Source organism: Anser anser (genome assembly GCF_964211835.1).
Source record: "Anser anser genome assembly, chromosome: 10".
Classification (NCBI taxonomy): Eukaryota; Metazoa; Chordata; class Aves; order Anseriformes; family Anatidae; genus Anser; species Anser anser.
The window spans coordinates 23,982,712-24,054,800 of NC_139730.1; positions in this window are offsets into that span (position 1 = coordinate 23,982,712).

Genomic DNA, 72,089 nt, shown 5'->3' on the forward strand with positions numbered 1-72,089 from the left:
CACTGGCACCACTGGGGATGCAGTGCAGTGAGTCCAGAGAGTGCACTGGCACCACTGGGGATGCAGTGCAGTGAGTCCAGAGAGTGCACTGGCACCACTGGGGATGCAGTGCAGTGAGTCCAGAGAGTGCACTGGCACCAACTGGAGCTGCACTGCTGTGAGTCCTGAGATTGCACTGGCACCACTGGGGTTGCAGTGCAGTGAGTCCAGAGACTACACTGGCACCACTGGGGATGCACTGCAGTGATTCCAGAGAGTGCACTGGCACCACTTGGGATGCAGTGCAGTGAGTGCAGAGAGTGCACTGGCACCACTGGGATGCAGTGCAGGGAGTACAGAGAGTGCAGTGGCACCACTGGGGATGCAGTGCAGTGAGTCCAGAGAGTGCACTGGCACCACTGGGGATGCACTGCAGTGAGTCCAGAGAGTGCACTGGCACCACTGGGGATGCACTGCAATGAGTCTAGAGAATGCACTGGCACCACTGGGGATGCAGTGCAGTGACTCCAGAGAGTGCACTGGCACCACAGGGGATGCACTGCAATGATTCCAGAGAGTGCACTGGCACCACTGGGGATGCAGTGCAGTGAGTCCTGAGAGTGCACTGGCACCACTGGGGATGCAGTGCAGTGAGTCCAGAGAGTGCACTGGCACCAGCTGGAGCTGCACTGCTGTGAGTCCTGAGATTGCACTGGCACCACTGGGGTTGCAGTGCAGTGAGTCCAGAGACTACACTGGCACCACTGGGGATGCACTGCAGTGAGTCCAGAGACTTCACAGGCACCACTTGGGATGCACTGCAGTGAGTCCAGAGAGTGCACTGGCACCACTGGGGATGCAGTTCAGTGAGTCCAGAGAGTGAACTGGCACCACTGGGGATGCAGTGCAGTGAGTCCAGAGAGTGCACTGGCACCACCGGGGATTCACTGCAGTGAGTCCAGAGAGTGCACTGGCACCACAGGGCATGCAGTGCAGTGAGTCCAAAGAGTGCACTGGCAGCACTGTTGATGCAGTGCAGTGACTCCAGAGAGTGCACTGGCACCACTGGGGATGCACTGCAGTGAGTCCAGAGAGTGTACTGGCACCACTGGGGATGCAGTGCAGTGAGTCCAGAGAGTGCACTGGCACCACTGGGGATGCACTGCAGTGAGTCCAGAGAGTGCACTGGCACCACTGGGGATGCAGTGCAGTGAGTCCAGAGAGTGCACTGGCACCACTGGGGATGCACTGCAGTGATTCCAGAGAGTGCACTGGCACCACTGGGGATGCACTGCAATGAGTCTAGAGAATGCACTGGCACCACTGGGGATGCACCCCTGTGAGTCCAGAGAGTGCACTGGCACCACAGGGGATGCACTGCAGTGATTCCAGAGAGTGCACTGGCACCACTGGGGATGCACTGCAGTGAGTCCAGAGAGTGCTCTGGGAACACTGGGGATGCAGTGCAGTGAGTGCAGAGAGTGCACTGGCACCACTGGGGATGCACTGCAGTGACTCGAAAGAGTGCACTGGCACCACTGCGGATGAACTGCAGTGAGTCCGGAGAGTGCCCTGGCACCAATGGTGATGCAGTGCAGTGAGTCCAGAGAGTGCAGTGGCGTCACTGGGGATGCAGTGCAGTGAGTCCAGAGAGTGCACTGGCACCACTGGGGATGCAATGCAGTGAGTCCAGAGAGTGCACTGGCACCACTGGGGATGCAGTGCTGTGACTCCAGAGAGTTCACTGGCACCACTGGGGATGCACTGCAGTGATTCCAGAGAGTGCACTGGCACCACTGGGGATGCAGTGCAGTGAGTCCAGAGAGTGCACTGGCACCACTGCGGATGCAGTGCAGTGAGTCCAGAGAGTGCACTGGCACCACTGGGGATGCAGTGCTGTGACTCCAGAGAGTGCACTGCCACCACTGCGGATGCAGTGCAGTGAGTCCAGAGAGTGCACTGGCACCACTGGGGATGCAGTGCACTGAGCCCAGAGAGTGCACTGGCACCACTGGGGATGCAGTGCAGTGAGTGCAGAGAGTGCACTGGCACCACTGGCGATGCAGTGCAGTGAGTCCAGAGAGTGCACTGGCACCACTGGGGATGCACTGCAGTGAGTCCACAGAGTGCTCTGGCACCACTGGGGATGCAGTTCAGTGAGTCCAGAGAGTGCACTGGCACCACTGGGGATACACTGCAGTGACTCCAGAGAGTGCACTGGCACCACTGGGGATGCAGTGCAGTGAGTGCAGAGAGTGCACTGGCACCACTGGGGATGCAGTGCAGTGAGTCCAGAGAGTGCACTGGCACCAACTGGAGCTGCACTGCAGTGAGTCCTGAGATTGCACTGGCACCACTGGGGATGCACTGCAGTGAGTCCATAGACTACGCTGGCACCACTGGGGATGCAGTGCAGTGAGTTCAGAGAGTGTACTGGCACCACTGTTCATGCAGTGCAGTGAGTCCAGAGAGTGCACTGGCACCACTGGGGATGCAGTGCATGAGTGCAGAGAGTGCACTGGCACCACTGGGGATGCAGTGCAGTGAGTCCAGAGAGTGGACTGGCACCAGTGGGGATGCAGTGCAGTGAGTCCAGAGAGTGCACTGGCACCACTGGGGATGCAATTCAGTGAGTCCAGAGAGTGCACTGGCACCACTGGGGATGCACTGCAGTGAGTCCAGAGTGTGCTCTGGGAACACTGGGGATGCAGTGCAGTGAGTGCAGAGAGTGCACTGGCACCACTGGGGATGCACTGCAGTGACTCGAAAGAGTGCACTGGCACCACTGCGGATGCACTGCAGTGAGTCCGGAGAGTGCCCTGGCACCAATGGTGATGCAGTGCAGTGAGTCCAGAGAGTGCAGTGGCGTCACTGGGGATGCAGTGCAGTGAGTCCAGAGAGTGCACTGGCACCACTGGGGATGCACTGCAGTGAGTCCAGAGAGTGAACTGGCACCACTGGGGATGCAGTGCAGTGAGTGCAGAGAGTGCACTGGCACCACTGGGGATGCACTGCAGTGATTCCAGAGAGTGCACTGGCACCACTGGGGATGCAGTGCAGTGAGTCCAGAGAGTGCACTGGCACCACTGGGGATGCAGTGCAGTGAGTCCAGAGAGTGCACTGGCACCACTGGGGATGCAGTGCACTGAGCCAAGAGAGTGCACTGGCACCACTGGGGATGCAGTGCACTGAGCCAAGAGAGTGCACTGGCACCACTGGCGATGCAGTGCAGTGAGTCCAGAGAGTGCACTGGCACCACTGGGGATGCACTGCAGTGAGTCCAGAGACTGCACAGGCACCACTGGGGATGCAGTTCAGTGAGGCCAGAGAGTGCACTGGCACACTGGGGATGCAGTGCAGTGACTCCAGAGAGTGCACTGGCACCACTGGGGATGCAGTGCAGTGAGTCCAGAGAGTGCACTAGCACCACTGGGGATGCAGTGCAGTGAGTCCAGAGAGTACACTGGCACCAACTGGAGCTGCACTGCAGTGAGTCCTGAGATTGCACTGGCACCACTGGGGATGCAGTGCAGTGAGTCCATAGACTACACTGGCACCACTGGGGATGCACTGCAGTGAGTCCAGAGAGTGCATTGTCACCACTGTTCATTCAGTGCAGTGAGTCCAGAGAGTGCACTGGCACCACAGGGGATGCAGTGCAGTGAGTCCAGAGAGTGGACTGGCACCAGTGGGGATGGAGTGCAGTGAGTCCAGAGAGTGCACTGGCACCACTGGGGATGCACTGCAGTGACTCGAAGAGTGCACTGGCACCACTGTTGATGCAGTGCAGTGACTCCAGAGAGTGCACTGGCACCACTGGGGATGCACTGCAGTGAGTCCAGAGAGTGCACTGGCACCACTGGGGATGCAGTGCAGTGAGTCCACAGAGTGCCCTGGCACCACAGGAGATACACTGCAGTGAGTCCAGAGAGTGCAGTGGCACCACTGGGGGTGCAGTGCAGTGAGTCCAGAGAGTGCACTGTCACCATTGGGGAGGCAGTGCAGTGAGTCCAGAGAGTGCACTGGCACCACTGGGAATGCCGCGCAGTGACTACATAGAGTGCACTGGCACCTCTGGGGATGCAGTGCAGTGAGTCCAGAGAGTGCACAGGCACCAGTTGGGATGCAGTGCAGTGAGTCAAGAGAGTGCACTGGCACCACTGGAGATGCACTGCAGTGAGTGCAGAGACTGCACTGGCACCACTGGGAATGCACTGCAGTGAGTCCAGAGAGTGCACTGGCACCACTGGGGATGCAGTGCAGAGAGTCCAGAGAGTGCACTGGCACCACTGGGGATGCACCCCGGTGAGTCCAGAGAGTGCACTGGCACCACTGGGGATGCACTGCAGTGAGTCCAGAGAGTGCACTGGCACCACTGGGGATGCACTGTAGTGAGTCCAGAGACTGCACAGGCACCACGGGGGATGCAGTGCAGTTGAGTCCAGAGAGTGCACTGGCACCTTGGGGATGCAGTGCAGTGAGTCCAGAGAGTGCACTGGCACCACTGGGGATGCAGTGCAGTGAGTCCAGAGAGTGCACTGGCACCAGTGGGGGTGCACTGCAGTGAGTCCAGAGAGTGCACTGGCACCACTGGGGTTGCAGTGCAGTGAGTCCAGAGAGTGCACTGTCACCACTGGGGATGCAGTGCAGTGAGTCCAGAGAGTGCACTGGCACCACTGGGAATGCAGTGCAGTGACTCAGAGAGTGAACTGGCACCACTGGTGATGGACTGCAGTGAGTCCAGAGAGTGCACTGGCACCACTGGGGATGCAGTGCAGTGAGTCCAGAGAGTGCACTGGCTCCACTGGTGATGCAGTGCCGTGAGTCCAGAGAGTGCACTGCCACCACTGGGGATGCAGTGCAGTGAGTCCAGAGAGTACACTGGCACCTCAGGGGCTGCACTGCAGTGAGTCCAGAGAGTGCACTGGCATCACTGGGGATGCAGTGCAGTGAGTCCAGAGACTGCACAGGCACCACTGGGGATGCAGTGCAGTGAGTCCAGAGAGTGCACTGGCACCACTGGGGATGCAGTGCAGTGAGTCCAGAGAGTGCACTGGCACCACAGGTAATGCAGTGCAGTGAGTGCAGAGACTGCACTGGCACCACTGGGAATGCACTGCAGTGAGTCCAGAGAGTGTACTGGCTCCACTGGGGATGCAGGTCAGTGAGTGCAGAGACTGCACAGGCACCACTGGGGATGCACTGCAGTGAGTCCAGAGAGTGCACTGGCACCACTGGGGATGCAGTGCAGTGAGTCCAGATAGTGCACTGGCATCACTGGTGATGCAGTGCAGTGAGTCCATAGACTGCACAGGCACCACTGGGGATGCAGTGCAGTGAGTGCCAGAGAGTGTACTGGCACCCCTGGGGATGCAGTGCAGTGAGTCCAGAGAGTGCACTGGCACCACTGGGGATGCAGTGCAGTGAGTCCAGAGAGTGCACTGGCACCACTGGGGATGCAGTGCAGTGAGTACACAGAGTCCACTGGCACCACTGGGGATTCAGTGCAGTTGAGTCCAGAGAGTGCACTGGCACCTTGGGGATGCAGTGCAGTGAGTCCAGAGAGTGCACTGGCACCACTGGGGATGCAATGCAGTGAGTCCAGAGAGTGCACTGGCACCAGTGGGGGTGCACTGCAGTGAGTCCAGAGAGTGCACTGGCACCACTGGGGTTGCAGTGCAGTGAGTCCAGAGAGTGCACTGGCACCACAGGGGATGCACTGCAGTGAGTCCAGAGAGTGCACTGGCACCACTGGGAATGCAGTGCAGTGACTCAGAGAGTGAACTGGCACCACTGGTGATGGACTGCAGTGAGTCCAGAGAGTGCACTGGCACCACTGGGGATGCAGTGCAGTGAGTCCAGAGAGTGCACTGGCACCACTGGGGATGAAGTGCAGTGAGTCCAGAGACTGCACAGGCTCCACTGGGGATGCAGTGCAGTGACGCCAGAGAGTGTACTGGCACCCCTGGGGATGCAGTGCAGTGAGTCCAGAGAGTGCACTGGCACCACTGGGGATGCACTGCAGTGAGTCCAGAAAGTGCACTGGCTCCACTGGTGATGCAGTGCCGTGAGTCCAGAGAGTGCACTGGCACCACTGGGGATGCAGTGCAGTGAGTCCAGAGAGTACACTGGCACCTCAGGGGCTGCACTGCAGTGAGTCCAGAGAGTGCACTGGCATCACTGGGGATGCAGTGCAATGAGTCCAGAGACTGCACAGGCACCACTGCGGATGCAGTGCAGTGACGCCAGAGAGTGTACTGGCACCACTGGGGATGCAGTGTAGTGATTCCAGAGAGTGCACTGGCATCACTGGGGATGCAGTGCAGTGAGTCCAGAGACTGCACAGGCACCACTGGGGATGCAGTGCAGTGACGCCAGAGAGTGTACCGGCACCCCTGGGGATGCAGTGCAGTGAGTCCAGAGAGTGCACTGGCACCACTGGGGATGCACTGCAGTGAGTCCAGAGAGTACACTGGCACCTCAGGGGCTGCACTGCAGTGAGTCCAGAGAGTGCACTGGCTCCACTGGGGATGCAGTGCAGTGAGTCCAGAGACTGCACAGGCACCACTGGGGATGCAGTGCAGTGAGTCCAGAGAGTGCACTGGCACCACTGGGGATGCAGTGCAGTGAGTCCAGAGAGTGCACTGGCACCACTGGGGATGCACTGCAGTGAGTCCAGAGAGTGCACTGGCATCACTGGGGATGCAGTGCAGTGAGTCCAGAGACTGCACAGGCACCACTAGGGATGCAGTGCAGTGACGCCAGAGAGTGTACTGCCACCCCTGGGGATGCAGTGCAGTGAGTCCAGAGAGTGCACTGGCACCACTGGGGATGCACTGCAGTGAGTCCAGAGAGTGCACTGGTACCACTGGGGATGCAGTGCAGTGACACCAGAGAGTGTACTGGCACCCCTGGTGATGCAGTGCAGTGAGTCCAGAGAGTGCACTGGCACCACAAGGGATGCACTGCAGTGAGTCCAGAAAGTGCACTGGCTCCACTGGTGATGCAGTGCCGTGACTCCAGAGAGTGCACTGGAACCACTGGGGATGCAGTGCAGTGAGTACAGAGATTGCACTGGCACCACTGGGGATGCAGTGCAGTGAGTGCAGAGAGTACACTGGCACCACTGGAGATGCAGTGCAGTGAGTCCAGAGAGTGCACTGGCACCACTGGGCTGCACTGCAGTGAGTCCAGAGAGTGCACTGGCTCCACAGGGGATGCAGTGCAGTGAGTCCAGAGAGTGCACTGGCTCCACAGGGGATGCAGTGCAGTGAGTCCAGAGACTGCACAGGCACCACTGGGGATGCAGTGCAGTGAGTCCAGAGAGTACACTGGCACCTCAGGGGCTGCACTGCAGTGAGTCCAGAGAGTGCACTGGCATCACTGGGGATGCAGTGCAGTGAGTCTAGAGACTGCACAGGCACCACTGGGGATGCAGTGCAGTGAGCATAGAGAGTGCACTGGCACCACTGGGGATGCAGTTCAGTGAGTCCAGAGAGTGCACTGGCATCACTGGGGATGCAGTGCAGTGAGTCCAGAGACTGCTCAGGCACCACTGGGGATGCAGTGCAGTGACACCAGAGAGTGAACTGGCACCCCTGGGGATGCAGTGCAGTGAGTCCAGAGAGTGCACTGGCACCACTGGGGATGCACTGCAGTGAGTCCAGAGAGTGCACTGGCAAAACTGGGGATGCAGTGCAGTGAGTTCAGAGAGTGCACTGGCACCACTGGGGATGCAGTCCAGTGAGTCCAGAGAGTGCACTGGCACCTCAGGGGCTGCACTGCAGTGAGTCCAGAGAGTGCACTGGCACCACTGGGGATGCACTGCAGTGAGTCCAGAGAGTGCACTGGCACTTCTGGGGATGCACCTCGGTGAGTCCAGAGAGTGCTCTGGGAACACTGGGGATGCAGTGCAGTGAGTGCAGAGAGTGCACTGGCACCACTGGGGATGCAGTGCAGTGAGTCCAGAGAGTGCACTGGAACCACTGGGGATCCACTGCAGTGAGTCCAGAGAGTGCACTGGCACCACTGGGGATGCAGTGCAGTGAGTCCAGAGAGTGCACTGGCACCACTGGGGATGCAGTGCAGTGAGTCCAAAGAGAGTGCACTGGCACCACTGGGGATGCACTGCAGTGAGTCTAGAGAGTGCACTGGCACCACTGGGGATGCACTGCAATGAGTCCAGAGAATGCACTGGCACTAATGGGGATGCAGTGCAGTGACTCGAAAGAGTGCACTGGCACCACTGCGGATGAACTGCAGTGAGTCCGGAGAGTGCCCTGGCACCACTGGGGATGCAGTGCAGTGAGTCCAGAGAGTGCACTGGCACCACTGGAGATGCAATGCAGTGAGTCCAGAGAGTGCACTGTCAGCACCGGGGATGCAGTGCAGTGAGTCCAGAGAGTGCACTGGCACCACTGGGGATGCAGTACCGTGAGTGCAGAGAGTGCACTGGCACCACTGGCGATGCAGTGCAGTGAGTCCAGAGAGTGCACTGGCACCACTGGGGATGCACTGCAGTGAGTCCAGAGAGTGCTCTGGCACCACTGGGGATGCAGTTCAGTGAGTCCAGAGAGTGCACTGGCACCACTGGGAATACACTGCAGTGACTCCAGAGAGTGCACTGCCACCACTGGGGATGCACTACAGTGAGTCCAGAGAGTGCACTGGCACCACTGGGGATGCAGTGCAGTGAGTCCAGAGACTGCACTGGCACCAACTGGAGATGCACTGCAGTGAGTTCTGAGATTGCACTGGCACCACTGGGGATGCAGTGCAGTGAGTCCAGAGAGTGCACTGGCACCACGGGGGATGCACTGCAGTGAGTCCAGAGAGTGCACTGGCACCACTGGGGATGCAGTGCAGTGACTCCAGAGAGTGCACTGGCACCACTGTTGATGCATTGCAGTGACTCCAGAGAGTGCCCTGGCACCACTGGGGATCCACTGCAGTTAGTCCAGAGAGTGCACTGGCACCACTGGGGATGCAGTGCAGTGACTCCAGAGAGTGCACTGGCACCACAGGGGATGCACTGCAGTGATTCCAGAGAGTGCACTGGCACCACTGGGGATGCACTGCAATGAGTCTAGAGAATGCACTGGCACCACTGGGGATGCAGTGCAGTGACTCCAGAGAGTGCACTGGCACCACAGGGGATGCACTGCAGTGATTCCAGACAGTGCACTGGCACCACTGGGGATGCACTGCAGTGAGTCCAGAGAGTGCACTGGCACCACTGGAGTTTTAGTGCAGTGAGTCCAGAGAGTGCACTGGCACCACTGGGGATGCAGTGCAGTGAGTCCAGAGAGTGCACTGGCACCACTGGGGATGCAGTGCAGTGAGTCCAGAGAGTGCACTGGCACCACTGGGGATGCAGTGCAGTGAGTCCAGAGAGTGCACTGGCACCAGCTGGAGCTGCACTGCTGTGAGTCCTGAGATTGCACTGGCACCACTGGGGTTGCAGTGCAGTGAGTCCAGAGACTACACTGGCACCACTGGGGATGCACTGCAGTGAGTCCAGAGACTTCACAGGCACCACTGGGGATGCACTGCAGTGAGTCCAGAGAGTGCACTGGCACCACTGGGGATGCAGTTCAGTGAGTCCAGAGAGTGAACTGGCACCACTGGGGATGCAGTGCAGTGAGTCCAGAGAGTGCACTGGCACCAGTGGGGATTCACTGCAGTGAGTCCAGAGAGTGCCCTGGCACCACAGCGCATGCAGTGCAGTGAGTCCAAAGAGTGCACTGGCAGCACTGTTGATGCAGTGCAGTGAGTCCAGAGAGTGCACTGGCACCACTGGGGATGCAGTGCAGTGAGTCCAGAGAGTGCACTGGCACCACTGGGGATGCAGTGCAGTGAGTCCAGAGAGTGCACTGGCACCACTGGGGAAGCACTGCAGTGAGTCCAGAGAGTGCACTGGCACCACTGGGGATGCAGTGCAGTGAGTCCAGAGAGTGCACTGGCACCACTGGGGATGCACTGCAGTGATTCCAGAGAGTGCACTGGCACCACTGGGGATGCACTGCAATGAGTCTAGAGAATGCACTGGCACCACTGGGGATGCACCCCTGTGAGTCCAGAGAGTGCACTGGCACCACAGGGGATGCACTGCAGTGATTCCAGAGAGTGCACTGGCACCACTGGGGATGCACTGCAGTGAGTCCAGAGAGTGCTCTGGGAACACTGGGGATGCAGTGCAGTGAGTGCAGAGAGTGCACTGGCACCACTGGGGATGCACTGCAGTGACTCGAAAGAGTGCACTGGCACCACTGGGGATGCACTGCAGTGAGTCCGGAGAGTGCCCTGGCACCAATGGTGATGCAGTGCAGTGAGTCCAGAGAGTGCAGTGGCGTCACTGGGGATGCAGTGCAGTGAGTCCAGAGAGTGCACTGGCACCACTGGGGATGCACTGCAGTGAGTCCAGAGAGTGCACTGGCACCACTGGGGATGCAGTGCAGTGACTCCAGAGAGTGCACTGGCACCACTGGGGATGCACTGCAGTGATTCCAGAGAGTGCACTGGCACCACTGGGGATGCAGTACAGTGAGTCCAGAGAGTGCACTGGCACCACTGCGGATGCAGTGCAGTGAGTCCAGAGAGTGCACTGGCACCACTGGGGATGCAGTGCTGTGACTCCAGAGAGTGCACTGCCACCACTGCGGATGCAGTGCAGTGAGTCCAGAGAGTGCACTGGCACCACTGGGGATGCAGTGCACTGAGCCCAGAGAGTGCACTGGCACCACTGGGGATGCAGTGTAGTGAGTGCAGAGAGTGCACTGGCACCACTGGCGATGCAGTGCAGTGAGTCCAGAGAGTGCACTGGCACCACTGGGGATGCACTGCAGTGAGTCCAGAGAGTGCTCTGGCACCACTGGGGATGCAGTTCAGTGAGTCCAGAGAGTGCACTGGCACCACTGGGGATACACTGCAGTGACTCCAGAGAGTGCACTGGCACCACTGGGGATGCAGTGCAGTGAGTCCAGAGAGTGCACTGGCACCACTGGGGATGCAGTGCAGTGAGTCCAGAGAGTGCACTGGCACCAACTGCAGCTGCACTGCAGTGAGTCCTGAGATTCCACTGGCACCACTGGGGATGCACTGCAGTGAGTCCATAGACTACGCTGGCACCACTGGGTATGCAGTGCAGTGAGTCCAGAGAGTGTACTGGCACCACTGTTCATGCAGTGCAGTGAGTCCAGAGAGTGCACTGGCACCACTGGGGATGCAGTGCATGAGTGCAGAGAGTGCACTGGCACCACTGGGGATGCAGTGCAGTGAGTCCAGAGAGTGGACTGGCACCAGTGGGGATGTAGTGCAGTGAGTCCAGAGAGTGCACTGGCACCACTGGGGATGCACTGCAGTGAGTCCAGAGTGTGCTCTGGGAACACTGGGGATGCAGTGCAGTGAGTGCAGAGAGTGCACTGGCACCACTGGGGATGCACTGCAGTGACTCGAAAGAGTGCACTGGCACCACTGCAGATGCACTGCAGTGAGTCCGGAGAGTGCCCTGGCACCAATGGTGATGCAGTGCAGTGAGTCCAGAGAGTGCAGTGGCGTCACTGGGGATGCAGTGCAGTGAGTCCAGAGAGTGCACTGGCACCACTGGGTATGCAGTGCAGTGAGTCCAGAGAGTGAACTGGCACCACTGGGGATGCAGTGCAGTGACTCCAGAGAGTGCACTGGCACCACTGGGGATGCACTGCAGTGATTCCAGAGAGTGCACTGGCACCACTGGGGATGCAGAGCAGTGAGTCCAGAGAGTGCACTGGCACCACTGGGGATGCAGTGCAGTGAGTCCAGAGAGTGCACTGGCACCACTGGGGATGCAGTGCACTGAGCCAAGAGAGTGCACTGGCACCACTGGGGATGCAGTGCACTGAGACAAGAGAGTGCACTGGCACCACTGGGGATGCAGTGCAGTGAGTCCAGAGAGTGCACTGGCACCACTGGGGATGCAGTGCAGTGAGTCCAGAGAGTGCACTGGCACCAGTGGGGGTGCACTGCAGTGAGTCCAGAGAGTGCACTGGCACCACTGGTGTTGCAGTGCAGTGAGTCCAGAGAGTGCACTGGCACCACTGGGGATGCACTGCAGTGAGTCCAGAGAGTGCACTGGCACCACTGGGAATGCAGTGCAGTGAGTGCAGAGAGTGAACTGGCACCACTGGTGATGGACTGCAGTGAGTCCAGAGAGTGCACTGGCACCACTGGGGATGCAGTGCAGTGAGTCCAGAGAGTGCACTGGCTCCACTGGTGATGCAGTGCCGTGAGTCCAGAGAGTGCACTGGCACCACTGGGGATGCAGTGCAGTGAGTCCAGAGAGTACACTGGCACCTCAGGGGCTGCACTGCAGTGAGTCCAGAGAGTGCACTGGCATCACTGGGGATGCAGTGCAGTGAGTCCAGAGACTGCACAGGCACCACTGGGGATGCAGTGCAGTGACGCCAGAGAGTGTACTGGCACCACTGGGGATGCAGTGCAGTGAGTCCAGAGAGTGCACTGGCATCACTGGGGATGCAGTTCAGTGAGTCCAGAGACTGCACAGGCACCACTGGGGATGCAGTGCAGTGACGCCAGAGAGTGTACTGGCACCCCTGGGGATGCAGTGCAGTGAGTCCAGAGAGTGCACTGGCACCACTGGGGATGCAGTGCAGTGAGTCCAGAGAGTGCACTGGCACGACTGGGGATGCAGTGCAGTGAGTCCAGAGAGTGCACTGGCACCACTGGGGATGCAGTGCAGTGAGTGCAGAGACTGCACTGGCACCACTGGGAATGCACTGCAGTGAGTCCAGAGAGTGCACTGGCTCCACTGGGGATGGAGGTCAGTGAGTGCAGAGACTGCACAGGCACCACTGGGGATGCAGTGCAGTTAGTCCAGAGAGTGCACTGGCACCACTGCGGATGCAGTGCAGTGAGTCCAGAGAGTGCACTGGCACCACTGGGGATGAAGTGCAGTGAGTCCAGAGACTGCACAGGCACCACTGGGGATGCAGTACAGTGACGCCAGAGAGTGTACTGGCACCCCTGGGGATGCAGTGCAGTGAGTCCAGAGAGTGCACTGGCACCACTGGGGATGCACTGCAGTGAGTCCAGAAAGTGCACTGGCTCCACTGGTGATGCAGTGCCGTGAGTCCAGAGAGTGCACTGGCACCACTGGGGATGCAGTGCAGTGAGTCCAGAGAGTACACTGGCACCTCAGGGGCTGCACTGCAGTGAGTCCAGAGAGGGCACTGGCATCACTGGGGATGCAGTGCAGTGAGTCCAGAGACTGCACAGGCACCACTGCGGATGCAGTGCAGTGACGCCAGAGAGTGTACTGGCACCACTGGGGATGCAGTGTAGTGATTCCAGAGAGTGCACTGGCATCACTGGGGATGCAGTGCAGTGAGTCCAGAGACTGCACAGGCACCACTGGGGATGCAGTGCAGTGACGCCAGAGAGTGTACTGGCACCCCTGGGGATGAAGTGCAGTGAGTCCAGAGAGTGCACTGGCACCACTGGGGATGCACTGCAGTGAGTCCAGAGAGTGTACTGGCACGACTGGGGATGCAGTGCAGTGAGTCCAGAGAGTGCACTGGCACCACTGGGGATGCACTGCAGTGAGTCCAGAGAGTACACTGGCACCTCAGGGGCTGCACTGCAGTGAGTCCAGAGAGTGCACTGGCTCCACTGGGGATGCAGTGCAGTGAGTCCAGAGACTGCACAGGCACCACTGGGGATGCAGTGCAGTGAGTCCAGAGAGTGCACTGGCACCACTGGGGATGCAGTGCAGTGAGTCCAGAGAGTGCACTGGCACCACTGGTGATGCAGTGCAGTGAGTCCAGAGAGTGCACTGGCATCACTGGGGATGCAGTGCAGTGAGTCCAGAGACTGCACAGGCACCACTGGGGATGCAGTGCAGTGACGCCAGAGAGTGTACTGGCACCCCTGGGGATGCAGTGCAGTGAGTCCAGAGAGTGCACTGGCACCACTGGGGATGCACTGCAGTGAGTCCAGAAAGTGCACTGGCTCCACTGGTGATGCAGTGCCGTGAGTCCAGAGAGTGCACTGGCACCACTGGGGATGCAGTGCAGTGAGTCGAGAGAGTGCACTGACACCTCAGGGGCTGCACTGCAGTGAGTCCAGAGAGTGCACTGGCATCACTGGGGATGCAGTGCAGTGAGTCCAGAGACTGCACAGGCACCACTGCGGATGCAGTGCAGTGACGCCAGAGAGTGTACTGGCACCACTGGGGATGCAGTGTAGTGATTCCAGAGAGTGCACTGGCATCACTGGGGATGCAGTGCAGTGAGTCCAGAGACTGCACAGGCACCACTGGGGATGCAGTGCAGTGACGCCAGAGAGTGTACTGGCACCCCTGGGGATGAAGTGCAGTGAGTCCAGAGAGTGCACTGGCACCACTGGGGATGCACTGCAGTGAGTCCAGAGAGTGTACTGGCACGACTGGGGATGCAGTGCAGTGAGTCCAGAGAGTGCACTGGCGCCACTGGGGATGCAGTGCAGTGAGTCCAGAGAGTACACTGGCACCTCAGGGGCTGCACTGCAGTGAGTCCAGAGAGTGCACTGGCTCCACTGGGGATGCAGTGCAGTGAGTCCAGAGACTGCACAGGCACCACTGGGGATGCAGTGCAGTGAGTCCAGAGAGTGCACTGGCACCACTGGGGATGCAGTGCAGTGAGTCCAGAGAGTGCACTGGCATCACTGGGGATGCAGTGCAGTGAGTCCAGAGACTGCACAGGCACCACTGGGGATGAAGTGCAGTGACGCCAGAGAGTGTACTGGCACCCCTGGGGATGCAGTGCAGTGAGTCCAGAGAGTGCACTGGCACCACTGGGGATGCACTGCAGTGAGTCCAGAAAGTGCACTGGCTCCACTGGTGATGCAGTGCCGTGAGTCCAGAGAGTGCACTGGAACCACTGGGGATGCAGTGCAGTGAGTACAGAGATTGCACTGGCACCACTGGGGATGCAGTGCAGTGAGTGCAGAGAGTACACTGGCACCACTGGAGATGCAGTACAGTGAGTCCACAGAGTGCACAGGCACCACTGGGGATGCAGTGCAGTGAGTCCAGAGAGTGCACTGGCACCACTGGGGATGCAGTGCAGTGAGTCCAGAGAGTGCACTGGCATCACTGGGGATGCACTGCAGTGAGTCCAGAGACTGCACAGGCACCACTGGGGATGCAGTGCCGTGACGCCAGAGAGTGTACTGGCACCCCTGGGGATGCAGTGCAGTGAGTCCAGAGAGTGCACTGGCACCACTGGTGATGCACTGCAGTGAGTCCAGAGAGTGCACTGGCACAACTGGGGATGCAGTGCAGTGAGTCCAGAGAGTGCACTGGCACCACTGTGCTGCACTGCAGTGAGTCCAGAGAGTGCACTGGCTCCACAGGGGATGCAGTGCAGTGAGTCCAGAGAGTGCACTGGCACCACTGGGGATGCAGTGCAGTGAGTCGAGAGAGTGCACTGGCACCTCAGGGGCTGCACTGCAGTGATTCCAGAGAGTGCACTGGCTCCACAGGGGATGCAGTGCAGTGAGTCCAGAGACTGCACAGGCACCACTGGGGATGCAGTGCAGTGAGTCCAGAGAGTACACTGGCACCTCAGGGGCTGCACTGCAGTGAGTCCAGAGAGTGCACTGGCATCACTGGGGATGCAGTGCAATGAGTCCAGAGAGTGCACTGGAACCACTGGGGATCCACTGCAGTGAGTCCCGAGAGTGCACTGGCAACACTGGGGATGCAGTGCAGTGAGTCCAGAGAGTGCACTGGCACCACTGGGGATGCAGTGCAGTGAGTCCAAAGAGAGTGCACTGACACCACTGGGGATGCACTCCAGTGAGTCTAGAGAGTGCACTGGCACCACTGGGGATGCACTGCAATGAGTCCAGAGAATGCACTGGCACTAATGGGGATGCAGTGCAGTGACTCGAAAGAGTGCACTGGCACCACTGCGGATGAACTGCAGTGAGTCCGGAGAGTGCCCTGGCACCACTGGGGATGCAGTGCAGTGAGTCCAGAGAGTGCACTGGCACCACTGGGGATGCAGTGCAGTGAGTCCAGAGAGTGCACTGGCACCTCTGGAGATGCAATGCAGTGAGTCCAGAGAGTGCACTGTCACCACTGGGGATGCAGTGCAGTGAGTCCAGAGAGTGCACTGGCACGACTGGTGATGCAGTGCCGTGAGTGCAGAGAGTGCACTGGCACCACTGGCGATGCAGTGCAGTGAGTCCAGAGAGTGCACTGGCACCACTGGGGATGCACTGCAGTGAGTCCAGAGAGTGCTCTGGCACCACTGGGGATGCAGTTCAGTGAGTCCAGAGAGTGCACTGGCACCACTGGGGATGCAGTGCAGTGAGTCCAGAGACTGCACTGGCACCAACTGGAGATGCACTGCAGTGAGTCCTGAGATTGCACTGGCACCACTGGGGATGCACGGCAGTGAGTCCAGAGACTACACTGGCACCACTGGGGATGCAGTGCAGTGAGTCCAGAGAGTTCACTGGCACCCCTGTTCATGCAGTGCAGTGAGTCCAGAGAGTGCACTGGCCCCACTGGGGATGCAGTGCAGTGAGTCCAGAGAGTGCACTGGCACCACTGGGGATGCACTGCAGTGACTCCAGAGAGTGCACTGGCACCACTGGGGATGCAGTGCAGTGACTCCAGAGAGTGCACTGGCACCACTGGGGATCCACTGCAGTTAGTCCAGAGAGTGCACTGGCACCACTGGGGATGCAGTGCAGTGAGTCCACAGAGTGCCCTGGCACCACAGGGGATACACTGCAGTGAGTCCAGAGAGTGCACTGGCACCACTGGTGGTGCAGTGCAGTGAGTCCAGAGAGTGCACTGTCACCATTGGGGAGCCAGTGCAGTGAATCCAGAGAGTGCACTGGCACCACTGGGAATGCAGCGCAGTTACTACAGAGAGTGCACTGGCACCACTGGGGATGCAGTGCAGTGAGTCCAGAGAGTGCACAGGCACCAGTAGGGATGCACTGCAGTGAGTCCAGAGAGTGCACTGGCACCACTGGAGATGCACTGCAGTGAGTGCAGAGACTGCACTGGCACCACTGGGAATGCACTGCAGTGAGTCCAGAGAGTGCACTGGCTCCACAGGGGATGCATTGCAGTGAGTCCAGAGAGTGCACTGGCACCACTGGGGATGCAGTGCAGTGAGTCCAGAGAGTGCACTGGCACCACTGGGGATGCAGTGCAGTGAGTCCAGAGAGTGCACTGGCACCACTGGGGATCCACTGCAGTGAGTCCAGAGAGTGCTCTGGCACCACTGGGGATGCAGTTCAGTGAGTCCAGAGAGTGCACTGGCACCACTGGGGATGCAGTGCAGTGAGTCCAGAGACTGCACTGGCACCAACTGGAGATGCACTGCAGTGAGTCCTGAGATTGCACTGGCACCACTGGGGATGCACGGCAGTGAGTCCAGAGACTACACTGGCACCACTGGGGATGCAGTGCAGTGAGTCCAGAGAGTGCACTGGCACCCCTGTTCATGCAGTGCAGTGAGTCCAGAGAGTGCACTGGCACCACTGGGGATGCAGTGCAGTGAGTCCAGAGAGTGCACTGGCACCACTGGGGATGCACTGCAGTGACTCCAGAGAGTGCACTGGCACCACAGGGGATGCACTACAGTGAGTCCAGAGAGTACACAGGCACCACTGGGGATGCAGTGCAGTGAGTCCAGAGAGTGCACTGGCACCACTAGGGATGCAGTTCAGTGAGTCCAGAGAGTGCACTGGCACAAAAGGGGATGCACTGCAGTGAGTCCAGAGAGGGCACTGGCACCATTGGGGATGCAGTGCACTGAGTCCAGAGAGTGCACTGGCACCACTGGGGATGCACTGCAGTGAGTCCAGAGACTAAACTGGCACCCTGGGGATACAGTGCAGTGAGTCCAGAGAGTGCACTGGCACCACTGTTGATGCAGTGCAGTGAGTCCAGAGAGTGCACTGGCACCACTGGGGATGCAGTGCAGTGAGTGCAGAGAGTGCACTGGCACCACTGGGGATGCAGTGCAGTGAGTGCAGAGAGTGCACTGGCACCACTGGGGATGCAGTGCAGTGAGTCCAGAGAGTGCACTGGCACCACTGGGGATGCAATGCAGTTAGTCCAGAGAGTGCACTGGCTCCACTGGGGATGCAGTGCAGTGAGTCCAGAGAGTGCACTGGCACCACTGGGGATGCAGTGCAGTGAGTCCTGAGAGTGCAATGGCACCACAAGGGATGCACTGCAGTGAGTCCAGAGAGTGCACTGGCACCACTGGGGATGCAGTGCAGTGAGTCCAGAGAGTGCACTGGCACCACTGGGGATGCAGTGCAGTGAGTCCAGAGAGTGAACTGGCACCACTGGGGATGCAGTGCAATGAGTCCAGAGAGTGCACTGGCACCAGCGGGGATTCAATGCAGTGAGTCCAGAGAGTGCACTGGCACCACTGGGGATGCAGTGCAGTGAGTCCACAGAGTGCCCTGGCACCACAGGAGATACACTGCAGTGAGTCCAGAGAGTGCACTGGCACCACTGGGGGTGCAGTGCAGTGAGTCCAGAGAGTGCACTGTCACCATTGGGGAGGCAGTGCAGTGAGTCCAGAGAGTGCACTGGCACCACTGGGAATGCCGCGCAGTGACTACAGAGAGTGCACTGGCACCACTGGGGATGCAGTGCAGTGAGTCCAGAGAGTGCACAGGCACCAGTTGGGATGCAGTGCAGTGAGTCAAGAGAGTGCACTGGCACCACTGGGGATGCACTGCAGTGAGTCCAGAGAGTGCACTGGTACCACTGGGGATGCAGTGCAGTGAGTCCAAAGAGTGCACTGGAACCACTGGGATGCAGTGCAGTGAGTCCAGAGAGTGCAGTGGCACCACTGGGGATGCAGTGCAGTGAGTCCAGAGAGTGCACTGGCACCACTGGGGATGCACTGCAGTGAGTCCAGAGAGTGCACTGGCACCACTGGGGATGCACTGCAATGAGTCTAGAGAATGCACTGGCACCACTGGGGATGCAGTGAAGTGACTCCAGAGAGTGCACTGGCACCACTGCGGATGCACTGCAGTGATTCCAGAGAGTGCACTGGCACCACTGGGGATGCACTGCAGTGAGTCCAGAGAGTGCACTGGCACCACTGGAGTTTTAGTGCAGTGAGTCCAGAGAGTGCACTGTCACCACTGGGGATGCAGTGCAGTGAGTCCAGAGAGTGCACTGGCACCACTGGGGATGCAGTGCCGTGAGTCCAGAGAGTGCTCTGGCACCACTGATCTGCACTACAGTGAGTCCCGAGATTGCACTGGCACCACTGGGGATGCACTGCAGTGAGTCCAGAGACTACACTGGCACCACTGGGGATGCAGTGCAGTGAGTCCAGAGAGTGCACTGGCACCACTGGGGATGCAGTGCAGTGAGTCCAGAGAGTGTACTGGCACCATTGGGGATGGAGTGCAGTGAGTCCAGAGAGTGCACTGGCACCACTGGGGATGCAGTGCAGTGAGTCCAGAGAGTGCACTGGCACCACTGGGGATGCACTGCAGTGAGTCCAGAGAGTGCCCTGGCACCAATGGTGATGCAGTGCAGTGAGTCCAGAGAGTGCAGTGGCACCACTGGGGATAAACTGCAGTGAGTCCAGACAGTGCACTGGCACCACTGGGGATGCACTGCAGTGAGTCCAGAGAGTGCACTGGCACCACTGGGGATGCAGTGCAGTGAGTCCAGAGAGTGCACTGGCACCACTGGGGATGCAGTGCAGTGAGTCCAGAGACTGCTCTGGCACCACTGAGCTGCACTGCAGTGAGTCCAGAGAGTGCACTGGTACCACTGGGGATGCACTGCTGTGAGTCCAGAGACTAAACTGGCACCACTGGGGATGCAGTGCAGTGAGTCCAGAGAGTGTACTGGCACCACTGGGGATGCAGTGCAGTGAGTCCAGAGAGTGCACTGGCACCACTGGGGATGCAGTGCAGTGAGTCCAGAGAGTGCACTGGCACCACTGGGGATGCACTGCAGTGAGCTCAGAGAGTGCACTGGCACCACTGGGGATGCAGTGCAGTGAGTCCAGAGAGTGCACTGGCACCACTGGGGTGCACTGCAGTGAGTCCAGAGAGTGCACTGGCACCATTGGGTATGCAGTGCACTGAGTCCAGAGAGTGCACTGGCACCACTGGGGATGCAGTGCACTGAGTCCAGAGAGTGCACTGTCAGCACTGGGGATGCACTGCAGTGAGTCCAGAGACTAAACTGGCACCCTGGGGATACAGTGCAGTGAGTCCAGAGAGTGCACTGGCACCACTGTTGATGCAGTGCAGTGACTCCAGAGAGTGCACTGGCACCTCTGGGGATGCAGTGTAGTGAGTCCAGAGAGTGCACTGGCACCACTGGGGATGCAGTGCAGTGAGTGCAGAGAGTACACTGGCACCACTGGGGATGCAGTGCAGTGAGTCCAGAGAGTGCACTGGCACCAGTGGGGATGCACTGCAGTGAGTCCAGAGAGTGCAGTGGCACCATTGGTGATGCAGTGCAGTGAGTCCAGAGAGTGCACTGGCACCACTGGGGATCCAGTGCACTGAGTCCAGAGAGTGCACTGTCAGCACTGGGGATGCACTGCAGTGAGTCCAGAGAGTGCACTGGCACCACTGGGGATGCAGTGCAGTGAGTCCAGAGAGTGCACTGGCACCACTGGGGATGCAATGCAGTTAGTCCAGAGAGTGCACTGGCACCACTGGGGATGCAGTGCAGTGAGTCCAGAGAGTGCACTGGCACCACTGGGAATGCACTGCAGTGAGTCCTGAGAGTGCAATGGCACCACAAGGGATGCACTGCAGTGAGTCCAGAGAGTGCACTGGCACCACTGGTGATGCACTGCAGTGAGTCCAGAGAGTGCACTGGCACCACTGGGGATGCAGTGCAGTGAGTCCAGAGAGTGCACTGGCACCAACTGGAGCTGCACTGCTGTGAGTCCTGAGATTGCACTGGCACCACTGGGGTTGCACTGCAGTGAGTCCAGAGACTACACTGGCACCACTGGGGATGCACTGCAGTGAGTCCAGAGACTTCACAGGCACCACTTGGGATGCAGTGCAGTGAGTCCAGAGAGTGCACTGGCACCACTGGGATGCAGTGCAGGGAGTCCAGAGAGTGCAGTGGCACCACTGGGGATGCAGTGCAGTGAGTCCAGAGAGTGCACTGGCACCACTGGGGATGCACTGCAGTGAGTCCAGAGAGTGCACTGGCACCACTGGGGATGCACTGCAATGAGTCTAGAGAATGCACTGGCACCACTGGGGATGCAGTGCAGTGACTCCAGAGAGTGCACTGGCACCACAGGGGATGCACTGCAGTGATTCCAGAGAGTGCACTGGCACCACTGGGGATGCACTGCAGTGAGTCCAGAGAGTGCACTGGCACCACTGGGGATGCACTGCAATGAGTCTAGAGAATGCACTGGCACCACTGGGGATGCAGTGCAGTGACTCCAGACAGTGCACTGGCACCACAGGGGATGCACTGCTGTGATTCCAGAGAGTGCACTGGCACCACTGGGGATGCACTGCAGTGACTCCAGAGAGTGCACTGGCACCACTGGGGATGCACTGCAGTGAGTCCAGAGAGTGTACTGGCACCACTGGGGATGCAGTGCAGTGAGTCCAGAGAGTGCACTGGCACCACTGGGGATGCACTGCAGTGAGTGCAGAGAGTGCACTGGCACCACTGGGGATGCAGTGCAGTGAGTCCAGAGAGTGCACTGGCACCACTGGGGATGCACTGCAGTGATTCCAGAGAGTGCACTGGCACCACTGGGGATGCACTGCAATGAGTCTAGAGAATGCACTGGCACCACTGGGGATGCAGTGCAGTGACTCCAGAGAGTGCACTGGCACCACAGGGGATGCACTGCAGTGATTCCAGAGAGTGCACTGGCACCACTGGGGATGCACTGCAGTGAGTCCAGAGAGTGCACTGGCACCACTGGGGATGCAGTGCAGTGAGTCTAGAGAGTGCACTGGCACCACTGGGGATGCAGTGCCGTGAGTCCAGAGAGTGCTCTGGCACCACTGATCTGCACTACAGTGAGTCCCGAGATTGCACTGGCACCACTGGGGATGCACTGCAGTGAGTCCAGAGACTACACTGGCACCACTGGGGATGCAGTGCAGTGAGTCCAGAGAGTGTACTGGCACCATTGGGGATGGAGTGCAGTGAGTCCAGAGACTGCACTGGCACCACTGGGGATGCAGTGCAGTGAGTCCAGAGAGTGCACTGGCACCACTGGGGATGCACTGCAATGAGTCTAGAGAATGCACTGGCACCACTGGGGATGCAGTGAAGTGACTCCAGAGAGTGCACTGGCACCTCAGGGGATGCACTGCAGTGATTCCAGAGAGTGCACTGGCACCACTGGGGATGCACTGCAGTGATTCCAGAGAGTGCACTGGCACCACTGGGGATGCACTGCAGTGAGTCCAGAGAGTGCACTGGCACCACTGGAGTTTTAGTGCAGTGAGTCCAGAGAGTGCACTGTCACCACTGGGGATGCAGTGCCGTGAGTCCAGAGAGTGCACTGGCACCACTGGGGATGCAGTGCCGTGAGTCCAGAGAGTGCTCTGGCACCACTGATCTGCACTACAGTGAGTCCAGAGAGTGCACTGGCACCACTGGGGATGCAGTGCAGTGAGTCCAGAGACTACACTGGCACCACTGGGGATGCAGTGCAGTGAGTCCAGAGAGTGCACTGGCACCACTGGGGATGCAGTGCAGTGAGTCCAGAGAGTGCACTGGTACCATTGGGGATGGAGTGCAGTGAGTCCAGAGAGTGCACTGGCACCACTGGGGATGCAGTGCAGTGAGTCCAGAGAGTGTACTGGCACCATTGGGGATGGAGTGCAGTGAGTCCAGAGAGTGCCCTGGCACCAATGGTGATGCAGTGCAGTGAGTCCAGAGAGTGCAGTGGCACCACTGGGGATAAACTGCAGTGAGTCCAGAGAGTGCACTGGCACCACTGGGGATGCACTGCAGTGAGTCCAGAGAGTGCACTGGCACCACTGGGGATGCAGTGCAGTGAGTCCAGAGAGTGCACTGGCACCACTGGGGATGCAGTGCAGTGAGTCCAGAGACTGCTCTGGCACCACTGAGCTGCACTGCAGTGAGTCCAGAGAGTGCACTGGCACCACTGGGGATGCAGTGCAGTGAGTCCAGAAACTAAACTGGCACCACAGGGGATGCAGTGCAGTGAGTCCAGAGAGTGTACTGGCACCACTGTTAATGCAGTGTAGTGACTACAGAGAGTGCACTGGCATCACTGGGGATGCAGTGCAGTGAGTCCAGAGAGTGCACTGGCACCACTGGGGATGCAGTGCAGTGAGCTCAGAGAGTGCACTGGCACCACTGGGGATGCACTCCTGTGAGTCCAGAGAGTGCACTGGCACCACTGGGGATGCAGTGCACTGAGTGCAGAGAGTGCACTGTCAGCACTGGGGATGCACTGCAGTGAGTCCAGAGACTAAACTGGCACCCTGGGGATACAGTGCAGTGAGTCCAGAGAGTGCACTGGCACCACTGGGGATGCAGTGCAGTGACTCCAGAGAGTGCACTGGCACCACTGGGGATGCAGTGCAGTGAGTCCAGAGAGTGCACTGGCACCACTGGGGATGCAGTGCAGTGAGTGCAGAGAGTACACTGGCACCACTGGGGATGCAGTGCAGTGAGTCCAGAGAGTGCACTGGCACCAGTGGGGATGCACTGCAGTGAGTCCAGAGAGTGCAGTGGCACCATTGGGGATGCAGTGCAGTGAGTCCAGAGAGTGCACTGGCACCACTGGGGATGCAGTGCACTGAGTCCAGAGAGTGCACTGTCAGCACTGGGGATGCACTGCAGTGAGTCCAGAGAGTGCACTGGCACCACTGGGGATGCAGTGCAGTGAGTCCAGAGAGTGCACTAGCACCACTGGGGATGCAATGCAGTTAGTCCAGAGAGTGCACTGGCTCCACTGGGGATGCAGTGCAGTGAGTCCAGAGAGTGCACTGGCACCACTGGGGATGCACTGCTGTGAGTCCAGAGACTAAACTGGCACCACTGGGGATGCAGTGCAGTGAGTCCAGAGAGTGTACTGGCACCACTGTTAATGCAGTGCAGTGACTACAGAGAGTGCACTGGCACCACCGGGGATGCAGTGCAGTGAGTCCAGAGAGTGCACTGGCACCACTGGGGATACAGTGCAGTGAGTCCAGAGAGTGCACTGGCACCACTGGGGATGCAGTGCAGTGAGTCCAGAGAGTGCACTGGCACCACTGGGGATGCAGTGCAGTGAGTCCAGAGAGTGCACTGGCACCAAATGGAGCTGCACTGCTGTGAGTCCTGAGATTGCACTGGCACCACTGGGGTTGCAGTGCAGTGAGTCCAGAGACTACACTGGCACCACTGGGGATGCACTGCAGTGATTCCAGAGAGTGCACTGGCACCATTGGGGATGCATTGCAGTGAGTCCAGAGAGTGCACTGGCACCACTGGGGATGCACTGCAATGAGTCTAGAGAATGCACTGGCACCACTGGGGATGCAGTGCAGGGAGTACAGAGAGTGCAGTGGCACCACTGGGGATGCAGTGCAGTGAGTCCAGAGAGTGCACTGGCACCACTGGGGATGCACTGCAGTGAGTCCAGAGAGTGCACTGGCACCACTGGGGATGCACTGCAATGAGTCTAGAGAATGCACTGGCACCACTGGGGATGCAGTGCAGTGACTCCAGAGAGTGCACTGGCACCACAGGGGATGCACTGCAGTGATTCCAGAGAGTGCACTGGCACCACTGGGGATGCAGTGCAGTGAGTCCTGAGAGTGCACTGGCGTCACTGGGGATGCAGTGCAGTGAGTCCAGAGAGTGCACTGGCACCACTGGGGATGCAATGCAGTGAGTCCAGAGAGTGCACTGGCACCACTGGGGATGCAGTGCTGTGACTCCAGAGAGTGCACTGGCACCACTGGGGATGCACTGCAGTGATTCCAGAGAGTGCACTGGCACCACTGGGGATGCAGTGCAGTGAGTCCAGAGAGTGCACTGGCACCACTGCGGATGCAGTGCAGTGAGTCCAGAGAGTGCACTGGCACCACTGGGGATGCAGTGCTGTGACTCCAGAGAGTGCACTGCCACCACTGCGGATGCAGTGCAGTGAGTCAAGAGAGTGCACTGGCACCACTGGGGATGCAGTGCACTGAGCCCAGAGAGTGCACTGGCACCACTGGGGATGCAGTGCAGTGAGTGCAGAGAGTGCACTGGCACCACTGGCGATGCAGTGCAGTGAGTCCAGAGAGTGCACTGGCACCACTGGGGATGCACTGCAGTGAGTCCAGAGAGTGCTCTGGCACCACTGGGGATGCAGTTCAGTGAGTCCAGAGAGTGCACTGGCACCACTGGGGATACACTGCAGTGACTCCAGAGAGTGCACTGGCACCACTGGGGATGCAGTGCAGTGAGTCCAGAGAGTGCACTGGCACCACTGGGGATGCAGTGCAGTGAGTCCACAGAGTGCACTGGCACCAACTGGAGCTGCACTGCAGTGAGTCCTGAGATTGCACTGGCACCACTGGGGATGCACTGCAGTGAGTCCATAGACTACGCTGGCACCACTGGGGATGCAGTGCAGTGAGTCCAGAGAGTGTACTGGCACCACTGTTCATGCAGTGCAGTGAGTCCAGAGAGTGCACTGGCACCACTGGGGATGCAGTGCATGAGTGCAGAGAGTGCACTGGCACCACTGGGGATGCAGTGCAGTGAGTCCAGAGAGTGGACTGGCACCAGTGGGGATGCAGTGCAGTGAGTCCAGAGAGTGCACTGGCACCACTGGGGATGCAGTGCAGTGAGTCCAGAGAGTGCACTGGCACCACTGGGGATGCACTGCAGTGAGTCCAGAGTGTGCTCTGGGAACACTGGGGATGCAGTGCAGTGAGTGCAGAGAGTGCACTGGCACCACTGGGGATGCACTGCAGTGACTCGAAAGAGTGCACTGGCACCACTGCGGATGCACTGCAGTGAGTCCGGAGAGTGCCCTGGCACCAATGGTGATGCAGTGCAGTGAGTCCAGAGAGTGCAGTGGCGTCACTGGGGATGCAGTGCAGTGAGTCCAGAGAGTGCACTGGCACCACTGGGGATGCACTGCAGTGAGTCCAGAGAGTGAACTGGCACCACTGGGGATGCAGTGCAGTGAGTGCAGAGAGTGCACTGGCACCACTGGGGATGCACTGCAGTGATTCCAGAGACTGCACTGGCACCACTGGGGATGCAGAGCAGTGAGTCCAGAGAGTGCACTGGCACCACTGGGGATGCAGTGCAGTGAGTCCAGAGAGTGCACTGGCACCACTGGGGATGCAGTGCACTGAGCCAAGAGAGTGCACTGGCACCACTGGGGATGCAGTGCACTGAGCCAAGAGAGTGCACTGGCACCACTGGCGATGCAGTGCAGTGAGTCCAGAGAGTGCACTGGCACCACTGGGGATGCACTGCAGTGAGTCCAGAGACTGCACAGGCACCACTGGGGATGCAGTTCAGTGAGGCCAGAGAGTGCACTGGCACCACTGGGGATGCAGTGCAGTGACTCCAGAGAGTGCACTGGCACCACTGGGGATGCAGTGCAGTGAGTCCTGAGAGTGCAATGGCACCACAAGGGATGCACTGCAGTGAGTCCAGAGAGTGCACTGGCACCACTGGTGATGCACTGCAGTGAGTCCAGAGAGTGCACTGGCACCACTGGGGATGCAGTGCAGTGAGTCCAGGTAGTGCACTGGCACCAACTGGAGCTGCACTGCTGTGAGTCCTGAGATTGCACTGGCACCACTGGGGTTGCAGTGCAGTGAGTCCAGAGACTACACTGGCACCACTGGGGATGCACTGCAGTGAGTCCAGAGACTTCACAGGCACCACTTGGGATGCAGTGCAGTGAGTCCAGAGATTGCACTGGCACCACTGGGGATGCAGTGCAGTGAGTCCAGAGAGTGAACTGGCACCACTGGGGATGCAGTGCAATGAGTCCAGAGAGTGCACTGGCACCAGCGGGGATTCAATGCAGTGAGTCCAGAGAGTGCACTGGCACCACTGGGGATGCAGTGCAGTGAGTCCACAGAGTGCCCTGGCACCACAGGAGATACACTGCAGTGAGTCCAGAGAGTGCACTGGCACCACTGGGGGTGCAGTGCAGTGAGTCCAGAGAGTGCACTGTCACCATTGGGGAGGCAGTGCAGTGAGTCCAGAGAGTGCACTGGCACCACTGGGAATGCCGCGCAGTGACTACAGAGAGTGCACTGGCACCACTGGCGATGCAGTGCAGTGAGTCCAGAGAGTGCACAGGCACCAGTTGGGATGCAGTGCAGTGAGTCAAGAGAGTGCACTGGCACCACTGGGGATGCACTGCAGTGAGTCCAGAGAGTGCACTGGTACCACTGGGGATGCAGTGCAGTGAGTCCAAAGAGTGCACTGGCACCACTGGGATGCAGTGCAGTGAGTCCAGAGAGTGCAGTGGCACCACTGGGGATGCAGTGCAGTGAGTCCAGAGAGTGCACTGGCACCACTGGGGATGCACTGCAGTGAGTCCACAGAGTGCACTGGCACCACTGGGGATGCACTGCAATGAGTCTAGAGAATGCACTGGCACCACTGGGGATGCAGTGAAGTGACTCCAGAGAGTGCACTGGCACCACAGGGGATGCACTGCAGTGATTCCAGAGAGTGCACTGGCACCACTGGGGATGCACTGCAGTGAGTCCAGAGAGTGCACTGGCACCACTGGAGTTTTAGTGCAGTGAGTCCAGAGAGTGCACTGTCACCACTGGGGATGCAGTGCAGTGAGTCCAGAGAGTGCACTGGCACCACTGGGGATGCAGTGCCGTGAGTCCAGAGAGTGCTCTGGCACCACTGATCTGCACTACAGTGAGTCCCGAGATTGCACTGGCACCACTGGGGATGCACTGCAGTGAGTCCAGAGACTACACTGGCACCACTGGGGATGCAGTGCAGTGAGTCCAGAGAGTGCACTGGCACCACTGGGGATGCAGTGCAGTGAGTCCAGAGAGTGTACTGGCACCATTGGGGATGGAGTGCAGTGAGTCCAGAGAGTGCACTGGCACCACTGGGGATGCAGTGCAGTGAGTCCAGAGAGTGCACTGGCACCACTGGGGATGCACTGCAGTGAGTCCAGAGAGTGCCCTGGCACCAATGGTGATGCACTGCAGTGAGTCCAGAGAGTGCAGTGGCACCACTGGGGATAAACTGCAGTGAGTCCAGACAGTGCACTGGCACCACTGGGGATGCACTGCAGTGAGTCCAGAGAGTGCACTGGCACCACTGGGGATGCAGTGCAGTGAGTCCAGAGAGTGCACTGGCACCACTGGGGATGCAGTGCAGTGAGTCCAGAGACTGCTCTGGCACCACTGAGCTGCACTGCAGTGAGTCCAGAGAGTGCACTGGTACCACTGGGGATGCACTGCTGTGAGTCCAGAGACTAAACTGGCACCACTGGGGATGCAGTGCAGTGAGTCCAGAGAGTGTACTGGCACCACTGTTAATGCAGTGCAGTGAGTCCAGAGAGTGCACTGGCAGCACTGGGGATGCAGTGCAGTGAGTCCAGAGAGTGCACTGGCACCACTGGGGATGCACTGCAGTGAGCTCAGAGAGTGCACTGGCACCACTGGGGATGCAGTGCAGTGAGTCCAGAGAGTGCACTGGCACCACTGGGGATGCACTGCAGTGAGTCCAGAGAGTGCACTGGCACCATTGGGTATGCAGTGCACTGAGTCCAGAGAGTGCACTGGCACCACTGGGGATGCAGTGCACTGAGTCCAGAGAGTGCACTGTCAGCACTGGGGATGCACTGCAATGAGTCCAGAGACTAAACTGGCACCCTGGGGATACAGTGCAGTGAGTCCAGAGAGTGCACTGGCACCACTGTTGATGCAGTGCAGTGACTCCAGAGAGTGCACTGGCACCACTGGGGATGCAGTGTAGTGAGTCCAGAGAGTGCACTGGCACCACTGGGGATGCAGTGCAGTGAGTGCAGAGAGTACACTGGCACCACTGGGGATGCAGTGCAGTGAGTCCAGAGAGTGCACTGGCACCAGTGGGGATGCACTGCAGTGAGTCCAGAGAGTGCAGTGGCACCATTGGGGATGCAGTGCAGTGAGTCCAGAGAGTGCACTGGCACCACTGGGGATCCAGTGCACTGAGTCCAGAGAGTGCACTGTCAGCACTGGGGATGCACTGCAGTGAGTCCAGAGAGTGCACTGGCACCACTGGGGATGCAGTGCAGTGAGTCCAGAGAGTGCACTGGCACCACTGGGGATGCAATGCAGTTAGTCCAGAGAGTGCACTGGCACCACTGGGGATGCAGTGCAGTGAGTCCACAGAGTGCACTGGCACCACTGGGAATGCACTGTAGTGAGTCCTGAGAGTGCAATGGCACCACAAGGGATGCACTGCAGTGAGTCCAGAGAGTGCACTGGCACCACTGGTGATGCACTGCAGTGAGTCCAGAGAGTGCACTGGCACCACTGGGGATGCAGTGCAGTGAGTCCAGAGAGTGCACTGGCACCAACTGGAGCTGCACTGCTGTGAGTCCTGAGATTGCACTGGCACCACTGGGGTTGCAGTGCAGTGAGTCCAGAGACTACACTGGCACCACTGGGGATGCACTGCAGTGAGTCCAGAGACTTCACAGGCACCACTTGGGATGCAGTGCAGTGAGTCCAGAGAGTGCACTGGCACCACTGGGATGCAGTGCAGGGAGTCCAGAGAGTGCAGTGGCACCACTGGGGATGCAGTACAGTGAGTCCAGAGAGTGCACTGGCACCACTGGGGATGCACTGCAGTGAGTCCAGAGAGTGCACTGGCACCACTGGGGATGCACTGCAATGAGTCTAGAGAATGCACTGGCACCACTGGGGATGCAGTGCAGTGACTCCAGAGAGTGCACTGGCACCACAGGGGATGCACTGCAGTGATTCCAGAGAGTGCACTGGCACCACTGGGGATGCACTGCAGTGAGTCCAGAGAGTGCACTGGCACCACTGGGGATGCACTGCAATGAGTCTAGAGAATGCACTGGCACCACTGGGGATGCAGTGCAGTGACTCCAGACAGTGCACTGGCACCACAGGGGATGCACTGCTGTGATTCCAGAGAGTGCACTGGCACCACTGGGGATGCACTGCAGTGAGTCCAGAGAGTGCACTGGCACCACTGGGGATGCACTGCAGTGAGTCCAGAGAGTGCACTGGCACCACTGGAGTGTTAGTGCAGTGAGTCCAGAGAGTGCACTGGCACCACTGGGGATGCAGTGCAGTGAGTCCAGAGAGTGCACTGGCACCACTGGGGATGCAGTGCCGTGAGTCCAGAGAGTGCTCTGGCACCACTGATCTGCACTACAGTGAGTCCCGAGATTGCACTGGCACCACTGGGGATGCACTGCAGTGAGTCCAGAGACTACACTGGCACCACTGGGGATGCAGTGCAGTGAGTCCAGAGAGTGCACTGGCACCACTGGGGATGCAGTGCAGTGAGTCCAGAGAGTGCAATAGCACCACTGGGGATGCAGTGCAGTGAGTCCTGAGAGTGCAATAGCACCACTGGGGATGCACTGCAGTGAGTCCAGAGAGTGTACTGGCACCACTGGGGATGCAGTGCAGTGAGTCCAGAGAGTGCACTGGCACCACTGGGGATGCAGTGCAGTGAGTGCAGAGAGTGCACTGGCACCACTGGGGATGCAGTGCAGTGAGTCCAGAGAGTGCACTGGCACCACTGGGGATGCACTGCAGTGATTCCAGAGAGTGCACTGGCACCACTGGGGATGCACTGCAATGAGTCTAGAGAATGCACTGGACCACTGGGGATGCAGTGCAGTGACTCCAGAGAGTGCACTGGCACCACAGGGGATGCACTGCAGTGATTCCAGAGAGTGCACTGGCACCACTGGGGATGCACTGCAGTGAGTCCAGAGAGTGCACTGGCACCACTGGGGATGCAGTGCAGTGAGTCCAGAGAGTGCACTGGCACCACTGGGGATGCAGTGCTAGTGAGTCCAGAGAGTGCTCTGGCACCACTGAGCTGCACTACAGTGAGTCCCGAGATTGCACTGGCACCACTGGGGATGCACTGCAGTGAGTCCAGAGACTACACTGGCACCACTGGGGATGCAGTGCAGTGAGTCCAGAGAGTGTACTGGCACCATTGGGGATGGAGTGCAGTGAGTCCAGAGACTGCACTGGCACCACTGGGGATGCAGTGCAGTGAGTCCAGAGAGTGCACTGGCACCACTGGGGATGCACTGCAATGAGTCTAGAGAATGCACTGGCACCACTGGGGATGCAGTGAAGTGACTCCAGAGAGTGCACTGGCACCACTGGGGATGCAGTGCCGTGAGTCCAGAGAGTGCTCTGGCACCACTGATCTGCACTACAGTGAGTCCAGAGAGTGCACTGGCACCACTGGGGATGCAGTGCAGTGAGTCCAGAGACTACACTGGCACCACTGGGGATGCAGTGCAGTGAGTCCAGAGAGTGCACTGGCACCACTGGGGATGCAGTGCAGTGAGTCCAGAGAGTGCACTGGTACCATTGCGGATGGAGTGCAGTGAGTCCAGAGAGTGCACTGGCACCACTGGGGATGCAGTGCAGTGAGTCCAGAGAGTGTACTGGCACCATTGGGGATGCACTGCAGTGAGTCCAGAGAGTGCACTGGCACCACTGGGGATGCACTGCAGTGAGTCCAGAGAGTGCACTGGCACCACTGGGGATGCAGTGCAGTGAGTCCAGAGAGTGCACTGGCACCACTGGGGATGCAGTGCAGTGAGTCCAGAGACTGCTCTGGCACCACTGAGCTGCACTGCAGTGAGTCCAGAGAGTGCACTGGCACCACTGGGGATGCAGTGCACTGAGTCCAGAGACTAAACTGGCACCACAGGGGATGCAGTGCAGTGAGTCCAGAGAGTGTACTGGCACCACTGTTAATGCAGTGTAGTGACTACAGAGAGTGCACTGGCATCACTGGGGATGCAGTGCAGTGAGTCCAGAGAGTGCACTGGCACCACTGGGGATGCACTGCAGTGAGCTCAGAGAGTGCACTGGCACCACTGGGGATGCACTGCTGTGAGTCCAGAGAGTGCACTGGCACCACTGGGGATGCACTGCAGTGAGTCCAGAGAGTGCACTGGCACCATTGGGGATGCAGTGCACTGAGTCCAGAGAGTGCACGGGCACCACTGGGGATGCAGTGCACTGAGTGCAGAGAGTGCACTGTCAGCACTGGGGATGCACTGCAGTGAGTCCAGAGACTAAACTGGCACCCTGGGGATACAGTGCAGTGAGTCCAGAGAGTGCACTGGCACCACTGGGGATGCAGTGCAGTGACTCCAGAGAGTGCACTGGCACCACTGGGGATGCAGTGCAGTGAGTCCAGAGAGTGCACTGGCACCACTGGGGATGCAGTGCAGTGAGTGCAGAGAGTACACTGGCACCACTGGGGATGCAGTGCAGTGAGTCCAGAGAGTGCACTGGCACCAGTGGGGATGCACTGCAGTGAGTCCAGAGAGTGCAGTGGCACCATTGGGGATGCAGTGCAGTGAGTCCAGAGAGTGCACTGGCACCACTGGGGATGCAGTGCACTGAGTCCAGAGAGTGCACTGTCAGCACTGGGGATGCACTGCAGTGAGTCCAGAGAGTGCACTGGCACCACTGGGGATGCAGTGCAGTGAGTCCAGAGAGTGCACTAGCACCACTGGGGATGCAATGCAGTTAGTCCAGAGAGTGCACTGGCTCCACTGGGGATGCAGTGCAGTGAGTCCAGAGAGTGCACTGGCACCACTGGGGATGCACTGCTGTGAGTCCAGAGACTAAACTGGCACCACTGGGGATGCAGTGCAGTGAGTCCAGAGAGTGTACTGGCACCACTGTTAATGCAGTGCAGTGACTACAGAGAGTGCACTGGCACCACCGGGGATGCAGTGCAGTGAGTCCAGAGAGTGCACTGGCACCACTGGGGATGCACTGCAGTGAGTCCAGAGAGTGCACTGGCACCACTGGGGATGCAGTGCAGTGAGTCCAGAGAGTGCACTGGCACCACTGGGGATGCAGTGCAGTGAGTCCAGAGAGTGCACTGGCACCAACTGGAGCTGCACTGCTGTGAGTCCTGAGATTGCACTGGCACCACTGGGGTTGCAGTGCAGTGAGTCCAGAGACTACACTGGCACCACTGGGGATGCACTGCAGTGATTCCAGAGAGTGCACTGGCACCACTTGGGATGCAGTGCAGTGAGTGCAGAGAGTGCACTGGCACCACTGGGATGCAGTGCAGGGAGTACAGAGAGTGCAGTGGCACCACTGGGGATGCAGTGCAGTGAGTCCAGAGAGTGCACTGGCACCACTGGGGATGCAGTTCAGTGAGTCCAGAGAGTGAACTGGCACCACTGGGGATGCAGTGCAGTGAGTCCAGAGAGTGCACTGGCACCACCGGGGATTCACTGCAGTGAGTCCAGAGAGTGCACTGGCACCACAGGGCATGCAGTGCAGTGAGTCCAAAGAGTGCACTGGCAGCACTGTTGATGCAGTGCAGTGACTCCAGAGAGTGCACTGGCACCACTGGGGATGCACTGCAGTGAGTCCAGAGAGTGTACTGGCACCACTGGGGATGCAGTGCAGTGAGTCCAGAGAGTGCACTGGCACCACTGGGGATGCACTGCAGTGAGTCCAGAGAGTGCACTGGCACCACTGGGGATGCAGTGCAGTGAGTCCAGAGAGTGCACTGGCACCACTGGGGATGCACTGCAGTGATTCCAGAGAGTGCACTGGAACCACTGGGGATGCACTGCAATGAGTCTAGAGAATGCACTGGCACCACTGGGGATGCAGTGCAGTGAGTCCAAAGAGAGTGCACTGGCACCACAGGGGATGCACTGCAGTGATTCCAGAGAGTGCACTGGCACCACTGGGGATGCACTGCAGTGAGTCCAGAGAGTGCTCTGGGAACACTGGGGATGCAGTGCAGTGAGTGCAGAGAGTGCACTGGCACCACTGGGGATGCACTGCAGTGACTCGAAAGAGTGCACTGGCACCACTGCGGATGAACTGCAGTGAGTCCGGAGAGTGCCCTGGCACCAATGGTGATGCAGTGCAGTGAGTCCAGAGAGTGCAGTGGCGTCACTGGGGATGCAGTGCAGTGAGTCCAGAGAGTGCACTGGCACCACTGGGGATGCAATGCAGTGAGTCCAGAGAGTGCACTGGCACCACTGGGGATGCAGTGCTGTGACTCCAGAGAGTGCACTGGCACCACTGGGGATGCACTGCAGTGATTCCAGAGAGTGCACTGGCACCACTGGGGATGCAGTGCAGTGAGTCCAGAGAGTGCACTGGCACCACTGCGGATGCAGTGCAGTGAGTCCAGAGAGTGCACTGGCACCACTGGGGATGCAGTGCTGTGACTCCAGAGAGTGCACTGCCACCACTGCGGATGCAGTGCAGTGAGTCCAGAGAGTGCACTGGCACCACTGGGGATGCAGTGCACTGAGCCCAGAGAGTGCACTGGCACCACTGGGGATGCAGTGCAGTGACTCAGAGAGTGCACTGGCACCACTGGCGATGCAGTGCAGTGAGTCCAGAGAGTGCACTGGCACCACTGGGGATGCACTGCAGTGAGTCCAGAGAGTGCTCTGGCACCACTGGGGATGCAGTTCAGTGAGTCCAGAGAGTGCACTGGCACCACTGGGGATACACTGCAGTGACTCCAGAGAGTGCACTGGCACCACTGGGGATGCAGTGCAGTGAGTCCAGAGAGTGCACTGGCACCACTGGGGATGCAGTGCAGTGAGTCCAGAGAGTGCACTGGCACCAACTGGAGCTGCACTGCAGTGAGTCCTGAGATTGCACTGGCACCACTGGGGATGCACTGCAGTGAGTCCATAGACTACGCTGGCACCACTGGGGATGCAGTGCAGTGAGTCCAGAGAGTGCACTGGCACCACTGGGAATGCAGTGCATGAGTGCAGAGAGTGCACTGGCACCACTGGGGATGCAGTGCAGTGAGTCCAGAGAGTGGACTGGCACCAGTGGGGATGCAGTGCAGTGAGTCCAGAGAGTGCACTGGCACCACTGGGGATGCAGTGCAGTGAGTCCAGAGAGTGCACTGGCACCACTGGGGATGCACTGCAGTGAGTCCAGAGTGTGCTCTGGGAACACTGGGGATGCAGTGCAGTGAGTGCAGAGAGTGCACTGGCACCACTGGGGATGCACTGCAGTGACTCGAAAGAGTGCACTGGCACCACTGCGGATGCACTGCAGTGAGTCCGGAGAGTGCCCTGGCACCAATGGTGATGCAGTGCAGTGAGTCCAGAGAGTGCAGTGGCGTCACTGGGGATGCAGTGCAGTGAGTCCAGAGAGTGCACTGGCACCACTGGGGATGCACTGCAGTGAGTCCAGAGAGTGAACTGGCACCACTGGGGATGCAGTGCAGTGAGTGCAGAGAGTGCACTGGCACCACTGGGGATGCACTGCAGTGATTCCAGAGAGTGCACTGGCACCACTGGGGATGCAGAGCAGTGAGTCCAGAGAGTGCACTGGCACCACTGGGGATGCAGTGCAGTGAGTCCAGAGAGTGCACTGGCACCACTGGGGATGCAGTGCACTGAGCCAAGAGAGTGCACTGGCACCACTGGGGATGCAGTGCACTGAGCCAAGAGAGTGCACTGGCACCACTGGCGATGCAGTGCAGTGAGTCCAGAGAGTGCACTGGCACCACCGGGGATGCACTGCAGTGAGTCCAGAGACTGCACAGGCACCACTGGGGATGCAGTTCAGTGAGGCCAGAGAGTGCACTGGCACCACTGGGGATGCAGTGCAGTGACTCCAGAGAGTGCACTGGCACCACTGGGGATGCAGTGCAGTGAGTCCAGAGAGTGCACTAGCACCACTGGGGATGCAGTGCAGTGAGTCCAGAGAGTACACTGGCACCAACTGGAGCTGCACTGCAGTGAGTCCTGAGATTGCACTGGCACCACTGGGGATGCAGTGCAGTGAGTCCATAGACTACACTGGCACCACTGGGGATGCACTGCAGTGAGTCCAGAGAGTGCACTGGCACCACTGTTCATTCAGTGCAGTGAGTCCAGAGACTGCACTGGCACCACTGGGGATGCAGTGCAGTGAGTCCAGAGAGTGGACTGGCACCAGTGGGGATGGAGTGCAGTGAGTCCAGAGAGTGCACTGGCACCACTGGGGATGCACTGCAGTGACTCGAAGAGTGCACTGGCACCACTGTTGATGCAGTGCAGTGACTCCAGAGAGTGCACTGGCACCACTGGGGATGCACTGCAGTGAGTCCAGAGAGTGCACTGGCACCACTGGGGATGCAGTGCAGTGAGTCCACAGAGTGCCCTGGCACCACAGGAGATACACTGCAGTGAGTCCAGAGAGTGCAGTGGCACCACTGGGGGTGCAGTGCAGTGAGTCCAGAGAGTGCACTGTCACCATTGGGGAGGCAGTGCAGTGAGTCCAGAGAGTGCACTGGCACCACTGGGAATGCCGCGCAGTGACTACAGAGAGTGCACTGGCACCTCTGGGGATGCAGTGCAGTGAGTCCAGAGAGTGCACAGGCACCAGTTGGGATGCAGTGCAGTGAGTCAAGAGAGTGCACTGGCACCACTGGAGATGCACTGCAGTGAGTGCAGAGACTGCACTGGCACCACTGGGAATGCACTGCAGTGAGTCCAGAGAGTGCACTGGCACCACTGGGGATGCAGTGCAGAGAGTCCAGAGAGTGCACTGGCACCACTGGGGATGCACCCCGGTGAGTCCAGAGAGTGCACTGGCACCACTGGGGATGCAGTGCAGTGAGTCCAGAGAGTGCACTGGCACCACTGGGGATGCACTGTAGTGAGTCCAGAGACTGCACAGGCACCACGGGGGATGCAGTGCAGTTGAGTCCAGAGAGTGCACTGGCACCTTGGGGATGCAGTGCAGTGAGTCCAGAGAGTGCACTGGCACCACTGGGGATGCAGTGCAGTGAGTCCAGAGAGTGCACTGGCACCAGTGGGGGTGCACTGCAGTGAGTCCAGAGAGTGCACTGGCACCACTGGGGTTGCAGTGCAGTGAGTCCAGAGAGTGCACTGTCACCACTGGGGATGCAGTGCAGTGAGTCCAGAGAGTGCACTGGCACCACTGGGAATGCAGTGAAGTGACTCAGAGAGTGAACTGGCACCACTGGTGATGGACTGCAGTGAGTCCAGAGAGTGCACTGGCACCACTGGGGATGCAGTGCAGTGAGTCCAGAGAGTGCACTGGCTCCACTGGTGATGCAGTGCCGTGAGTCCAGAGAGTGCACTGGCACCACTGGGGATGCACTGCAGTGAGTCCAGAGAGTACACTGGCACCTCAGGGGCTGCACTGCAGTGAGTCCAGAGAGTGCACTGGCATCACTGGGGATGCAGTGCAGTGAGTCCAGAGAGTGCACTGGCACCACTGGGGATGCAGTGCAGTGAGTCCAGAGAGTGCACTGGCACCACAGGTAATGCAGTGCAGTGAGTGCAGAGACTGCACTGGCACCACTGGGAATGCACTGCAGTGAGTCCAGAGAGTGCACTGGCTCCACTGGGGATGCAGGTCAGTGAGTGCAGAGACTGCACAGGCACCACTGGGGATGCACTGCAGTGAGTCCAGAGAGTGCACTGGCACCACTGGGGATGCAGTGCAGTGAGTCCAGATAGTGCACTGGCATCACTGGGGATGCAGTGCAGTGAGTCCATAGACTGCACAGGCACCACTGGGGATGCAGTGCAGTGAGTGCCAGAGAGTGTACTGGCACCCCTGGGGATGCAGTGCAGTGAGTCCAGAGAGTGCACTGGCACCACTGGGGATGCAGTGCAGTGAGTCCAGAGAGTGCACTGGCACCACTGGGGATGCAGTGCAGTGAGTACACAGAGTCCACTGGCACCACTGGGGATGCAGTGCAGTTGAGTCCAGAGAGTGCACTGGCACCTTGGGGATGCAGTGCAGTGAGTCCAGAGAGTGCACTGGCACCACTGGGGATGCAATGCAGTGAGTCCAGAGAGTGCACTGGCACCAGTGGGGGTGCACTGCAGTGAGTCCAGAGAGTGCACTGGCACCACTGGGGTTGCAGTGCAGTGAGTCCAGAGAGTGCACTGGCACCACAGGGGATGCACTGCAGTGAGTCCAGAGAGTGCACTGGCACCACTGGGAATGCAGTGCAGTGACTCAGAGAGTGAACTGGCACCACTGGTGATGGACTGCAGTGAGTCCAGAGAGTGCACTGGCACCACTGGGGATGCAGTGCAGTGAGTCCAGAGAGTGCACTGGCACCACTGGGGATGAAGTGCAGTGAGTCCAGAGACTGCACAGGCTCCACTGGGGATGCAGTGCAGTGACGCCAGAGAGTGTACTGGCACCCCTGGTGATGCAGTGCAGTGAGTCCAGAGAGTGTACTGGCACCACTGGGGATGCACTGCAGTGAGTCCAGAAAGTGCACTGGCTCCACTGGTGATGCAGTGCCGTGAGTCCAGAGAGTGCACTGGCACCACTGGGGATGCAGTGCAGTGAGTCCAGAGAGTACACTGGCACCTCAGGGGCTGCACTGCAGTGAGTCCAGAGAGTGCACTGGCATCACTGGGGATGCAGTGCAGTGAGTCCAGAGACTGCACAGGCACCACTGGGGATGCAGTGCAGTGACGCCAGAGAGTGTACCGGCACCCCTGGGGATGCAGTGCAGTGAGTCCAGAGAGTGCACTGGCACCACTGGGGATGCACTGCAGTGAGTCCAGAGAGTGCACTGGCACGACTGGGGATGAAGTGCAGTGAGCCCAGAGAGTGCACTGGCGCCACTGGGGATGCAGTGCAGTGAGTCCAGAGAGTACACTGGCACCTCAGGGGCTGCACTGCAGTGAGTCCAGAGAGTGCACTGGCTCCACTGGGGATGCAGTGCAGTGAGTCCAGAGACTGCACAGGCACCACTGGGGATGCAGTGCAGTGAGTCCAGAGAGTGCACTGGCACCACTGGGGATGCAGTGCAGTGAGTACAGAGAGTGCACTGGCACCACTGGGGATGCACTGCAGTGAGTCCAGAGAGTGCACTGGCATCACTGGGGATGCAGTGCAGTGAGTCCAGAGACTGCACAGGCACCACTGGGGATGCAGTGCAGTGACGCCAGAGAGTGTACTGGCACCACTGGGGATGCAGTGCAGTGAGTCCAGAGAGTGCACTGGCACCACTGGGGATGCACTGCAGTGAGTCCAGAGAGTGCACTGGTACCACTGGGGATGCAGTGCAGTGACACCAGAGAGTGTACTGGCACCCCTGGTGATGCAGTGCAGTGAGTCCAGAGAGTGCACTGGCACCACTGGGGATGCACTGCAGTGAGTCCAGAAAGTGCACTGGCTCCACTGGTGATGCAGTGCCGTGAGTCCAGAGAGTGCACTGGAACCACTGGGGATGCAGTGCAGTGAGTACAGAGATTGCACTGGCACCACTGGGGATGCAGTGCAGTGAGTGCAGAGAGTACACTGGCACCACTGGAGATGCAGTACAGTGAGTCCACAGAGTGCACAGGCACCACTGGGGATGCACTGCAGTGAGTCCAGAGAGTGCACTGGCACAACTGGGGATGCAGTGCAGTGAGTCCAGAGAGTGCACTGGCACCACTGGGCTGCACTGCAGTGAGTCCAGAGAGTGCACTGGCTCCACAGGGGATGCAGTGCAGTGAGTCCAGAGAGTGCACTGGCTCCACAGGGGATGCAGTGCAGTGAGTCCAGAGACTGCACAGGCACCACTGGGGATGCAGTGCAGTGAGTCCAGAGAGTACACTGGCACCTCAGGGGCTGCACTGCAGTGAGTCCAGAGAGTGCACTGGCATCACTGGGGATGCAGTGCAGTGAGTCTAGAGACTGCACAGGCACCACTGGGGATGCAGTGCAGTGAGCATAGAGAGTGCACTGGCACCACTGGGGATGCAGTTCAGTGAGTCCAGAGAGTGCACTGGCATCACTGGGGATGCAGTGCAGTGAGTCCAGAGACTGCTCAGGCACCACTGGGGATGCAGTGCAGTGACACCAGAGAGTGAACTGGCACCCCTGGGGATGCAGTGCAGTGAGTCCAGAGAGTGCACTGGCACCACTGGGGATGCACTGCAGTGAGTCCAGAGAGTGCACTGGCAAAACTGGGGATGCAGTGCAGTGAGTTCAGAGAGTGCACTGGCACCACTGGGGATGCAGTCCAGTGAGTCCAGAGAGTGCACTGGCACCTCAGGGGCTGCACTGCAGTGAGTCCAGAGAGTGCACTGGCACCACTGGGGATGCACTGCAGTGAGTCCAGAGAGTGCACTGGCACTTCTGGGGATGCACCTCGGTGAGTCCAGAGAGTGCTCTGGGAACACTGGGGATGCAGTGCAGTGAGTGCAGAGAGTGCACTGGCACCACTGGGGATGCAGTGCAGTGAGTCCAGAGAGTGCACTGGAACCACTGGGGATCCACTGCAGTGAGTCCAGAGAGTGCACTGGCACCACTGGGGATGCAGTGCAGTGAGTCCAGAGAGTGCACTGGCACCACTGGGGATGCAGTGCAGTGAGTCCAAAGAGAGTGCACTGGCACCACTGGGGATGCACTGCAGTGAGTCTAGAGAGTGCACTGGCACCACTGGGGATGCACTGCAATGAGTCCAGAGAATGCACTGGCACTAATGGGGATGCAGTGCAGTGACTCGAAAGAGTGCACTGGCACCACTGCGGATGAACTGCAGTGAGTCCGGAGAGTGCCCTGGCACCACTGGGGATGCAGTGCAGTGAGTCCAGAGAGTGCACTGGCACCACTGGAGATGCAATGCAGTGAGTCCAGAGAGTGCACTGTCAGCACCGGGGATGCAGTGCAGTGAGTCCAGAGAGTGCACTGGCACCACTGGGGATGCAGTGCAGTGAGTCCAGAGAGTGCACTGTCACCACTGGGGATGCAGTGCAGTGAGTCCAGAGAGTGCACTGGCACGACTGGTGATGCAGTACCGTGAGTGCAGAGAGTGCACTGGCACCACTGGCGATGCAGTGCAGTGAGTCCAGAGAGTGCACTGGCACCACTGGGGATGCACTGCAGTGAGTCCAGAGAGTGCTCTGGCACCACTGGGGATGCAGTTCAGTGAGTCCAGAGAGTGCACTGGCACCACTGGGAATACACTGCAGTGACTCCAGAGAGTGCACTGCCACCACTGGGGATGCACTACAGTGAGTCCAGAGAGTGCACTGGCACCACTGGGGATGCAGTGCAGTGAGTCCAGAGACTGCACTGGCACCAACTGGAGATGCACTGCAGTGAGTTCTGAGATTGCACTGGCACCACTGGGGATGCAGTGCAGTGAGTCCAGAGAGTGCACTGGCATCACTGGGGATGCAGTGCAGTGAGTCCAGAGAGTGCACTGGCACCACTGGGGATGCAGTGCAGTGACTCCAGAGAGTGCACTGGCACCACTGTTGATGCATTGCAGTGACTCCAGAGAGTGCCCTGGCACCACTGGGGATCCACTGCAGTTAGTCCAGAGAGTGCACTGGCACCACTGGGGATGCAGTGCAGTGAGTCCAGAGAGTGCACTGTCACCATTGGGGAGGCAGTGCAGTGAATCCAGAGAGTGCACTGGCACCACTGGGAATGCAGTGCAGTGACTACAGAGAGTGCACTGGCACCACTGGGGATGCAGTGCAGTGAGTCCAGAGAGTGCACAGGCACCAGTAGGGATGCACTGCAGTGAGTCCAGAGAGTGCACTGGCACCACTGGAGATGCACTGCAATGAGTCTAGAGAATGCACTGGCACCACTGGGGATGCAGTGCAGTGACTCCAGAGAGTGCACTGGCACCACAGGGGATGCACTGCAGTGATTCCAGAGAGTGCACTGGCACCACTGGGGATGCACTGCAGTGATTCCAGAGAGTGCACTGGCACCACTGGGGATGCACTGCAATGAGTCTAGAGAATGCACTGGCACCACTGGGGATGCAGTGCAGTGACTCCAGAGAGTGCACTGGCACCACAGGGGATGCACTGCAGTGATTCCAGAGAGTGCACTGGCACCACTGGGGATGCACTGCAGTGAGTCCAGAGAGTGCACTGGCACCACTGGAGTTTTAGTGCAGTGAGTCCAGAGAGTGCACTGGCACCACTGGGGATGCAGTGCAGTGAGTCCAGAGAGTGCACTGGCACCACTGGGGATGCAGTGCAGTGAGTCCAGAGAGTGCACTGGCACCACTGCGGATGCAGTGCAGTGAGTCCAGAGAGTGCACTGGCACCAGCTGGAGCTGCACTGCTGTGAGTCCTGAGATTGCACTGGCACCACTGGGGTTGCAGTGCAGTGAGTCCAGAGACTACACTGGCACCACTGGGGATGCACTGCAGTGAGTCCAGAGGCTTCACAGGCACCACTGGGGATGCACTGCAGTGAGTCCAGAGAGTGCACTGGCACCACTGGGGATGCAGTTCAGTGAGTCCAGAGAGTGAACTGGCACCACTGGGGATGCAGTGCAGTGAGTCCAGAGAGTGCACTGGCACCACCGGGGATTCACTGCAGTGAGTCCAGAGAGTGCCCTGGCACCACAGCGCATGCAGTGCAGTGAGTCCAAAGAGTGCACTGGCAGCACTGTTGATGCAGTGCAGTGACTCCAGAGAGTGCACTGGCACCACTGGGGATGCACTGCAGTGAGTCCAGAGAGTGCACTGGCACCACTGGGGATGCAGTGCAGTGAGTCCAGAGAGTGCACTGGCACCACTGGGGAAGCACTGCACTGAGTCCAGAGAGTGCACTGGCACCACTGGGGATGCAGTGCAGTGAGTCCAGAGAGTGCACTGGCACCACTGGGGATGCACTGCAGTGATTCCAGAGAGTGCACTGGCACCACTGGGGATGCACTGCAATGAGTCTAGAGAATGCACTGGCACCACTGGGGATGCACCCCTGTGAGTCCAGAGAGTGCACTGGCACCACAGGGGATGCAGTGCAGTGATTCCAGAGAGTGCACTGGCACCACTGGGGATGCACTGCAGTGAGTCCAGAGAGTGCTCTGGGAACACTGGGGATGCAGTGCAGTGAGTGCAGAGAGTGCACTGGCACCACTGGGGATGCACTGCAGTGACTCGAAAGAGTGCACTGGCACCACTGCAGATGCACTGCAGTGAGTCCGGAGAGTGCCCTGGCACCAATGGTGATGCAGTGCAGTGAGTCCAGAGAGTGCAGTGGCGTCACTGGGGATGCAGTGCAGTGAGTCCAGAGAGTGCACTGGCACCACTGGGGATGCAATGCAGTGAGTCCAGAGAGTGCACTGGCACCACTGGGGATGCAGTGCAGTGACTCCAGAGAGTGCACTGGCACCACTGGGGATGCACTGCAGTGATTCCAGAGAGTGCACTGGCACCACTGGGGATGCAGTGCAGTGAGTCCAGAGAGTGCACTGGCACCACTGCGGATGCAGTGCAGTGAGTCCAGAGAGTGCACTGGCACCACTGGGGATGCAGTGCTGTGACTCCAGAGAGTGCACTGCCACCACTGCGGATGCAGTGCAGTGAGTCCAGAGAGTGCACTGGCACCACTGGGGATGCAGTGCACTGAGCCCAGAGAGTGCACTGACACCACTGGGGATGCAGTGTAGTGAGTGCAGAGAGTGCACTGGCACCACTGGCGATGCAGTGCAGTGAGTCCAGAGAGTGCACTGGCACCACTGGGGATGCACTGCAGTGAGTCCAGAGAGTGCTCTGGCACCACTGGGGATGCAGTTCAGTGAGTCCAGAGAGTGCACTGGCACCACTGGGGATACACTGCAGTGACTCCAGAGAGTGCACTGGCACCACTGGGGATGCAGTGCAGTGAGTCCAGAGAGTGCACTGGCACCACTGGGGATGCAGTGCAGTGAGTCCAGAGAGTGCACTGGCACCAACTGCAGCTGCACTGCAGTGAGTCCTGAGATTCCACTGGCACCACTGGGGATGCACTGCAGTGAGTCCATAGACTACGCTGGCACCACTGGGTATGCAGTGCAGTGAGTCCAGAGAGTGTACTGGCACCACTGTTCATGCAGTGCAGTGAGTCCAGAGAGTGCACTGGCACCACTGGGGATGCAGTGCATGAGTGCAGAGAGTGCACTGGCACCACTGGGGATGCAGTGCAGTGAGTCCAGAGAGTGGACTGGCACCAGTGGGGATGCAGTGCAGTGAGTCCAGAGAGTGCACTGGCACCACTGGGGATGCAATGCAGTGAGTCCAGAGTGTGCTCTGGGAACACTGGGGATGCAGTGCAGTGAGTGCAGAGAGTGCACTGGCACCACTGGGGATGCACTGCAGTGACTCGAAAGAGTGCACTGGCACCACTGCGGATGCACTGCAGTGAGTCCGGAGAGTGCCCTGGCACCAATGGTGATGCAGTGCAGTGAGTCCAGAGAGTGCAGTGCCGTCACTGGGGATGCAGTGCAGTGAGTCCAGAGAGTGCACTGGCACCACTGGGTATGCAGTGCAGTGAGTCCAGAGAGTGAACTGGCACCACTGGGGATGCAGTGCAGTGACTCCAGAGAGTGCACTGGCACCACTGGGGATGCACTGCAGTGATTCCAGAGAGTGCACTGGCACCACTGGGGATGCAGAGCAGTGAGTCCAGAGAGTGCACTGGCACCACTGGGGATGCAGTGCAGTGAGTCCAGAGAGTGCACTAGCACCACTGGGGATGCAGTGCACTGAGCCAAGAGAGTGCACTGGCAAAACTGGGGATGCAGTGCACTGAGACAAGAGAGTGCACTGGCACCACTGGCGATGCAGTGCAGTGAGTCCAGAGAGTGCACTGGCACCACTGGGGATGCACTGCAGTGAGTCCAGAGACTGCACAGGCACCACTGGGGATGCAGTGCAGTGAGTCCAGAGAGTGCACTGGCACCACTGGGGATGCAGTGCAGTGAGTCCAGAGAGTGCACTGGCACCACTGGGGATGCAGTGCAGTGAGTCCAGAGAGGGCACTGGCACCAACTGGAGCTGCACTGCAGTGAGTCCTGAGATTGCACTGGCACCACTGGGGATGTACTGCAGTGAGTCCATAGACTACACTGGCACCACTGGGGATGCACTGCAGTGAGTCCAGAGAGTGCACTGGCACCACTGTTCATGCAGTGCAGTGAGTCCAGAGAGTGCACTGGCACCACTGGGGATGCAGTGCAGTGAGTCCAGAGAGTGGACTGGCACCAGTGGGGATGGAGTGCAGTGAGTCCAGAGAGTGCACTGGCACCACTGGGGATGCAGTGCAGTGAGTCCAGAGAGTGCACTGGCACCACTGGGGATGCACTGCAGTGACTCGAAAGAGTGCACTGGCACCACTGTTGATGCAGTGCAGTAACTCCAGAGAGTGCACTGGCACCACTGGGGATGCACTGCAGTGAGTCCAGAGAGTGCACTGGCACCACTGGGGATGCAGTGCAGTGAGTCCACAGAGTGCCCTGGCACCACAGGAGATACACTGCAGTGAGTCCAGAGAGTGCACTGGCACCACTGGGGGTGCAGTGCAGTGAGTCCAGAGAGTGCACTGTCACCATTGGGGAGGCAGTGCAGTGAGTCCAGAGAGTGCACTGGCACCACTGGGAATGCCGCGCAGTGACTACAGAGAGTGCACTGGCACCACTGGGCATGCAGTGCAGTGAGTCCAGAGAGTGCACAGGCACCAGTTGGGATGCAGTGCAGTGAGTCAAGAGAGTGCACTGGCACCACTGGAGATGCACTGCAGTGAGTGCAGAGACTGCACTGGCACCACTGGGAATGCACTGCAGTGAGTCCAGAGAGTGCACTGGCACCACTGGGGATGCAGTGCAGAGAGTCCAGAGAGTGCACTGGCACCACTGGGGATGCACCCCAGTGAGTCCAGAGAGTGCACTGGCACCACTGGGGATGCACTGCAGTGAGTCCAGAGAGTGCACTGGCACCACTGGGAATGCAGTGCAGTGACTCAGAGAGTGAACTGGCACCACTGGTGATGGACTGCAGTGAGTCCAGAGAGTGCACTGGCACCACTGGGGATGCAGTGCAGTGAGTCCAGAGAGTGCACTGGCTCCACTGGTGATGCAGTGCCGTGAGTCCAGAGAGTGCACTGGCACCACTGGGGATGCAGTGCAGTGAGTCCAGAGAGTACACTGGCACCTCAGGGGCTGCACTGCAGTGAGCCCAGAGAGTGCACTGGCATCACTGGGGATGCAGTGCAGCGAGTCCAGAGACTGCACAGGCACCACTGGGGATGCAGTGCAGTGACGCCAGAGAGTGTACTGGCACCCCTGGGGATGCAGTGCAGTGAGTCCAGAGAGTGCACTGGCATCACTGGGGATGCAGTGCAGTGAGTCCAGAGACTGCACAGGCACCACTGGGGATGCAGTGCAGTGACGCCAGAGAGTGTACTGGCACCCCTGGGGATGCAGTGCAGTGAGTCCAGAGAGTGCACTGGCACCACTGGGGATGCAGTGCAGTGAGTCCAGAGAGTGCACTGGCACCACTGGGGATGCAGTGCAGTGAGTCCAGAGAGTGCACTGGCACCACTGGGGATGCAGTGCAGTGAGTGCAGAGACTGCACTGGCACCACTGGGAATGCACTGCAGTGAGTCCAGAGAGTGCACTGGCTCCACTGGGGATGCAGGTCAGTGAGTGCAGAGACTGCACAGGCACCACTGGGGATGCAGTGCAGTGAGTCCAGAGAGTGCACTGGCACCACTGGGGATGCAGTGCAGTAAGTCCAGATAGTGCACTGGCATCACTGGGGATGCAGTGCAGTGAGTCCAGAGACTGCACAGGCACCACTGGGGATGCAGTGCAGTGAGTGCCAGAGAGTGTACTGGCACCCCTGGGGATGCAGTGCAGTGAGTCCAGAGAGTGCACTGGCACCACTGGGGATGCAGTGCAGTGAGTCCAGAGAGTGCACTGGCACCACTGGGGATGCAGTGCAGTGAGTACACAGAGTCCACTGGCAGCACTGGGGATGCAGTGCAGTTGAGTCCAGAGAGTGCACTGGCACCTTGGGGATGCAGTGCAGTGAGTCCAGAGAGTGCACTGGCACCACTGGGGATGCAATGCAGTGAGTCCAGAGAGTGCACTGGCACCAGTGGGGGTGCACTGCAGTGAGTCCAGAGAGTGCACTGGCACCACTGGGGTTGCAGTGCAGTGAGTCCAGAGAGTGCACTGGCACCACAGGGGATGCACTGCAGTGAGTCCAGAGAGTGCACTGGCACCACTGGGAATGCAGTGCAGTGACTCAGAGAGTGAACTGGCACCACTGGTGATGGACTGCAGTGAGTCCAGAGAGTGCACTGGCACCACTGGGGATGCAGTGCAGTGAGTCCAGAGAGTGCACTGGCACCACTGGGGATGAAGTGCAGTGAGTCCAGAGACTGCACAGGCTCCACTGGGGATGCAGTGCAGTGACACCAGAGAGTGTACTGGCACCCATGGGGATGCAGTGCAGTGAGTCCAGAGAGTGCACTGGCACCACTGGGGATGCACTGCAGTGAGTCCAGAAAGTGCACTGGCTTCACTGATGATGCAGTGCCGTGAGTCCAGAGAGTGCACAGGCACCACTGGGGATGCAGTGCAGTGAGTCCAGAGAGTACACTGGCACCTCAGGGGCTGCACTGCAGTGAGTCCAGAGAGTGCACTGGCATCACTGGGGATGCAGTGCAATGAGTCCAGAGACTGCACAGGCACCACTGCGGATGCAGTGCAGTGACGCCAGAGAGTGTACTGGCACCACTGGGGATGCAGTTTAGTGATTCCAGAGAGTGCACTGGCATCACTGGGGATGCAGTGCAGTGAGTCCAGAGACTGCACAGGCTCCACTGGGGATGCAGTGCAGTGACGCCAGAGAGTGCACTGGCACCCCTGGGGATGCAGTGCAGTGAGTCCAGAGAGTGCACTGGCACCACTGGGGATGCACTGCAGTGAGTCCAGAGAGTGCACTGGCATCACTGGGGATGCAGTGCAGTGAGTCCAGAGACTGCACAGGCACCACTGGGGATGCAGTGCAGTGACGCCAGAGAGTGTACTGGCACCCCTGGGGATGCACTGCAGTGAGTCCAGAGAGTGCACTGGCACCACTGGGGATGCACTGCAGTGAGTCCAGAGAGTGCACTGGTACCACTGGGGATGCAGTGCAGTGACGCCAGAGAGTGTACTGGCACCCCTGGGGATGCAGTGCAGTGAGTCCAGAGAGTGCACTGGCACCACTGGGGATGCACTGCAGTGAGCCCAGAAAGTGCACTGGCTCCACTGGTGATGCAGTGCCGTGAGTCCAGAGAGTGCACTGGAACCACTGGGGATGCAGTGCAGTGAGTACAGAGATTGCACTGGCACCACTGGGGATGCAGTGCAGTGAGTGCAGAGAGTACACTGGCACCACTGGAGATGCAGTACAGTGAGTCCACAGAGTGCACAGGCACCACTGGGGATGCAGTGCAGTGAGTCCAGAGAGTGCACTGGCACCACTGGGGATGCAGTGCAGTGAGTCCAGAGAGTGCACTGGCATCACTGGGGATGCACTGCAGTGAGTCCAGAGACTGCACAGGCACCACTGGGGATGCAGTGCCGTGACGCCAGAGAGTGCACTGGCACCTCAGGGGCTGCACTGCAGTGAGTCCTGAGATTCCACTGGCACCACTGGGGATGCACTGCAGTGAGTCCATAGACTACGCTGGCACCACTGGGTATGCAGTGCAGTGAGTCCAGAGAGTGTACTGGCACCACTGTTCATGCAGTGCAGTGAGTCCAGAGAGTGCACTGGCACCACTGGGGATGCAGTGCATGAGTGCAGAGAGTGCACTGGCACCACTGGGGATGCAGTGCAGTGAGTCCAGAGAGTGGACTGGCACCAGTGGGGATGCAGTGCAGTGAGTCCAGAGAGTGCACTGGCACCACTGGGGATGCACTGCAGTGAGTCCAGAGTGTGCTCTGGGAACACTGGGGATGCAGTGCAGTGAGTGCAGAGAGTGCACTGGCACCACTGGGGATGCACTGCAGTGACTCGAAAGAGTTCACTGGCACCACTGCGGATGCACTGCAGTGAGTCCGGAGAGTGCCCTGGCACCAATGGTGATGCAGTGCAGTGAGTCCAGAGAGTGCAGTGGCGTCACTGGGGATGCAGTGCAGTGAGTCCAGAGAGTGCACTGGCACCACTGGGTATGCAGTGCAGTGAGTCCAGAGAGTGAACTGGCACCACTGGGGATGCAGTGCAGTGACTCCAGAGAGTGCACTGGCACCACTGGGGATGCACTGCAGTGATTCCAGAGAGTGCACTGGCACCACTGGGGATGCAGAGCAGTGAGTCCAGAGAGTGCACTGGCACCACTGGGGATGCAGTGCAGTGAGTCCAGAGAGTGCACTAGCACCACTGGGGATGCAGTGCACTGAGCCAAGAGAGTGCACTGGCACCACTGGGGATGCAGTGCACTGAGACAAGAGAGTGCACTGGCACCACTGGCGATGCAGTGCAGTGAGTCCAGAGAGTGCACTGGCACCACTGGGGATGCACTGCAGTGAGTCCAGAGACTGCACAGGCACCACTGGGGATGCAGTGCAGTGACTCCAGAGAGTGCACTGGCACCACTGGGGATGCAGTGCAGTGAGTCCAGAGAGTGCACTGGCACCACTGGGGATGCAGTGCAGTGAGTCCAGAGAGTGCACTGGCACCAACTGGAGCTGCACTGCAGTGAGTCCTGAGATTGCACTGGCACCACTGGGGATGTACTGCAGTGAGTCCATAGACTACACTGGCACCACTGGGGATGCACTGCAGTGAGTCCAGAGAGTGCACTGGCACCACTGTTCATGCAGTGCAGTGAGTCCAGAGAGTGCACTGGCACCACTGGGGATGCAGTGCAGTGAGTCCAGAGAGTGCACTGGCACCAGTGGGGATGGAGTGCAGTGAGTCCAGAGAGTGCACTGGCACCACTGGGGATGCAGTGCAGTGAGTCCAGAGAGTGCACTGGCACCACTGGGGATGCACTGCAGTGACTCGAAAGAGTGCACTGGCACCACTGTTGATGCAGTGCAGTAACTCCAGAGAGTGCACTGGCACCACTGGGGATGCACTGCAGTGAGTCCAGAGAGTGCACTGGCACCACTGGGGATGCAGTGCAGTGAGTCCACAGAGTGCCCTGGCACCACAGGAGATACACTGCAGTGAGTCCAGAGAGTGCACTGGCACCACTGGGGGTGCAGTGCAGTGAGTCCAGAGAGTGCACTGTCACCATTGGGGAGGCAGTGCAGTGAGTCCAGAGAGTGCACTGGCACCACTGGGAATGCCGCGCAGTGACTACAGAGAGTGCACTGGCACCACTGGGGATGCAGTGCAGTGAGTCCAGAGAGTGCACAGGCACCAGTTGGGATGCAGTGCAGTGAGTCAAGAGAGTGCACTGGCACCACTGGAGATGCACTGCAGTGAGTGCAGAGACTGCACTGGCACCACTGGGAATGCACTGCAGTGAGTCCAGAGAGTGCACTGGCACCACTGGGGATGCAGTGCAGAGAGTCCAGAGAGTGCACTGGCACCACTGGGGATGCACCCCGGTGAGTCCAGAGAGTGCACTGGCACCACTGGGGATGCAATGCAGTGAGTCCAGAGAGTGCACTGGCACCACTGGGAATGCAGTGCAGTGACTCAGAGAGTGAACTGGCACCACTGGTGATGGACTGCAGTGAGTCCAGAGAGTGCACTGGCACCACTGGGGATGCAGTGCAGTGAGTCCAGAGAGTGCACTGGCTCCACTGGTGATGCAGTGCCGTGAGTCCAGAGAGTGCACTGGCACCACTGGGGATGCAGTGCAGTGAGTCCAGAGAGTACACTGGCACCTCAGGGGCTGCACTGCAGTGAGCCCAGAGAGTGCACTGGCATCACTGGGGATGCAGTGCAGCGAGTCCAGAGACTGCACAGGCACCACTGGGGATGCAGTGCAGTGACGCCAGAGAGTGTACTGGCACCCCTGGGGATGCAGTGCAGTGAGTCCAGAGAGTGCACTGGCATCACTGGGGATGCAGTGCAGTGAGTCCAGAGACTGCACAGGTACCACTGGGGATGCAGTGCAGTGACGCCAGAGAGTGTACTGGCACCCCTGGGGATGCAGTGCAGTGAGTCCAGAGAGTGCACTGGCACCACTGGGGATGCAGTGCAGTGAGTCCAGAGAGTGCACTGGCACCACTGGGGATGCAGTGCAGTGAGTCCAGAGAGTGCACTGGCACCACTGGGGATGCAGTGCAGTGAGTGCAGAGACTGCACTGGCACCACTGGGAATGCACTGCAGTGAGTCCAGAGAGTGCACTGGCTCCACTGGGGATGCAGGTCAGTGAGTGCAGAGACTGCACAGGCACCACTGGGGATGCAGTGCAGTGAGTCCAGAGAGTGCACTGGCACCACTGGGGATGCAGTGCAGTAAGTCCAGATAGTGCACTGGCATCACTGGGGATGCAGTGCAGTGAGTCCAGAGACTGCACAGGCACCACTGGGGATGCAGTGCAGTAAGTGCCAGAGAGTGTACTGGCACCCCTGGGGATGCAGTGCAGTGAGTCCAGAGAGTGCACTGGCACCACTGGGGATGCAGTGCAGTGAGTCCAGAGAGTGCACTGGCACCACTGGGGATGCAGTGCAGTGAGTACACAGAGTCCACTGGCAGCACTGGGGATGCAGTGCAGTTGAGTCCAGAGAGTGCACTGGCACCTTGGGGATGCAGTGCAGTGAGTCCAGAGAGTGCACTGGCACCACTGGGGATGCAATGCAGTGAGTCCAGAGAGTGCACTGGCACCAGTGGGGGTGCACTGCAGTGAGTCCAGAGAGTGCACTGGCACCACTGGGGTTGCAGTGCAGTGAGTCCAGAGAGTGCACTGGCACCACAGGGGATGCACTGCAGTGAGTCCAGAGAGTGCACTGGCACCACTGGGAATGCAGTGCAGTGACTCAGAGAGTGAACTGGCACCACTGGTGATGGACTGCAGTGAGTCCAGAGAGTGCACTGGCACCACTGGGGATGCAGTGCAGTGAGTCCAGAGAGTGCACTGGCACCACTGGGGATGAAGTGCAGTGAGTCCAGAGACTGCACAGGCTCCACTGGGGATGCAGTGCAGTGACGCCAGAGAGTGTACTGGCACCCATGGGGATGCAGTGCAGTGAGTCCAGAGAGTGCACTGGCACCACTGGGGATGCACTGCAGTGAGTCCAGAAAGTGCACTGGCTTCACTGGTGATGCAGTGCCGTGAGTCCAGAGAGTGCACTGGCACCACTGGGGATGCAGTGCAGTGAGTCCAGAGAGTACACTGGCACCTCAGGGGCTGCACTGCAGTGAGTCCAGAGAGTGCACTGGCATCACTGGGGATGCAGTGCAATGAGTCCAGAGACTGCACAGGCACCACTGCGGATGCAGTGCAGTGACGCCAGAGAGTGTACTGGCACCACTGGGGATGCAGTGTAGTGATTCCAGAGAGTGCACTGGCATCACTGGGGATGCAGTGCAGTGAGTCCAGAGACTGCACAGGCTCCACTGGGGATGCAGTGCAGTGACGCCAGAGAGTGCACTGGCACCCCTGGGGATGCAGTGCAGTGAGTCCAGAGAGTGCACTGGCACCACTGGGGATGCACTGCAGTGAGTCCAGAGAGTGCACTGGCATCACTGGGGATGCAGTGCAGTGAGTCCAGAGACTGCACAGGCACCACTGGGGATGCAGTGCAGTGACGCCAGAGAGTGTACTGGCACCCCTGGGGATGCAGTGCAGTGAGTCCAGAGAGTGCACTGGCACCACTGGGGATGCACTGCAGTGAGTCCAGAGAGTGCACTGGTACCACTGGGGATGCAGTGCAGTGACGCCAGAGAGTGTACTGGCACCCCTGGGGATGCAGTGCAGTGAGTCCAGAGAGTGCACTGGCACCACTGGGGATGCACTGCAGTGAGTCCAGAAAGTGCACTGGCTCCACTGGTGATGCAGTGCCGTGAGTCCAGAGAGTGCACTGGAACCACTGGGGATGCAGTGCAGTGAGTACAGAGATTGCACTGGCACCACTGGGGATGCAGTGCAGTGAGTGCAGAGAGTACACTGGCACCACTGGAGATGCAGTACAGTGAGTCCACAGAGTGCACAGGCACCACTGGGGATGCAGTGCAGTGAGTCCAGAGAGTGCACTGGCACCACTGGGGATGCAGTGCAGTGAGTCCAGAGAGTGCACTGGCATCACTGGGGATGCACTGCAGTGAGTCCAGAGACTGCACAGGCACCACTGGGGATGCAGTGCCGTGACGCCAGAGAGTGTACTGGCACCCCTGGGGATGCAGTGCAGTGAGTCCAGAGAGTGCACTGGCACCACTGGTGATGCACTGCAGTGAGTCCAGAGAGTGCACTGGCACAACTGGGGATGCAGTGCAGTGAGTCCAGAGAGTGCACTGGCACCACTGGGCTGCACTGCAGTGAGTCCAGAGAGTGCACTGGCTCCACAGGGGATGCAGTGCAGTGAGTCCAGAGAGTGCACTGGCACCACTGGGGATGCAGTGCAGTGAGTCCAGAGAGTGCACTGGCACCTCAGGGGCTGCACTGCAGTGAGTCCAGAGAGTGCACTGGCTCCACAGGGGATGCAGTGCAGTGAGTCCAGAGACTGCACAGGCACCACTGGGGATGCACTGCAGTGAGTCCAGAGAGTGCACTGGCATCACTGGGGATGCAGTGCAGTGAGTCCAGAGACTGCACAGGCACCACTGGGGATGCAGTGCAGTGAGCATAGAGAGTGCACTGGCACCACTGGGGATGCAGTTCAGTGAGTCCAGAGAGTGCACTGGCATCACTGGGGAAGCAGTGCAGTGAGTCCAGAGACTGCTCAGGCACCACTGGGGATGCACTGCAGTGAGTCCAGAGAGTGCACTGGCAAAACTGGGGATGCAGTGCAGTGAGTTCAGAGAGTGCACTGGCACCACTGGGGATGCAGTCCAGTGAGTCCAGAGAGTGCACTGGCACCTCAGAGGCTGCACTGCAGTGAGTCCAGAGAGTGCACTGGCACCACTGGGGATGCACTGCAGTGAGTCCAGAGAGTGCACTGGCACCCCTGGGGATGCACCTCGGTGAGTCCAGAGAGTGCTCTGGGAACACTGGGGATGCAGTGCAGTGAGTGCAGAGAGTGCACTGGCACCACTGGGGATGCAGTGCAGTGAGTCCAGAGAGTGCACTGGAACCACTGGGGATCCACTGCAGTGAGTCCAGAGAGTGCACTGGCACCACTGGGGATGCAGTGCAGTGAGTCCAGAGAGTGCACTGGCACCACTGGGGATGCAGTGCAGTGAGTCCAAAGAGAGTGCACTGGCACCACTGGGGATGCACTGCAGTGAGTCTAGAGAGTGCACTGGCACCACTGCGGATGCACTGCAATGAGTCCAGAGAATGCACTGGCACTAATGGGGATGCAGTGCAGTGACTCGAAAGAGTGCACTGGCACCACTGCGGATGAACTGCAGTGAGTCCGGAGAGTGCCCTGGCACCACTGGGGATGCAGTGCAGTGATTCCAGAGAGTGCACTGGCACCCCTGGGGATGCAGTGCAGTGAGTCCAGAGAGTGCACTGGCACCACTGGAGATGCAATGCAGTGAGTCCAGAGAGTGCACTGTCAGCACCGGGGATGCAGTGCAGTGAGTCCAGAGAGTGCACTGGCACCACTGGGGATGCAGTGCAGTGAGTCCAGAGAGTGCACTGTCACCACTGGGGATGCAGTGCAGTGAGTCCAGAGAGTGCACTGGCACGACTGGTGATGCAGTACCGTGAGTGCAGAGAGTGCACTGGCACCACTGGCGATGCAGTGCAGTGAGTCCAGAGAGTGCACTGGCACCACTGGGGATGCACTGCAGTGAGTCCAGAGAGTGCTCTGGCACCACTGGGGATGCAGTTCAGTGAGTCCAGAGAGTGCACTGGCACCACTGGGAATACACTGCAGTGACTCCAGAGAGTGCACTGCCACCACTGGGGATGCACTACAGTGAGTCCAGAGAGTGCACTGGCACCACTGGGGATGCAGTGCAGTGAGTCGAGAGACTGCACTGGCACCAACTGGAGATGCACTGCAGTGAGTTCTGAGATTGCACTGGCACCACTGGGGATGCACGGCAGTGAGTCCAGAGACTACACTGGCACCATTGGGGATGCACTGCAGTGAGTCCAGAGACTTCACAGGCACCACTTGGGATGCACTGCAGTGAGTCCAGAGAGTGCACTGGCACCACTGGTGATGCACTGCAGTGAGTCCAGAGACTGCACAGGCACCACTGGGGATGCAGTGCAGTGACGCCAGAGAGTGTACTGGCACCCCTGGGGATGCAGTGCAGTGACTCCAGAGAGTGCACTGGCATCACTGTTGATGCACTGCAGTGACTCCAGAGAGTGCACTGGCACCACTGGGGATCCACTGCAGTTAGTCCAGAGAGTGCACTGGCACCACTGGGGATGCAGTGCAGTGAGTCCACAGAGTGCCCTGGCACCACAGGGGATGCACTGCAGTGAGTCCAGAGAGTGCACTGGCACCACTGGTGGTGCAGTGCAGTGAGTCCAGAGAGTGCACTGTCACCATTGGGGAGGCAGTGCAGTGAATCCAGAGAGTGCACTGGCACCACTGGGAATGCAGTGCAGTGACTACAGAGAGTGCACTGGCACCACTGGGGATGCAGTGCAGTGAGTCCAGAGAGTGCACAGGCACCAGTAGGGATGCACTGCAGTGAGTCCAGAGAGTGCACTGGCACCACTGGAGATGCACTGCAGTGAGTGCAGAGACTGCACTGGCTCCACAGGGGATGCATTGCAGTGAGTCCAGAGAGTGCACTGGCACCAGTGGGGATGCAGTGCAGTGAGTCCAGAGAGTGCACTGGCACCCCTGTTCATGCAGTGCAGTGAGTCCAGAGAGTGCACTGGCCCCACTGGGGATGCAGTGCAGTGAGTCCAGAGAGTGCACTGGCACCACTGGGGATGCACTGCAGTGAGTCCAGAGAGTGCACTGGCACCACTGGGGATGCAGTGCAGTGACTCCAGAGAGTGCACTGGCACCACTGTTGATGCAGTGCAGTGACTCCAGAGAGTGCACTGGCACCACTGGGGATCCACTGCAGTTAGTCCAGAGAGTGCACTGGCACCACTGGGGATGCAGTGCAGTGAGTCCACAGAGTGCCCTGGCACCACAGGGGATGCACTGCAGTGAGTCCAGAGAGTGCACTGGCACCACTGGTGGTGCAGTGCAGTGAGTCCAGAGAGTGCACTGTCACCATTGGGGAGGCAGTGCAGTGAATCCAGAGAGTGCACTGGCACCACTGGGAATGCAGTGCAGTGACTACAGAGAGTGCACTGGCACCACTGGGGATGCAGTGCAGTGAGTCCAGAGAGTGCACAGGCACCAGTAGGGATGCACTGCAGTGAGTCCAGAGAGTGCACTGGCACCACTGGAGATGCACTGCAGTGAGTGCAGAGACTGCACTGGCTCCACAGGGGATGCATTGCAGTGAGTCCAGAGAGTGCACTGGCACCACTGGGGATGCAGTGCAGTGAGTCCAGAGAGTGCACTGGCACAACTGGGGATGCAGTTCAGTGAGTCCAGAGAGTGCACTGGCACCACTGGGGATGCACTGCAATGAGTCCAGAGAGTGCACTGGCACCACTGGGGGTGCAGTGCAGTGAGTCCAGAGAGTGCACTGGCACCACTGGGGATGTAGTGCAGTGAGTCCAGAGAGTGCACTGGCACCACTGGGGATGCAGTGCATTGAGTGCAGAGAGTGCACTGGCACCACTGGGGTTGCACTGCATTGAGTCCACAGAGTGCACTGGCACCACTGGGGATGCACTGCAGTGAGTCCAGAGAGTGCACGGGCACCACTGGGGATGCACTGCAGTGAGTCCGGAGAGTGCCCTGGCACCAATGGTGATGCAGTGCAGTGAGTCCAGAGAGTGCAGTGGCTCCACTGGGGATGCAGTGCAGTGAGTCCAGAGAGTGCACTGGCACCACTGGGGATGCAATGCAGTGAGTCCAGAGAGTGCACTGGCACCACTGGGGATGCACTGCAGTGACTCCAGAGAGTGCAGTGGCACCACTGGGGATGCACTGCAGTGATTCCAGAGAGTGCACTGGCACCACTGGGGATGCACTGCAGTGAGTCCAGAGAGTGCACTGGCACCACTGGGGATGCAGTGCAGTGATTTCAGAGAGTGCACTGGCACCACTGGGGATGCAGTGCAGTGAATCCAGAGAGTGCACTGGCACCACTGCGGATGCAGTGCAGTGAGTCCAGAGAGTGCACTGGCATCACTGGGGATGCAGTGCAGTGAGTCCAGAGAGTGCACTGGCACCACTGGGGATGCACTGCAGTGAGTCCAGAGAGTGCAGAGGCACCACTGGGGATGCAGTGCTGTGACTCCAGAGAGTGCACTGGCACCACTGGGGATGCACTGCAGTGAGTCCAGAGAGTGCACTGGCACCACTGGGGATGCAGTGCAGTGAGTCCAGAGAGTGCACGGGCACCACTGGGGATGCAGTGCCGTGAGTGCAGAGATTGCACTGGCACCACTGGCGATGCAGTGCAGTGAGTCCAGAGAGTGCACTGGCACCACTGGGGATGCAGTGCAGTGACTCCAGAGAGTGCACTGGCACCACTGGGGATGCAGTGCAGTGAGTCCAGAGAGTGCACTGGCATCACTGGGGATGCAGTGCAGTGAGTCCAGAGAGTGCACTGGCACCACTGGGGATGCACTGCAGTGAGTCCAGAGAGTGCAGAGGCACCACTGGGGATGCAGTGCTGTGACTCCAGAGAGTGCACTGGCACCACTGGGGATGCACTGCAGTGAGTCCAGAGAGTGCACTGGCACCACTGGGGATGCAGTGCAGTGAGTCCAGAGAGTGCACGGGCACCACTGGGGATGCAGTGCCGTGACTGCAGAGAGTGCACTGGCACCACTGGCGATGCAGTGCAGTGAGTCCAGAGAGTGCACTGGCACCACTGGGGATGCACTGCAGTGAGTCCAGAGAGTGCACTGGCACCACTGGGGATGCAGTGCAGTGAGTCCACAGAGTGCCCTGGCACCACAGGAGATACACTGCAGTGAGTCCAGAGAGTGCACTGGCACCACTGGGGGTGCAGTGCAGTGAGTCCAGAGAGTGCACTGTCACCATTGGGGAGGCAGTGCAGTGAGTCCAGAGAGTGCACTGGCACCACTGGGAATGCCGCGCAGTGACTACAGAGAGTGCACTGGCACCACTGGGGATGCAGTGCAGTGAGTCCAGAGAGTGCACAGGCACCAGTTGGGATGCAGTGCAGTGAGTCAAGAGAGTGCACTGGCACCACTGGAGATGCACTGCAGTGAGTGCAGAGACTGCACTGGCACCACTGGGAATGCACTGCAGTGAGTCCAGAGAGTGCACTGGCACCACTGGGGATGCAGTGCAGAGAGTCCAGAGAGTGCACTGGCACCACTGGGGATGCACCCCGGTGAGTCCAGAGAGTGCACTGGCACCACTGGGGATGCACTGCAGTGAGTCCAGAGAGTGCACTGGCACCACTGGGGATGCACTGTAGTGAGTCCTGAGACTGCACAGGCACCACGGGGGATGCAGTGCAGTTGAGTCCAGAGAGTGCACTGGCACCTTGGGGATGCAGTGCAGTGAGTCCAGAGAGTGCACTGGCACCACTGGGGATGCAGTGCAGTGAGTCCAGAGAGTGCACTGGCACCAGTGGGGGTGCACTGCAGTGAGTCCAGAGAGTGCACTGGCACCACTGGGGTTGCAGTGCAGTGAGTCCAGAGAGTGCACTGTCACCACTGGGGATGCAGTGCAGTGAGTCCAGAGAGTGCACTGGCACCACTGGGAATGCAGTGCAGTGACTCAGAGAGTGCACTGGCACCACTGGTGATGGACTGCAGTGAGTCCAGAGACTGCACTGGCACCACTGGGGATGCAGTGCAGTGAGTCCAGAGAGTGCACTGGCTCCACTGGTGATGCAGTGCCGTGAGTCCAGAGAGTGCACTGGCACCACTGGGGATGCAGTGCAGTGAGTCCAGAGAGTACACTGGCACCTCAGGGGCTGCACTGCAGTGAGCCCAGAGAGTGCACTGGCGTCACTGGGGATGCAGTGCAGCGAGTCCAGAGACTGCACAGGCACCACTGGGGATGCAGTGCAGTGACGCCAGAGAGTGTACTGGCACCCCTGGGGATGCAGTGCAGTGAGTCCAGAGAGTGCACTGGCATCACTGGGGATGCAGTGCAGTGAGTCCAGAGACTGCACAGGCACCACTGGGGATGCAGTGCAGTGACGCCAGAGAGTGTACTGGCACCCCTGGGGATGCAGTGCAGTGAGTCCAGAGAGTGCACTGGCACCACTGGGGATGCAGTGCAGTGAGTCCAGAGAGTGCACTGGCACCACTGGGGATGCAGTGCAGTGAGTCCAGAGAGTGCACTGGCACCACTGGGGATGCAGTGCAGTGAGTGCAGAGACTGCACTGGCACCACTGGGAATGCACTGCAGTCAGTCCAGAGAGTGCACTGGCTCCACTGGGGATGCAGGTCAGTGAGTGCAGAGACTGCACAGGCACCACTGGGGATGCAGTGCAGTGAGTCCAGAGAGTGCACTGGCACCACTGGGGATGCAGTGCAGTGAGTCCAGATAGTGCACTGGCATCACTGGGGATGCAGTGCAGTGAGTCCAGAGACTGCACAGGCACCACTGGGGATGCAGTGCAGTGAGTGCCAGAGAGTGTACTGGCACCCCTGGGGATGCAGTGCAGTGAGTCCAGAGAGTGCACTGGCACCACTGGGGATGCAGTGCAGTGAGTCCAGAGAGTGCACTGGCACCACTGGGGATGCAGTGCAGTGAGTACACAGAGTCCACTGGCAGCACTGGGGATGCAGTGCAGTTGAGTCCAGAGAGTGCACTGGCACCTTGGGGATGCAGTGCAGTGAGTCCAGAGAGTGCACTGGCACCACTGGGGATGCAATGCAGTGAGTCCAGAGAGTGCACTGGCACCACTGGGGGTGCACTGCAGTGAGTCCAGAGAGTAAACTGGCACCACTGGGGTTGCAGTGCAGTGAGTCCAGAGAGTGCACAGGCACCACAGGGGATGCACTGCAGTGAGTCCAGAGAGTGCACTGGCACCACTGGGAATGCAGTGCAGTGACTCAGAGAGTGAACTGGCACCACTGGTGATGGACTGCAGTGAGTCCAGAGAGTGCACTGGCACCACTGGGGATGCAGTGCAGTGAGTCCAGAGAGTGCACTGGCACCACTGGGGATGAAGTGCAGTGAGTCCAGAGACTGCACAGGCTCCACTGGGGATGCAGTGCAGTGACGCCAGAGAGTGTACTGGCACCCATGGGGATGCAGTGCAGTGAGTCCAGAGAGTGCACTGGCACCACTGGGGATGCACTGCAGTGAGTCCAGAAAGTGCACTGGCTCCACTGGTGATGCAGTGCCGTGAGTCCAGAGAGTGCACTGGCACCACTGGGGATGCAGTGCAGTGAGTCCAGAGAGTACACTGGCACCTCAGGGGCTGCACTGCAGTGAGTCCAGAGAGTGCACTGGCATCACTGGGGATGCAGTGCAATGAGTCCAGAGACTGCACAGGCACCACTGCGGATGCAGTGCAGTGACGCCAGAGAGTGTACTGGCACCACTGGGGATGCAGTGTAGTGATTCCAGAGAGTGCACTGGCATCACTGGGGATGCAGTGCAGTGAGTCCAGAGACTGCACAGGCTCCACTGAGGATGCAGTGCAGTGACGCCAGAGAGTGCACTGGCACCCCTGGGGATGCAGTGCAGTGAGTCCAGAGAGTGCACTGGCACCACTGGGGATGCACTGCAGTGACTACAGAGAGTGCACTGGCATCACTGGGGATGCAGTGCAGTGAGTCCAGAGACTGCACAGGCACCACTGGGGATGCAGTACAGTGACGCCAGAGAGTGTACTGGCACCCCTGGGGATGCAGTGCAGTGAGTCCAGAGAGTGCACTGGCACCACTGGGGATGCACTGCAGTGAGTCCAGAGAGTGCACTGGTACCACTGGGGATGCAGTGCAGTGACGCCAGAGAGTGTACTGGCACCCCTGGGGATGCAGTGCAGTGAGTCCAGAGAGTGCACTGGCACCACTGGGGATGCACTGCAGTGAGTCCAGAAAGTGCACTGGCTCCACTGGTGATGCAGTGCCGTGAGTCCAGAGAGTGCACTGGAACCACTGGGGATGCAGTGCAGTGAGTCCAGAGATTGCACTGGCACCACTGGGGATGCAGTGCAGTGAGTGCAGAGAGTACACTGGCACCACTGGAGATGCAGTACAGTGAGTCCACAGAGTGCACAGGCACCACTGGGGATGCAGTGCAGTGAGTCCAGAGAGTGCACTGGCACCACTGGGGATGCAGTGCAGTGAGTCCAGAGAGTGCACTGGCATCACTGGGGATGCACTGCAGTGAGTCCAGAGACTGCACAGGCACCACTGGGGATGCAGTGCCGTGACGCCAGAGAGTGTACTGGCACCCCTGGGGATGCAGTGCAGTGAGTCCAGAGAGTGCACTGGCACAACTGGGGATGCAGTGCAGTGAGTCCAGAGAGTGCACTGGCACCACTGGGCTGCACTGCAGTGAGTCCAGAGAGTGCACTGGCTCCACAGGGGATGCAGTGCAGTGAGTCCAGAGAGTGCACTGGCACCACTTGGGATGCAGTGCAGTGTGTCCAGAGAGTGCACTGGCACCTCAGGGGCTGCACTGCAGTGAGTCCAGAGAGTGCACTGGCTCCACTGGGGATGCAGTGCAGTGAGTCCAGAGACTGCACAGGCACCACTGGGGATGCACTGCAGTGAGTCCAGAGAGTACACTGGCACCTCAGGGGCTGCACTGCAGTGAGTCCAGAGAGTGCACTGGCATCACTGGGGATGCAGTGCAGTGAGTCCAGAGACTGCACAGGCACCACTGGGGATGCAGTGCAGTGAGCATAGAGAGTGCACTGGCACCACTGGGGATGCAGTTCAGTGAGTCCAGAGAATGCACTGGCATCACTGGGGATGCAGTGCAGTGAGTCCAGAGACTGCTCAGGCACCACTGGGGATGCAGTGCAGTGACACCAGAGAGTGAACTGGCACCAGTGGGGATGCAGTGCAGTGAGTCCAGAGAGTGCACTGGCACCACTGGGGATGCACTACAGTGAGTCCAGAGAGTGCACTGGCAAAACTGGGGATGCAGTGCAGTGAGTTCAGAGAGTGCACTGGCACCACTGGGGATGCAGTCCAGTGAGTCCAGAGAGTGCACTGGCACCCCTGTTCATGCAGTGCAGTGAGTCCAGAGAGTGCACTGGCCCCACTGGGGATGCAGTGCAGTGAGTCCAGAGAGTGCACTGGCACCAATGGGGATGCACTGCAGTGAGTCCAGAGAGTGCACTGGCACCACTGGGGATGCAGTGCAGTGACTCCAGAGAGTGCACTGGCACCACTGTTGATGCACTGCAGTGACTCCAGAGAGTGCACTGGCACCACTGGGGATCCACTGCAGTTAGTCCAGAGAGTGCACTGGCACCACTGGGGATGCAGTGCAGTGAGTCCACAGAGTGCCCTGGCACCACAGGGGATGCACTGCAGTGAGTCCAGAGAGTGCACTGGCACCACTGGTGGTGCAGTGCAGTGAGTCCAGAGAGTGCACTGTCACCATTGGGGAGGCAGTGCAGTGAATCCAGAGAGTGCACTGGCACCACTGGGAATGCAGTGCAGTGACTACAGAGAGTGCACTGGCACCACTGGGGATGCAGTGCAGTGAGTCCAGAGAGTGCACAGGCACCAGTAGGGATGCACTGCAGTGAGTCCAGAGAGTGCACTGGCACCACTGGAGATGCACTGCAGTGAGTGCAGAGACTGCACTGGCTCCACAGGGGATGCATTGCAGTGAGTCCAGAGAGTGCACTGGCACCACTGGGGATGCAGTGCAGTGAGTCCAGAGAGTGCACTGGCACCCCTGTTCATGCAGTTCAGTGAGTCCAGAGAGTGCACTGGCACCACTGGGGATGCACTGCAGTGAGTCCAGAGAGTGCACTGGCACCACTGGGGATGCACTGCAGTGAGTCCAGAGAGTGCACTGGCACCACTGGGGATGCAGTGCAGTGACTCCAGAGAGTGCACTGGCACCACTGTTGATGCAGTGCAGTGACTCCAGAGAGTGCACTGGCACCACTGGGGATCCACTGCAGTTAGTCCAGAGAGTGCACTGGCACCACTGGGGATGCAGTGCAGTGAGTCCACAGAGTGCCCTGGCACCACAGGGGATGCACTGCAGTGAGTCCAGAGAGTGCACTGGCACCACTGGTGGTGCAGTGCAGTGAGTCCAGAGAGTGCACTGTCACCATTGGGGAGGCAGTGCAGTGAATCCAGAGAGTGCACTGGCACCACTGGGAATGCAGTGCAGTGACTACAGAGAGTGCACTGGCACCACTGGGGATGCAGTGCAGTGAGTCCAGAGAGTGCACAGGCACCAGTAGGGATGCACTGCAGTGAGTCCAGAGAGTGCACTGGCACCACTGGAGATGCACTGCAGTGAGTGCAGAGACTGCACTGGCTCCACAGGGGATGCATTGCAGTGAGTCCAGAGAGTGCACTGGCACCACTGGGGATGCAGTGCAGTGAGTCCAGAGAGTGCACTGGCACAACTGGGGATGCAGTTCAGTGAGTCCAGAGAGTGCACTGGCACCACTGGGGATGCACTGCAATGAGTCCAGAGAGTGCACTGGCACCACTGGGGGTGCAGTGCAGTGAGTCCAGAGAGTGCACTGGCACCACTGGGGATGCAGTGCAGTGAGTCCAGAGAGTGCACTGGCACCACTGGGGATGCAGTGCATTGAGTGCAGAGAGTGCACTGGCACCACTGGGGTTGCACTGCATTGAGTCCACAGAGTGCACTGGCACCACTGGGGATGCAGTGCAGTGAGTCCAGAGAGTGCACGGGCACCACTGGGGATGCACTGCAGTGAGTCCGGAGAGTGCCCTGGCACCAATGGTGATGCAGTGCAGTGAGTCCAGAGAGTGCAGTGGCTCCACTGGGGATGCAGTGCAGTGAGTCCAGAGAGTGCACTGGCACCACTGGGGATGCAATGCAGTGAGTCCAGAGAGTGCACTGGCACCACTGGGGTTGCACTGCAGTGACTCCAGAGAGTGCAGTGGCACCACTGGGGATGCACTGCAGTGATTCCAGAGAGTGCACTGGCACCACTGGGGATGCACTGCAGTGAGTCCAGAGAGTGCACTGGCACCACTGGGGATTCAGTGCAGTGATTTCAGAGAGTGCACTGGCACCACTGGGGATGCACTGCAGTGAGTCCAGAGAGTGCACTGGCACCACTGCGGATGCAGTGCAGTGAGTCCAGAGAGTGCACTGGCATCACTGGGGATGCAGTGCAGTGAGTCCAGAGAGTGCACTGGCACCACTGGGGATGCACTGCAGTGAGTCCAGAGAGTGCAGAGGCACCACTGGGGATGCAGTGCTGTGACTCCAGAGAGTGCACTGGCACCACTGGGGATGCACTGCAGTGAGTCCAGAGAGTGCACTGGCACCACTGGGGATGCAGTGCAGTGAGTCCAGAGAGTGCACGGGCACCACTGGGGATGCAGTGCCGTGAGTGCAGAGAGTGCACTGGCACCACTGGCGATGCAGTGCAGTGAGTCCAGAGAGTGCACTGGCACCACTGGGGATGCAGTGCAGTGACTCCAGAGAGTGCACTGGCACCACTGCGAATGCAGTGCAGTGAGTCCAGAGAGTGCACTGGCATCACTGGGGATGCAGTGTAGTGAGTCCAGAGAGTGCACTGGCACCACTGGGGATGCACTGCAGTGAGTCCAGAGAGTGCAGAGGCACCACTGGGGATGCAGTGCTGTGACTCCAGAGAGTGCACTGGCACCACTGGGGATGCACTGCAGTGAGTCCAGAGAGTGCACTGGCACCACTGGGGATGCAGTGCAGTGAGTCCAGAGAGTGCACGGGCACCACTGGGGATGCAGTGCCGTGAGTGCAGAGAGTGCACTGGCACCACTGGCGATGCAGTGCAGTGAGTCCAGAGAGTGCACTGGCACCACTGGGGATGCACTGCAGTGAGTCCAGAGAGTGCTCTGGCACCACTGGGGATGCAGTTCAGTGAGTCCAGAGAGTGCACTGGCACCACTGGGGATACACTGCAGTGACTCCAGAGAGTGCACTGCCACCACTGGGGATTCACTGCAGTGAGTCCAGAGAGTGCACTGGCACCACTGGGGATGCACTGCAGTGACTCCAGAGAGTGCACTGGCACCAACTGGAGCTGCACTGCAGTGAGTCCTGAGATTGCACTGGCACCACTGGGGATGCACTGCAGTGAGTCCAGAGACTACACTGGCACCACTGGTGATGCAGTGCAGTGAGTCCAGAGAGTGCACTGGCCCCACTGGGGATGCAGTGCAGTGAGTCCAGAGAGTGCACTGGCACCACTGGAGATGCACTGCAGTGAGTGCAGAGACTGCACTGGCACCACTGGGAATGCACTGCAGTGAGTCTAGAGAGTGCACTGGCACCACAGGGGATGCACTGGAGTGAGTCCAGAGAGTGCACAGGCACCACTGGGGATGCAGTGCAGTGAGTCCAGAGAGTGCACTGGCACCACTGGGGATGCAGTTCAGTGAGTCCAGAGAGTGCACTGGCACAAAAGGGGATGCACTGCAGTGAGTCCAGAGAGGGCACTGGCACCATTGGGGATGCAGTGCACTGAGTCCAGAGAGTGCACTGGCACCACTGGGGATGCACTGCAGTGAGTCCAGAGACTAAACTGGCACCCTGGGGATACAGTGCAGTGACTCCAGAGAGTGCACTGGCACCACTGTTGATGCAGTGCAGTGAGTCCTGAGAGTGCACTGGCACCACTGGGGATGCAGTGCAGTGAGTCCAGAGAGTGCACTGGCACCACTGGGGATGCAGTGCAGTGAGTGCAGAGAGTGCACTGGCACCACTGGGGATGCAGTGCAGGGAGTCCAGAGAGTGCACTGGCACCACTGGGGATGCACTACAGTGAGTCCAGAGAGTGCAGTGGCACCATTGGAGATGTAGTGCACTGAGTCCAGAGAGTGCACTGTCAGCACTGGGGATGCACTACAGTGAGTCCAGAGAGTGCACAGGCACCACTGGGGATGCAGTGCAGTGAGTCCAGAGAGTGCACTGGCACCACTGGGGATGCAATGCAGTTAGTCCAGAGAGTGCACTGGCTCCACTGGGGATGCAGTGCAGTGAGTCCAGAGAGTGCACTGGCACCACTGCGGATGCAGTGCAGTGAGTCCTGAGAGTGCAATGGCACCACAAGGGATGCACTGCAGTGAGTCCAGAGAGTGCACTGGCACCACTGGTGATGCACTGCAGTGAGTCCAGAGAGTGCACTGGCACCACTGGGGATGCAGTGCAGTGAGTCCAGGTAGTGCACTGGCACCAACTGGAGGTGCACTGCTGTGAGTCCTGAGATTGCACTGGCACCACTGGGTTGCAGTGCAGTGAGTCCAGAGACTACACTGGCACCACTGGGGATGCACTGCAGTGAGTCCAGAGACTTCACAGGCACCACTTGGGATGCAGTGCAGTGAGTCCAGAGAGTGCACTGGCACCACTGGGGATGCAGTGCAGTGAGTCCAGAGAGTGAACTGGCACCACTGGGGATGCAGTGCAGTGAGTCCAGAGAGTGCACTGGCACCAGCGGGGATTCAATGCAGTGAGTCCAGAGAGTGCACTGGCACCACTGGGGATGCAGTGCAGTGAGTCCAGAGAGTGCACTGGCAGCACTGTTGATGCAGTGCAGTGACTCCAGAGAGTGCACTGGCACCACTGGGGATGCACTGCAGTGAGTCCAGAGAGTGTACTGGCACCACTGGGGATGCAGTGCAGTGAGTCCAGAGAGTGCACTGGCACCACTGGGGATGCAGTGCAGTGAGTGCAGAGAGTGCACTGGCACCACTGGGGATGCACTGCAGTGAGTCCAGAGAGTGCACTGGTACCACTGGGGATGCACTTCAGTGAGTCCAGAGAGTGCACTGGCACCACTGGGGATGCAGTGCAGTGAGTCCAGAGAGTGCACTGGCACCACTGGGGATGCAGTGCAGTGAGTCCAAAGAGTGCACTGGCAACACTGGGATGCAGTGCAGTGAGTCCAGAGAGTGCAGTGGCACCACTGGGGATGCAGTGCAGTGAGTCCAGAGAGTGCACTGGCACCACTGGGGATGCAGTGCAGTGAGTCCAGAGAGTGCACTGGCACCACTGGGGATGCACTGCAATGAGTCTAGAGAATGCACTGGCACCACTGGGGATGCAGTGAAGTGACTCCAGAGAGTGCACTGGCACCACAGGGGATGCACTGCAGTGATTCCAGAGAGTGCACTGGCACCACTGGGGATGCACTGCAGTGAGTCCAGAGAGTGCACTGGCACCACTGGAGTTTTAGTGCAGTGAGTCCAGAGAGTGCACTGTCACCACTGGGGATGCAGTGCAGTGAGTCCAGAGAGTGCACTGGCACCACTGGGGATGCAGTGCCGTGAGTCCAGAGAGTGCTCTGGCACCACTGATCTGCACTACAGTGAGTCCCGAGATTGCACTGGCACCACTGGGGATGCACTGCAGTGAGTCCAGAGACTACACTGGCACCACTGGGGATGCAGTGCAGTGAGTCCAGAGAGTGCACTGGCACCACTGGGGATGCAGTGCAGTGAGTCCACAGAGTGCACTGGCACCATTGGGGATGCACTGCAATGAGTCCAGAGAGTGCACTGGCACCACTGGGGATGCAGTGCAGTGAGTCCAGAGAGTGCACTGGCACCACTGGGGATGCACTGCAGTGAGTCCAGAGAGTGCCCTGGAACCAATGGTGATGCAGTGCAGTGAGTCCAGAGAGTGCAGTGGCACCACTGGGGATAAACTGCAGTGAGTCCAGACAGTGCACTTGCACCACTGGGGATGCACTGCAGTGAGTCCAGAGAGTGCACTGGCACCACTGGGGATGCAGTGCAGTGAGTCCAGAGAGTGCACTGGCACCACTGGGGATGCAGTGCAGTGAGTCCAGAGACTGCTCTGGCACCACTGAACTGCACTGCTGTGAGTCCAGAGAGTGCACTGGCACCACTGGGGATGCACTGCTGTGAGTCCAGAGACTAAACTGGCACCACTGGGCATGCAGTGCAGTGAGTCCAGAGAGTGTACTGGCACCACTGTTAATGCAGTGCAGTGACTCCAGAGAGTGCACTGGCACCACTGGGGATGCAGTGCAGTGAGTCCAGAGAGTGCACTGGCACCACTGGGGATGCACTGCAGTGAGCTCAGAGAGTGCACTGGCACCACTGGGGATGCAGTGCACTGAGTCCAGAGAGTGCACTGGCACCACTGGGGATGCAGTGCACTGAGTCCAGAGAGTGCACTGTCAGCACTGGGGATGCACTGCAGTGAGTCCAGAGACTAAACTGGCACCCTGGGGATACAGTGCAGTGAGTCCAGAGAGTGCACTGGCACCACTGTTGATGCAGTGCAGTGACTCCAGAGAGTGCACTGGCACCACTGGGGATGCAGTGCAGTGAGTCCAGAGAGTGCACAGGCACCACTGGGGATGCAGTGCAGTGAGTGCAGAGAGTACACTGGCACCACTGGGGATGCAGTGCAGTGAGTCCAGAGAGTGCACTGGCACCAGTGGGGATGCACTGCAGTGAGTCCAGAGAGTGCAGTGGCACCATTGGGGATGCAGTGCAGTGAGTCCACAGAGTGCACTGGCACCACTGGGGATGCAGTGCACTGAGTCCAGAGAGTGCACTGTCAGCACTGGGGATGCAGTGCAGTGAGTCCAGAGAGTGCACTGGCACCACTGGGGATGCAGTGCAGTGAGTCCAGAGAGTGCACTGGCACCACTGGGGATGCAATGCAGTTACTCCAGAGAGTGCAGTGGCTCCACTGGGGATGCAGTGCAGTGAGTCCAGAGAGTGCACTGGCACCACTGGGAATGCAGTGCAGTGAGTCCTGAGAGTGCAATGGCACCACAAGGGATGCACTGCAGTGAGTCCAGAGAGTGCACTGGCACCACTGGTGATGCACTGCAGTGAGTCCAGAGAGTGCACTGGCACCACTGGGGATGCAGTGCAGTGAGTCCAGAGAGTGCACTGGCACCAACTGGAGCTGCACTGCTGTGAGTCCTGAGATTGCACTGGCACCACTGGGGTTGCAGTGCAGTGAGTCCAGAGACTACACTGGCACCATTGGGGATGCACTGCAGTGAGTCCAGAGACTTCACAGGCACCACTTGGGATGCAGTGCAGTGAGTCCAGAGCGTGCACTGGCACCACTGGGATGCAGTGCAGGGAGTCCAGAGAGTGCAGTGGCACCACTGGGGATGCACTGCAGTGAGTCCAGAGAGTGCACTGGCACCACTGGGATGCAGTGCAGGGAGTCCAGAGAGTGCAGTGGCACCACTGGGGATGCACTGCAGTGAGTCCAGAGAGTGCACTGGCACCACTGGGGATGCAGTGCAGTGAGTCCAGAGAGTGCACTGGCACCAACTGGAGCTGCACTGCTGTGAGTCCTGAGATTGCACTGGCACCACTGGGGTTGCAGTGCAGTGAGTCCAGAGACTACACTGGCACCATTGGGGATGCACTGCAGTGAGTCCAGAGACTTCACAGGCACCACTTGGGATGCAGTGCAGTGAGTCCAGAGCGTGCACTGGCACCACTGGGATGCAGTGCAGGGAGTCCAGAGAGTGCAGTGGCACCACTGGGGATGCACTGCAGTGAGTCCAGAGAGTGCACTGGCACCACTGGGGATGCAGTGAAGTGACTCCAGAGAGTGCACTGGCACCACAGGGGATGCACTGCAGTGATTCCAGAGAGTGCACTGGCACCACTGGGGATGCACTGCAGTGAGTCCAGAGAGTGCACTGGCACCACTGGAGTTTTAGTGCAGTGAGTCCAGAGAGTGCACTGTCACCACTGGGGATGCAGTGCAGTGAGTCCAGAGAGTGCACTGGCACCACTGGGGATGCACTACAGTGAGTCCCGAGATTGCACTGGCACCACTGGGGATGCACTGCAGTGAGTCCAGAGACTACACTGGCACCACTGGGGATGCAGTGCAGTGAGTCCAGAGAGTGCACTGGCACCACTGGGGATGCAGTGCAGTGAGTCCACAGAGTGCACTGGCACCATTGGGGATGCACTGCAATGAGTCCAGAGAGTGCACTGGCACCACTGGGGATGCACTGCAATGAGTCTAGAGAATGCACTTGCACCACTGGGGATGCAGTGCAGTGACTCCAGAGAGTGCACTGGCACCACAGGGGATGCACTGCAGTGATTCCAGAGAGTGCACTGGCACCACTGGGGATGCACTGCAGTGAGTCCAGAGAGTGCACTGGCACCACTGGGGATGCACTGCAGTGAGTCCAGAGAGTGCACTGGCACCACTGGAGTTTTAGTGCAGTGAGTCCAGAGAGTGCACTGGCACCACTGGGGGTGCAGTGCAGTGAGTCCTGAGAGTGCAATGGCACCACTGGGGATGCACTGCAGTGAGTCCAGAGAGTGCACTGGCACCACTGGGGATGCACTGCAGTGAGTCCAGAGAGTGCACTGGCACCACTGGGGATGCAGTGCAGTGAGTCCAGAGAGTGCACTGGCACCATCTGGAGCTGCACTGCTGTGAGTCCTGAGATTGCACTGGCACCACTGGGGTTGCAGTGCAGTGAGTCCAGAGACTACACTGGCACCACTGGGGATGCACTGCAGTGAGTCCAGAGACTTCACAGGCACCACTTGGGATGCAGTGCAGTGAGTCCAGAGAGTGCACTGGCACCACTGGGATGCAGTGCAGGGAGTCCAGAGAGTGCAGTGGCACCACTGGGGATGCAGTGCAGTGAGTCCAGAGAGTGCACTGGAACCACTGGGGATGCAGTGCAGTGAGTCCAGAGAGTGCCCTGGCACCACTGGGGATGCACTGCAATGAGACTAGAGAATGCACTGGCACCACTGGGGATGCAGTGCAGTGACTCCAGAGAGTGCACTGGCACCACAGGGGATGCACTGCAGTGATTCCAGGGAGTGCAATGGCACCACTGGGGATGCAGTGCAGTGAGTCCAGAGAGTGCAGTGGCACCACTGGGGATAAACTGCAGTGAGTCCAGACAGTGCACTTGCACCACTGGGGATGCACTGCAGTGAGTCCAGAGAGTGCACTGGCACCACTGGGGATGCAGTGCAGTGAGTCCAGAGAGTGCACTGGCACCACTGGGGATGCAGTGCAGTGAGTCCAGAGACTGCTCTGGCACCACTGAACTGCACTGCTGTGAGTCCAGAGAGTGCACTGGCACCACTGGGGATGCACTGCTGTGAGTCCAGAGACTAAACTGGCACCACTGGGGATGCAGTGCAGTGAGTCCAGAGAGTGTACTGGCACCACTGTTAATGCAGTGCAGTGACTCCAGAGAGAGCACTGGCACCACTGGGGATGCAGTGCAGTGAGTCCAGAGAGTGCACTGGCACCACTGGGGATGCACTGCAGTGAGCTCAGAGAGTGCACTGGCACCACTGGGGATGCAGTGCACTGAGTCCAGAGAGTGCACTGGCACCACTGGGGATGCAGTGCACTGAGTCCAGAGAGTGCACTGTCAGCACTGGGGATGCACTGCAGTGAGTCCAGAGACTAAACTGGCACCCTGGGGATACAGTGCAGTGAGTCCAGAGAGTGCACTGGCACCACTGTTGATGCAGTGCAGTGACTCCAGAGAGTGCACTGGCACCACTGGGGATGCAGTGCAGTGAGTCCAGAGAGTGCACTGGCACCACTAGGGATGCAGTGCAGTGAGTGCAGAGAGTACACTGGCACCACTGGGGATGCAGTGCAGTGAGTCCAGAGAGTGCACTGGCACCAGTGGGGATGCACTGCAGTGAGTCCAGAGAGTGCAGTGGCACCATTGGGGATGCAGTGCAGTGAGTCCACAGAGTGCACTGGCACCACTGGGGATGCAGTGCACTGAGTCCAGAGAGTGCACTGTCAGCACTGGGGATGCACTGCAGTGAGTCCAGAGAGTGCACTGGCACCACTGGGGATGCAGTGCAGTGAGTCCAGA